This window comes from Dendrobium catenatum, unplaced genomic scaffold (genome assembly GCF_001605985.2).
Source record: "Dendrobium catenatum unplaced genomic scaffold, ASM160598v2 fragScaff_scaffold_1199, whole genome shotgun sequence".
Taxonomy (NCBI): Eukaryota; Viridiplantae; Streptophyta; class Magnoliopsida; order Asparagales; family Orchidaceae; genus Dendrobium; species Dendrobium catenatum.
Genome location: NW_021319661.1, coordinates 10972 through 83060, shown reverse-complemented (window position 1 = coordinate 83060; position 72089 = coordinate 10972). Strand labels below are relative to the sequence as shown.

At 34.2% G+C, this 72089-nt stretch overlaps 2 protein-coding genes across 3 annotated transcripts in view; one reads left to right on the top strand and one right to left on the bottom strand.

The window, feature by feature from the left end:
- The window catches only part of LOC110095396 (golgin candidate 6), a 22124-nt gene extending 3470 nt beyond the window's left edge, over window positions 1–18654 (top strand). The window contains exons 3-19 of one of the 2 annotated variants that reach the window (XM_028698979.1): window positions 4164–4270; window positions 4357–4484; window positions 4573–4772; window positions 4858–4931; window positions 5025–5094; window positions 9994–10047; window positions 10147–10242; window positions 10443–10493; window positions 10564–10653; window positions 10796–10909; window positions 11002–11073; window positions 11178–11363; window positions 14657–14757; window positions 14906–14951; window positions 16535–16600; window positions 16918–17688; window positions 17793–18654. In XM_028698979.1, coding sequence (XP_028554812.1) covers window positions 4218–4270; window positions 4357–4484; window positions 4573–4772; window positions 4858–4931; window positions 5025–5094; window positions 9994–10047; window positions 10147–10242; window positions 10443–10493; window positions 10564–10653; window positions 10796–10909; window positions 11002–11073; window positions 11178–11363; window positions 14657–14757; window positions 14906–14951; window positions 16535–16600; window positions 16918–17688; window positions 17793–18368 — 2748 coding nt within the window. In that variant the 5' untranslated portion in view covers window positions 4164–4217 and the 3' untranslated portion in view covers window positions 18369–18654. The remainder of the gene's footprint in view (window positions 1–4163; window positions 4271–4356; window positions 4485–4572; window positions 4773–4857; window positions 4932–5024; window positions 5095–9993; window positions 10048–10146; window positions 10243–10442; window positions 10494–10563; window positions 10654–10795; window positions 10910–11001; window positions 11074–11177; window positions 11364–14656; window positions 14758–14905; window positions 14952–16534; window positions 16601–16917; window positions 17689–17792) is intronic. The other variant, XM_020820928.2, reaches the window with a different exon arrangement.
- A 28511-nt stretch (window positions 18655–47165) lies between these two features.
- On the bottom strand, window positions 47166–57398 carry LOC110095401 (50S ribosomal protein L4). The gene is made up of 5 exons (XM_020820934.2): window positions 57222–57398; window positions 50506–50616; window positions 50151–50270; window positions 47593–47766; window positions 47166–47502 (listed from the first exon to the last, which is right to left on the bottom strand). Exons 1-5 carry the CDS (start codon window positions 57396–57398, stop codon window positions 47401–47403), a joined length of 684 nt encoding a protein of 227 aa, XP_020676593.2. The 3' UTR covers window positions 47166–47400.
- Window positions 57399–72089: the final 14691 nt, after the last annotated feature.

Genomic DNA, 72089 nt, shown 5'->3' with positions numbered 1-72089 from the left:
GCATGGTTAGTGTTAGAGGGGCCAGGAAGAAAAAAATTCCTTTTGATTATTTTGAGCTAATAGCTAAAAATGGAATGATAATAATGAACGGAAATTAAAAGCAACCTAGGAGCTCTTTTGCCCTTTAGGAGCTTAGCACACTTATTGAGAGAGTGCTTTTACTCTTACAATTACTTTGCTTTGATTCTGAGATGCACTTGGACATAACTGCGGTATGTCTATTACTTTTTTATGCCTAGAGAATGTGATGTGAAACATTCAAGAATTGCACATGAAATTCATTAAGAATCACAAAGTTTACCAAAGTAAGATTATGCTTTCCGTAAAATAAGATTCAAGCAATTTCCATTGATGAAATGTTATGATAAGCAGTTTCAAGCTAGTGTTTAGGCACAATTAATGATGAATCTCCAAAAGTTCACAACAAAGCAAATGTGGAAAATTAATAAAATCCCACGGCTAATGTTTAGAAATTTCACAATGAGTACATTGCTCACTCACACTCAATTCGGGTTAGCGGGAGAAGGCCTTTAGCAAACTCAACGATGCCACGAAGATGGTGGCCACACCAATGGCCTTTAGCCACGGAGAGGTTGACGGTGACGAGGAGGGCGTGAATGCTTGGCTCTCGAGACTCCAAGTGTACTTTGAAAGTTGTCGGTCGTAGATGCTTGCAAGGATCGGGACGACTCTCTCCAAGTACTCTTCCACGGTGGTTTCGTCTTCAAATCCTACGTCGAAGCACGGCGATCGCAAGATGTTAATACTTCCGTCGGCGTTGAAGACTAATCCCCACTCAAACTCCGGATCCGCCATGCATGCTTGATGTTGGGGAATTCTTCAAGAGGAGGAGATTTAAGTGAAGATGATGGAGGATCCTTGCGACAAGAGGGGAGGAAGAGGTGTGGGAGGCCAAATTTGGGTGATGAAATGCACTTGATATCATAACTCCCATCTAATTCAAATTGAAATTAAATCTCTTCATGAAAACATTCCTAAATTGGATTTCCAAATTAGGAAAGAATCGAAATTTGAAATTTCAAATTTGAACCTTGTGGATGGAAGGGGTCGGGTGGATGACGGGGGCGTCACCGGCAAGGTGGCCGGCCGGAATTTGGGTGGTGGTCGGCGGCGGGTTCCTCACAGGGGCGGAGGCAATATGAGGAGAGGGATTTCTTGTGGAGAAGAGGGAAAGGAGATGGATGGGAACATGATCGAAAAGATAGAAAATTCTAACCACGAATCGAGGACTCTTCCAACGATTGGTGAGCCTTGCGATTTGCTCCCCTTGGAGCTCTCTCTCTCTCTCTTCTTCAAGCTCTCATGCAAGAAGACAAAGAAGAACAAAGTAGATTTTCATTTCAATCATCATTCACCATAATACAACATGAAATGACCTATATATAGGTCCCAACACAAAAGAAAATACAATGACTCTATTGCCCTCGGGGCTACACTCATGACTCAGCTTATACTAAGGGTACAATAGGAAATAAAAGAAAAATGCATAAAAGAAATACATAAATAACTAGAAATATAAACTCTGAATCGCGGCCGTCGATCTGCGCTGTCTACGGCGATACACATGTCTGAACCTCTGGTCGATGTCCACATTAGAATGAGAGCATTTTTTTGGTTTCCATGTGCTTTTAAGTTAGTTGTAGGGAGAAGATCAGTACAAGTACTTGAAATTTATGAGAAATATGATAGAAGGCTATGTAGATTTATGAGAAAAATGCAACTTGAATTCAATTTCTTCTGCAATTATGGATTGAACTCTTCCATTAAGTTAGATGATTCTTGATGCGTTAAAGTTAAATAAATACACTTAACATATGTTAGCAATTTGTCTTTGAGTAATGATGACGAGGAGTAAATTTATTGAGAAAAATAAATTGATGGCATTTTGAATAGGGTTCTACTTTAGGCTCTAATTTCTTACTTATTTTTGAGCTATTTTCCCCCCTTTGTTTTGGGGTTGTTGGGTCTATGGAAAGACACCATCTCTAAGAGGCAAAAGAGTTGGAAGATGAGGGGCAATTAGCGATGAGCGCATGCATCATGGAAAAAGGTTTTAACAATGACGAGCAAGGGTGTGAGCTCGTGCTAGAGGGGCAAGAAATAGAGACCAAGCGAGGAAAGCCTTTTCGAACAATGTTTGGTTTAGGTTCGAAGCAATGTTCTAACCGGGTTAGAATCATGTTCGAATCAATTTTAAACTAAGGTTCAAATTAGGTTTGAACTAGTTTGAATTTAGAGTATTCAACTTGTTTCGAAAGGCTTAGGACTCCAATAAGTAGTCCGCATATAAAAGTGGTTATCCGACATTTGGATTATTTTGGTCCAACAAGTTTTGGATGTTGTTTGTCCAAATAAAAAATATAATGGGCATATTTGTACAAATCAATGTTTTAAAAGGGATAAAAAGTCAAACTTCCCTTATTTAATGAAGTTAAAAATTGAATTTTCAAATAAATGGAATCCAAGGCTAAACTTTAGTAGATAGTACGCGAGGACACCAGATGAACAAATCTTTCTGTGTAAATGATAAGACTAGCTATTGTATTTTCCTCAAGAAGAGGAATGCTTTGGCAAAAGCTACAATCTTTAACTCACAACTGCAAGTTGGTTTAGCAAAAAAAAGGAAACAATGCACAGAAGAAATCCATTTCATTGGGGTTGAAGAAAAAGCACATTGGATGTACTTAGTTGGGTGGAAGCTTGTTCTATTGCGAAGACCACTTCCATGTGGATGGCAAATTTATAGACATAATATTTGAAATGGAAACACCTCATCATCATTATAGAAATGGAAGAAGATTTTCACATAAATAATTAAAAATTTTCATTTATTAATGAAGTGAATGCAAAGTAACTACCGGTGTTATCCTTAGGATGCAAATTTTCTATCAAATCAAATCAAATTTAAGTGCTATTATATTTCAAGATCTCAATCAGCTCAGTTTATGAAAAGCCGTGGTCATCTTTATTACCTTTCTCTACTTATGTCTGTATTTACAAAATGAAATAATACTGAAAGTGGATATTTATAGTTATGATAGTGCTTTCGGTGTGTTTAAACTTTCAAATGATTCTGGCAGTCAGCAGTTCCAACTATAATACAAAGTTTGTGGGAAGATTAGGTAAGGACTAAGGAAGAACCTTCCAAAGACAGTGATACACACATCCGAGTATATAGCCAAAGGAGGAAAGTTCTTAATATAGGTCAAGGACTCAAGGTCCATGCAAAGTGGCTCCAGAAGGTTCCAGTTGCAGTCTTCCAGCTTAGCCGATTATCCCAGCTGCAGTTTAGCCTAGATAGAGATTTCCAGCTGTAGGAATTAGTTTAAATAATATTTAGTAATTATATATTTTAATGTAATTAGCTTGTTTATTTTATTCAGTTTTCTCCCTTTGACCCAAATTGGCTGATCCAGTAACCAAACCGGTCTAGCTCTAGGGACCGATAACTATAAATAAGACCCCTGCTGTAATGTTCTGGGTGGGTAATAAAAATTTCTATTTTTTTTTTAATCTCTCTTTTCCCGAGTCTGCACCTACCGTAAAGGTGTTCTCCAATGCTTCTTAATTAGCCAAGAGTGTTGGGCAACAGCTTATATTGTTAGATTCCACTATAATACAAAATAAATGGGAAGATTGGGTAAGAAATAAGGAAGAACCTTCCAACGACAACAATACACATCCGAGCATATAGCTGCAGAAGGAAAGCTTTTAATATAGGTCAAGTTTCACACAAAGAGGCTGCCGAAGTTCCAGCTGCAGTCTTTTATTTATTTATTTATTTTTATTATTATTATTTTTAAGTTCCAGCTGCAGTCTTGTCTTCTAGCTTAGATGAACATCTTAGCTGCAGTTTAGCGTGACAGAGATTTCCATCTGCAGGAATGAGTTTAAATAATATTTAGTTTATATATATACATATTGCAGTTAGCTTGGTTTTTTTATTCCGTTTTCTCCCTTAAACCCAAACCAGCCCATCTAGTAGTCAAACTGGTCCAGTTCTAAGGACTGAGAACTATAAATAAGACCACTGCTGTAATATTCTGGGTGGTTAGTGAAAATTTCTGTTCACCTTTTTTTTTTCTCTCTTATATGGATTCCATACCTACTCAAAAAGTGTTCCCCCCAATGCTCATTGACAGCGAAGAAGATGATCAGTTTCATAATACCAGATTTTGAGGAGAATATAACCTAAGATGTATTTCACTGTTAGATGTAGTACATGCTTCGTAAGAGTTGAGATAGGAATGTATGTCACTTGGTTCATATCCTTCAAATGTGTTATTGCATTTCTTTCTAAAAGAAATTAAATTCCATTAATTTTCTAAATAACAGCCACGTTGAACAACTACTGGACCGAGTAAACAATGGTGTTTTAGCTGAGGATAGGCGTTCTGCTGTAACTGAACTGCAGCAAGTTGTTGCAGAAAGCAGCTCTGCTCAGTTGGCATTTGGTGCGATGGGTGAGTTGTTATTTACTTTTTTGTAATGTAAAGTACTATATTTAAAGCCACTTCTATGTAACATGTTAAATGTTTCTTTTTCTTACAGGTCTTCCCGTACTCCTGTCTGTGTTGAAGGAAGAACGTGATGATACTGAAATCATTCGAGGTGCTCTGGAAACTCTAGTAAGCGCAATCACACCTATTGAAGCAGTAATGGGACAGAAGAATGAGCTTAGACCAGCTTCAATGAATGCTGACCTCCTTTCCCGTGAATCAGAGAGTATTTCTCTTCTTCTCAGCTTGTTGGTAAGTTCTTTTTATTTTTTCCTTGACTTCCATTTTTCTGCATTGCTATTATTTATGCGGTCCGTATCTGTTGTAATGTTGGCAGTCAGAAGATGATTTCTATGTCCGGTATTATACACTCCAGCTTTTGACGGCTCTTCTCACACATTCCCCCAATAGGTAAGATTTACCTGTCATGTACCCATTATGCTTTGTTGTTGATTAGCATCAGCGCATTTTTGGATTCTTCCGTTGCTTTTCTTACCCTCCTAGGTTACAAGAAGCTATTCTTTCCATCCCTCATGGTATTATTCGCCTCATGGACATGCTTATGGATCGTGAGGTGCAAATCTTTTCCCTGTATTTTTCATACAATAATCATTAAACTAAACCTTTGTTTTGCGTGTAAGATGTTTTTAAAATTTTAAATTTCACTTTCATTTAATCTTGACTTTTACATTCCAGTGCTGCATTACTTTAATTACAAATGTTTCCTTCATTTTGGTTTTAGATATTGTTGTCTATAGTCATTTGGGTTTCCATGCAATGGTGTGCTGGCAATTGTTGGTGATAGTTTGATTTTGGCTCAGTGCAGGTGCCAATACCTTTCATTTTGCAGAAGGAACTTGTCAAAGTTTGGCACCTGTGCTCTTTAATGATTAGTTCCATCTAAAAACTTCAAGTCACATATTCATCATTTGGCTCTTTTCCATGAAGTATAGAGTTAGAGTTAGATGCTGACCTATGTGGATTAGTATGCGTTAGTGGATTAAGGACCAGATATATGAAATTTGGTAGTTTTTTTATAACAACAACAACGGCAAGCCATTATCCCACTATGTGGGGTCGGTTACATGAATTATTTTTCTCCATTGTTTCCTCTTAACAGTCAAATTCTCATTTAAATCTAATAAAAAAAAGGTCTTTCTAATAGTAGTTTTTGTGTAAGAGAAATATACGTCTATATATTTCTATGTTGTTATTGCACTAACAAGAAAATTTATTAGAAATGAAGGAAGGTAAATAACTGTTGATTATTGAAATCATGAGTGCCTGCCTCTTTTATTGTATGCATTTAATTGTCCCCATTTGCTCGTTTTACTTGCAATAATGCAAAATTGAGAATGGCGAACCTTATAGTAAGACCTTGAGCTATCAGTGGAAGCAGTCGGGCAACAATAGTATAGGCACTTAAGTTAATTAGCAATGACGAGTATTCTCGTTTGCAGTGCAGCAGGCATTTTTGGGCTAATGCAAAGCGATGATTGCTCTTGTGGAACAACTTTGACATGAATGGTTGCATCAACTAGAGGAAACTCAAACATGTAAAGAAAGAAGGTGAATAAAGAAGGGGTTGCCTTTCGGGTTTTGTTAGAACTATTACACTGTGCAGCCCATGACAAGGAATATGAGTTCTAGATTATGATTATGATTTAGTTAGGTTTATGAATTAGAATTTTGTTCTTATTAATATATAAAGCATACCTGAAGTTTTGGATATAACATAAAGCCCTTTTTACTCTGCATGATGTATCATTTTTACTTTAAATTATTCTTTAACCAGCCCCCTATGCCCATTCCTGCAATCCTGCCCACCAGCAAATTGTCATTATAAGCATTTGTGCAATCTTCCTTGATTAATTTTTTTTTTCCCTCTTGCTTTTCCTATTTAATTTTTTGAATGTATATGTTTACTTTAATATACAATTGATAAGGACGTATGTATCCAGTTGAGTTTTGAGTCATGTTTTTGAGCTTTACTTAAGCTTGAGTTGCTTTGAACAAGCTCAACGCCAAAGCTTGAGCTTGAGGTGCTAGAGTTTTGGTGTAGTTCATCACCATAGTTTCAATTCAACTCATTTGTGAGCTTGATCTTGTAAAAAAACTCTATAAGCTGTAGTTGGCATGGGGAGGAAAAAGTGCCTTGAGTAGGATTTGATGTGGAGGAGATGGCATTGTTCATTGTTATTCTAGTAAAGTGAAGTAGAAAGGAGATTAATCATGTATCCATTCTAGAATGCATCAAGGTCTAAGATTTCTAATACAAATTTATATGGAAAAGTCATCCAACAAAGCACACAAACTTCTTAGTTGAAATTTTTTTCAAACTATTAATCCTTAAATAATAATTCGTTAACTTCGATATAAATTGAAAATATAATAAAAATTAACTGAGATGAAAATTTATTGCTCTTCTACTAGAATTTACTTATTTAAATTCAGGATCGAGAAAGCCATAGTGCCACACAAATGCTTTTACATTCACACACTTCTTAGAAATCAAATTGTATCAAACTTGATTAAGATCAATCAAACTATCGAACCAATAACAAAATTTAGTACATGAAATAATAGAAGGGATACAATTCACCAAAATAAGCAAGCCTTTCGCTTGTGCAACGAGATACCTTATCTCAAAATTTTTCAAAGCATCTAACTTGATTAAGGAATTTATTATTTAAAGTTGCAGGATTAACACATCCAATTAGAATATTATTCAAGAATCAATTGAGCCATTTGTACATGCCTCAAATCCTTATTTATAATTATAAATCCCTATGAAATTTTCTTTTCATCGATCAAGAGAAAAAAAAACCTAAAGAATCATTCTCTAAAGTCATAAAAATCCTATAACAGAGAAGAAGATAACAATTGGCACTCGATAAGATGGAAGGAGCTGTTAAAGCCATAGATACCACAAATGTTGTTGGGGTCAATTAATAGAAGCCTCACATGTTGTATATGCCATTAGACTAGGATTGTAGGGAAGATCACAACAGAAGTTCAAAAGTTACTTATGGGTCACCGCTCACATTAATTTTGCTCGGGATGAAAAAATTCGACCACTTCTAATTAGTCACAAAAAAGATGTCCTAACCCTAGTACAACTCCTACTTAAAGAAAATATAAAATTAACACCAAATACTAAACAACCCTCACGACCGGTCCGATTATATCAGTCAATTGTTTTAGTTGACATTTATCTATTTTATAGTGGCAATAATAAAAGGAGAAATAGAAATGTGCAATACCCCCTATTTGGGTGGTTCTTTCACACTCGCAAATAGTGCAATAAAAATACCCTAAAAATTTTAGGGTGTCCAAAAAGCCTCCTATTTGCAATTAGGTTGCAAGGAGAATTTTAATTCTCAATTCTCTTCCACCTCGATTAATGTTAGAAATCACTTTGAGCTGCCAAAGATTTTAGAAAACTTAGGGAGCCTAGTGGTTTCACTTGAAGGAAGGAGGGTAGGGATCAAGGTCGCTCCTAAAGATTTCTCTATCCAAGATCCTAGCTTCTCATGACCTCTCCTTGGCATTCTGTCTTTTATCACCAAAACTCAATGGTGAAAGTCAAACACCTTACCTGGACAAAAAGTCATGCTCTTACCCTTTGCTTGAACAAAGAGATGCTCACCCAAATTGATTCAAAATTGGTTAAATGCAAGCTGACGTAGACAACAAAGCATTGCATCAAGAGTCCTACCAATTGTTTTACCCCGACCCCGATAGGACAAATTCTATGGTCTCCGTGGTTATCCACTTGAAGCATCTCATTCATTGGCATAATAATTTGAGATTGGGTGGTGGCCTTGCCCTTAATAGATTTAGGGACTCATTGGGTATTACGAAAGGGCTCCTGAGAGAACATATGCCAAAGTATGCTGCATGCTCTTGTGGCTCATATTGTGTAACTATTTTTACTTGATTAGAATCTCTTATAAGCAAATATGTAAATCCCCTTGTTGTCTTTGGTCACATCTATAAATACTAGGCCATTTAAACGTTTCTTCTCATTGTCATCCTCAAATTTCTAACCTCTAAGAGCCTCTTTCTCTGGAGAACTAGGAGCTACCAATACATGACTTCATACCGGGTGTCAGAGAGGATTCTTTGAACTCCAAGTAGGTTGGACTTGCCAAGTCCTTCTTTTTTACTCATTTGCTGACGAGTGTGTCAAAGACTTCTCCTGGGGGCCACAACCCTCCAATGAGGGATTGATTTCTTGTTTGATTGCTTATATGCAGTAGTGGTTAGAGCCTAGATTGTTTGTCTGCATTCTACTCTTCTGGTCTACATAATTGATTCCGTGTATAACAAGTAATTATATATATTGTTAGATTTTTGTAATAAATTATAAATATAGAGTATTTACTAAATTAATACTGATATGTTATTTAATATATTTATTTTATATATTATAATCTTGTATGCATTTTATATATTTCAATTTTATTTCTAATATTAGCTTAAAAATCACATAATGGAGAATGACCTTTATTTATAAGATTTAAACGAGAATTTGACTTTTAATAGGACACAATGGAGAGAAAGGATTCATGTAGCCGACCCCACGTAGTGGGATAAAGGCTTGTTGTTGTTGTTGTATTAGCTTAAAAATCACATAAGATGTTTGCCTTTTGATGATCCTATTAGGAGAGTAGATGTATTAAATCTGACATATATTAAGAAAGGTAGAGGTAGACCTAAAATTGGTTAGAATGTATTAAAAATTACATTTTTGTTAGATTTAAATTACAATTTGACTATTAATAGAACACAATGGAGAAAAAGGATTCATGTAGCCAACCCTATGTGGTGGGATAAAGGCTTGTCATTGTTGTTCTCTGTGTCTTGCTTGCCCGACTTCGTGGTTAATTTTTCATCAGGTTAAGGTACCGAATCATCGTATCTACTCTTTTTAAAAATTAGTTTCTAGCAAAGTACTATAGAAACTTATACTAAATTGGTATGAAATGTCCCACTGAGTGTGAATTGAGGCTAATTATCTGCATCTTAGATGCTTGAGTAGCCATACTTAAATCCACCTAACATACTAGTATGAATTTGGTGGCATCTTAATATTAATTGCATAATGCTGTTGATTTAAGGTATGGAAAATTGGGGTCTTGTTTTCTTTTTTGTAAAATTGAGATTTACTGATCTAAATCATCACCATTTATGCTGAGGGACTTTTGCTTTAACTAGTTTACACATCCCTCTACCAAGTCAATTTTACCTCTCCAGATCTGTTGGCCTTCCTTTGCACTTTCATGAAGTGATTGAACTTAATTATCCATTTACAATAATGTGCAAAGAAATATGCCAAAATTTCCCTTATGTTGTCTATAATTTGTGTTTGAAGCCAGTAGTCATTAAGCTATTTGTGCAAGACAACTTTTTTGAGACAGATCCTGCCACCTGCTATTCTCTTCAAACTGATTTCTGCTTTATATAACAGGTTATCAGAAATGAAGCCCTACTACTCCTTACATACCTAACTCGTGAAGCAGAGGTGAGCTTCCTTGTTGTTTTCTTGAAAATTTACAACCAATTACACTCAAATTTTCTAATAGCCTCAACATGTGGAACATTTTGGCATCTTGTTTTTTAGGAAATTCAAAAGATTGTTGTTTTTGAAGGAGCATTTGAGAAGATATTTAGCATAATTAAAGAGGAAGGAGGGTCTGATGGAGGTGTTGTTGTCCAGGTAATAGGTTTATAGTTTAACCTAAAAACTTGCTATTCACTTTTTCTACCCAAAAATAAGTTCAAGTTTTAGGCAGTTGAGTATTTCTGAATAAGCAACTTTGAATGCTGACATTTTTTTTTTAAAAATTAGATGATATATTAATGTGAAGTATGCTGTTAGTTTACTCATGCGCTTTGATGTTCTTGCTATCATAATAGGATTGTATCGATCTGCTGAATAATCTCATTCGAAACAATGCTTCTAATCAGGTTTGCCCTATCGACTTTGTTTGCCATTAAACGACAGTACTTATTCTAACCATTAGATCTCATTATTCAGATGTTGCTCAAGGAAACTATTGGATTTGAACCTCTGATATCAATACTGAAACTCCACAGGGGAAGTGCTTATAACTTCACACAACAGAAGGTATAATGAAGCGGACACTTCTTCAATCTAATATGACACATATCTACTCTTTTAATGATGAAGATGGCATTCAATGGATATGCAGTTCTACCGGTTCTGACTAGTTTATATTTTGAAATGTAAACTATTGTCTTTTTAGTAGACAATAAATCTTCTTCATGCGCTGGAAACTGTTGACTTGCTTCTGATTGGGGGTCCAGAAGGTGAGCCAACAAAGGATGCTAATCGATTATCTAATCAGACTTCATTTGCTCAGGTAGCTAAAAGACTTGGATGCATTTGAATCTTTATTAGTTAAAAGGTTTGCTTTAACCCAAGTTAGAATTTTCTTTTATTCAACAAATGCAGAAGAAAATTTTAGACCATCTTCTGATGCTGGGAGTTGAGAGTCAGTGGGCTCCGGTTTCCGTGCGCTGTAGGGTAAGACATTTCATTGTCATTGCAAATAGTGTTGAATACAATTCTTGCTTTTTTCAGTTGTTGTCAGAGCTTCTACTAATGTTTATGTAATATTTTTTTCTCAGGCATTGACTTGCATTGGCAACTTAGTTATAAGAAATCCCCAGAATCGTGATGCGCTTGCAAGCAAGTTGGTTGGAGAGGAACATCATTCTGAACCTGCCCTTAATGCCATTCTTCGTATTATCCTGCGTACCTCTGTTTCTCAAGAATTTGTTGCTGCTAACTATGTTTTCAAGTGCTTCTGCGAGGTTATCCCATCACGACCTTGCCCTAATTCATTATGTATTTTACAAAAATGTCATGCATTTTTATTATTAGTCCTGCTACATTATGTTCTTACAACATTTTCTTTACTGTTCTTTCAGAAATTTGACTTTAATCTTTAATAGTCACCTTCTAAGAACACGCTTATTGATGCTTTGTAGTACAATTCTTTTACTTTCTACTTTCTGATATGTACTTAAAGATTTCACTTAAAGCAAAATATTCCAAAGAATCCCAAAGTAACTGGAAACTCTATGATACCGGATGTTTATCCCAAGCTTTTCATGATCTAAGGTCCTTCTGGAAACTAACAGGTTTTGCAGGTTGGAAGGAACAATTTTCTTCATATCTGTAGAAAACACTTCATCTAATCCTATATTAGTCAAAATTATATGCACATATATTGAATAATTTTATGACCAGGTTTTTGGCTTGATCTCAAAACCATATAGTAAAGATTCATCTCGATTGGACCCTTGAAATAAGGTTTGAAAATTTTTGTGCAGTATTTTGCCCTTTTGAAGATTTAAGAGGAATAGGAAATTTTTTTTTGGGTGATTGGCAAAGTAAATTCTAAATTTTATCTCTAAGGTAACTGTGGCAAAGTAAAGATGAATTTTGCTTGCTTGTTTCTTGAAAGAAGAAAAAACGCAAGCATTTCCAATCTAAGATTGAAAATTTTCTCCATTTCTTAATAAAATACACTAGACGTGAACCCTACAAAATGATTCCTTTTTTAATGGAGAAAGCAATAGGCTTTGCGGTGTTATGTTAATTGTGGCATTAATGGGTGTGATATACTATTCATTAAGACTTTGTATTATGAGTACTGAGTGTTTTCATTTCCAAAATAGCTTGGTAAATTTTGCTTTCTATGCTGAAGAATATTGGCACTGCGTGACTGTTCTAAATTCGTTTAGAATAAAGAGCTTTGTTATGTTATGTTTGCTTTATCTTCAAACTTGTTCTTGTTCGTAAGCCGCTCTAAATCAGGAGTCTCAAATGAAATCTAATCAGTGGCTTCAAACTCTTGGACTCCATGTGTGATAAAGACCTTTTACAGTTCCGCAATGAGTAATCTAAATGACAATGATGTTTTTTAGAAAACTTATAGAAGTATTCATGTGACTTAATAGTAATTTTCTGGTCAGTGAGAATACTAGATAAGAGGATCTTTGGTAAGAACTTAAAGTATTATTGGCTTTTAAACGTTTTCTTTGTTGGGCATGTTTAGGCTTGTGAATCGGAAAGCTTCAATATCTTTAGGACTGAAAAGTTAGTTCAAGGAAGTTGCTTTCATCTATAAGGCTGAGCTTGATATCAAAGAGGAATATCAAAATTGTTGGAAGTAAATTTTTGCTTCACTATGTTAGCAGTATTATCATGTGCAAAATGAGTTATTCTCAGTTTTTAATTTACATTTACAATTTCAAGACGTGTTTTGCATTTTTACAACAGTTTGCTAGCCCAATCTTTTCAATGCACAGTCCTTTAGTTGGACAGTGCCATGCTCAAGGACTTTCTCATAGGGAACATCCTATGCATATTTATCAAAATTGAAAGAAAGTTTTTGTTACTTAAATTCCTAAAATAATAAAACACTAAATAAAATCTAGCACTCAATTTTCAGTTTATTTATTCCAGTGCACTCTTTTTGTTTTTTTCGATTACCATAAACTTCTAAGTTTGCATCTTGGGGCGATTGGATATTTTCAATTATGCAAAATTGAAATTATGGAAAATTTGCTTACATGGTTTCATGTTTTGATTGACGTCATGTTTTTAAAACTCCAGACAAAACTGAACAGCCATATACTTTGAAATGTGACTGAACAAGGGCAGAAGAAGAGACCATGAATTGTGGAAAATAAATTTTATTATAGGGCCACTGGTAAAATTGCTTTGCACATTTTTCGTTTTAATTTACATCAGCATTTTAAAACTCAGACAAAAGTGATGGGATTCATTCTGTGGGAGAGAGTGGATAACAGGATTTTCTTTAGACCTTGGAGTATAATTGATTTTAAAATTCACTGGCTTGTTTACATTTTAATGCGGTGAATTGGAAAGCCTCAATAGACTGAAAAGGTTGTTCTGAGTTGCGTACATTTGTAAGGCAATGCTTGATATTATTGAAGAATGCTCCAGTTGTAGCAGGCAAAATATTGCTTAACCTTCTCAACGGTATTGTGTTGCCAGTTGTGAGTTTAGAGTCGTAATTTCAAGACATGTATTATGTATTTTTTGTTGTGAGTTTACATTCTTGTTAACAGTCATATTCATCCATTTAGAGATGCGACTGAAGAAAGGCTAAAGCAGGGAAAGGAAGTGTGGAAAATAAAGTTTATTATTGGGCTACACTAAAATTGTGTTGCACATTTCATGTTCTAGTTGACATGGGGGTTTTAGAACTATCCATTCATTTATAGTTACTTTAAATCGAAGGAGGGAAGCTGCTAAAGAAACTGAATTGAGGATGAGATGTTAATGAAGCTGGATTAGGGTAAGTAGGTGAAATGAGAGAAAATTCTCAATAACTTCCAACCAACTTCTTTTCTTTTGTTTCAATGGAAAATTTGATATAATTCTTGGAGTTATGATTGGGTGGTTATCATGGTGAAACCTCTTAGGACTACCTTGCAATAAAAAATATGCAGTGTAAAAGTGAGTAGATTGGCCAAGTGACATAGTCACATAGCTTCAAGTGCTGGTATTAAAAGAATTCATAGAGAAGTGGGATATGGCAAAAATTATCTGTTATGATGGATGTGTGGGAAAATTATATATGGAAGATTGCAAAATTATTATTTGAGAAAAAACCATTAAAGTGGCACCTATTAAAGATAAAGCAGTTAAACATTGAATTGAGTGATTTGCATGTATAATGGTAGGCAGAAGATACACTAATATAAATGTTAGATTAGGAATGAAAAAGGTGCACGCCAGAGGTAGCATATAGAAATCATAAAAAAAAATTGTGCAAAATAAATTCACATCAAGTGGCACTCAGTAGGAATGATTGTTGATAAGGATTCTTAAAGTTTCCCCAAATAGTCGGAGGGGTAATACTAATACAAGGGATGGTGATGATGTTTGTTTTTTACATTAGCTGATAAGTATGGGTGCTGTAGTCTTTCCTACATTGAACTTGGCATACCTATCATGGCTAGCGTTTTTGTTTGCTGCCTTGATGGCTTCATCATTTTATAGCAATATTCACAGCTATGCCTGAGTACACTTTAATGGGTTTAACATATTGATTTCATTCTTGAAACAGAAAAATACAGATGGGCAAGCAATATTGGCATCAACAATGACGGAAACAAATTCAGGTACCAATGGTAATCTTCAAGATGATGGGAGCCTTTCCTTTGGAAGGTTAGTTAAAATTATAAAGGCTACATCACTGCTGCATTTGATGTTTTTTGCAAAATATTTTTGTTTGCATAATAGAAGTATTTTCTTCTACTTTTAATCATTTTAAATAATTAATAATATTTCTGATCGTTTTACCTTTTGATTTCAGCATGCTCTTGCAAGCTTTGGTAACAACAAAAGGTGGAAATTTGGAGGTGCGGAAGAGATTTTTATTTGTTCCTGACTAACTTGTACTACGACATAAGCTAAAAAAGAGTATTATGGTTTTTGTTTCAATAAGAACTTGCGAGTGTTTTGCCTATTAACAAATTTTAACCCTTGATCTTATTTGAAGCCTATTGCCTTTTTTGAAGTCTATCGAAATATCAAAATGTTTTTAAATAATTGAACAATTTATTTATCTCGAGTTGCATATTTTAGCAATTTTGTGAAATTTAGCTCGATTGTACCTTCTGTTTCTGATTCTACCACCTATTATGATTTAGTTGCTTTGGGATTCACCTCGTTCATGTTATGCATCTTCCGAATGGAGGTTTAGCACATCAATCTTTTGTCTTCATTTGTCTGTTTTTTTTTTCAGGCTACTTGCGATAATGTTTACTTCAGCCTCTGTAATATGGTCTCAGGCCTTGGTGCACAGCTCTTTAATCCAACACAAAAAACTTAGCATACTCCATGTAACACTCCCTTTAATCTCATCTAAAAATCCATATTCTTCTGTTTATTTTGTATTCCATTTTTTTCCCTTTAATTTATGGCTTCTTGTGGTAATGTTTACTTTAACCACTATAATATAGCTGCATAGTGCATACCCTATTACACAGCTCTTCAATCCAACACACAAGAACATAGAACGCTTCTCCATTCGCTGTTCCCTTTAATTCAATCTAAATATCAGCCTTGGGAGGGAAAAAAGAGAAGAACAAGGGACATGGGCAGCTATCATGCTGGGTCATTGCAGTGCACTAACAAAAATGTCAATATCTAGACTTGTTTACCGTGTAATGTGGATCTATTAATCCCTCATAGACTAAAACTTAAGTTTGCAGCTCCCAATGCTTAAATCCACAATCTAGGCCGAAGTTCCTGCACTTCCACTTGATGACCTTAGAAAGTAGCTCATTCCCGTCTTCCCTCTGAACCTCTTTTTTTTTTTCCGGCATGATCAACCTTTAAAAAAAAAAAAAGAAGTTTCAGGTTTTGATTCTCAGATCAAGCCTACAGAAATTGGTCATGTTCATGAAATAAGAAATTGCTCATAAATGACATTTTTTTGTTCATTGCGTTGTATTTGATGTAATTAATGGTACTGAATATGTTATATTCTATGTTTCTAAATTGTTAAATCTTCTTATACCAATAACAGCAAGCCAATTGGATTTACCTTAGACCAGGAATTAAAAAACGACAACAATTTCTTGGTTCCATGTTTTTATAGCCAGAACTGATCCAATTTGGCTATGAAATATATCTAAATCAGCATGCATGATTTGAGTTGTTGTCTGTTTTTATATGAACCTCCTATTGTAAGCTTTGTCTGTACCCTTATTCTTAGGTAGGAAGCCTACAGACTTGCTACAGGAATATTCTCTCCTGATGTCGTATGACTGATTCAAAGATTAACTGAAAGCATTTAGAATTGATTTGTATTTTTGTTGTGATTATACAAATACAGTGAAACTGGTTTTCATTCTTGACTTTTTTTTTTCTTTTCAATTTTTGCCAACTTATATTCATCACATGATGTTTTTTGTACACTAATGACATTCTAATGCAGTTGTGCTCCAGAGCTTGTAGCGTTCTTTCTCATATACTAAGGGACAATGTTCACTGCAAGGAGCGTGTATGTAAATATTTTTCTTCCTTGGCGATTTTCTTTTGTCCTAGAAAGCATACTGTAGTGTAAATAATCTACTCACGGCGTGGAATGGCATTTGTCTTTTTATTTCTGAAGTTTGTGTTCGCTGTGCCATTTATTTATTAGAATCTTCTAACCCTAAGCACCTGGAGAATAAGTTTCATAGGATTTGATATGATGAATAAAGCAGGAATAAGTTTCATTTTTCTAAGCTAAATTAGCCATCAGTAAATTTACTTCATAAAATGCATATTTAACTCTATTTTGGAACTCTCATTCTTAAAACTTGACTAGGATTGCAGGTCTTGCAAGTCAAGCTTGATGAACCAGTGCCATCTTTGGGCTCGCCCGAGCCTTTACTGCATCGGCTAGTTAAATATTTGGCTTTTGCAGTCTCTCTGAATGGTAGAGATAAAAATCAATCCAGCACTAATGGATTAGGAGATAGCTCATACATTCAGCCAATTATTCTGCAGTTGTTTGTTACATGGTTGGCTGATTGTTCAAATGCCGTCAGCTGCTTTCTAGATTCACCAACACACCTTACATATTTACTGGAGTTAGTCTCAAGTCATCATGTAGGCGTATTTGTTCGAGGATTAGCTTCCTTAGTTCTGGCGGAATGTGCTCTCAACAACAGTTCTAGTGATAGTGGTAGAGATGCTTTTGCTGTTGTTGATGCCATCAGCCAAAAGATTGGACTGACTTCTTACTTCGCGCACTTCGATGAACTACAGAAGGCATTTGATTCTCACTTCCCTACGTTAGTTCCCAACAAGCCACCCATAAGGTCTAGTTCTGCGAGCATGCTGGACATAGAGGAGGTTGAGAATGATGGATTGGATCAAATGCAGGATAACCCAATTCTTGTGGCAGTTCTTGATCCATTATTTATTAATTTTGCTAAAAAACTTGAATCAGAAATTAGAGAAAAGGTGGTAGACATCTACAGCAATACAAAAAACAAGGCTGTGGCTGTTCCTTCCGATCTCGAGCAAAGGGATGGAGAGATTGATAGGGATTACATTAAAAGGTTGAAGTCTTTCGTGGAGAAGCAATGCCAAGACATGCAGGTTACATTTCTACATTCATTTTTCAGATTAGAGATTAGCTTTGTTTAATCATGTTTGTAGAATAATTAATACTTTTTTTAATTGGTTGATGATGGGGGCTACAGGATCTGCTAGCTCGGAATGCTACTTTAGCGGAGGAGTTATTGAGGACTAGTGGAAGTGAAGCACTTGAAGCTGCTGCCATGAAATCCAGCAGTGGAAGAGACAAGGTTCATTCGGAGGCCCTTCGTCGAGAGCTACAGGAAGCAACAAGACAACTAGAAATACTGAAGGCGCAGAAAGTTAAGATTGAGGAGGAAGCCAGTTACTACCAGAATGCAGCTGGAAAGCTGGAATCTGACCTAAAGAGCTTATCAGATGCTTATAACAGCTTGGAACAAGACAACTTCCGACTGGAGTCAGAGGCAACAAGTTTAAGGAAAGGAGGGAATGTGTTCCATCCTGATGTGGAAACCATACGAGCAGAAGCAAGAGATGAAGCTCAGAAAGAGGCTGAGGCTGAGCTGAATGATCTGCTGGTCTGTCTTGGCCAGGAGCAGAGCAAAGTTGAGAAGCTGAGCACGAGGCTGGTGGAGTTGGGTGAGGATGTAGACAGGCTTCTTGAAGGAATAGGGGATGAAGCTGGCTTGCCAGATGATGATGACGATGATGAAGAAGAAAGTGGAAGTACTGTAAATTGAAGAGTCTAAGTTTGTTGCAAGATCTTAAAATTCATGCTGCTGTACAGATTGTACAGGAAAGAACTGAAGGTATTTAATCTTGCCTCTTTCTACACGTGTTTAGTTGCTGACCGGGGAATTAAACTAGACATTGATCATTGTATGCAGATCTGTGTTATTGGATTTTCAGACTCGGGTAATTATTTTTCATTCTTGTTATTGTCATTTGAGCCTTCTTGTGGATTATTGTCAGCTTCAGCTATATATTTTACTTCCATTGTCGCTTTGAAAAAGTGAATGCATGACAGCCTATTATACTTCAACATGTACTTGTTCATCTCTATGCTGGGTAGGTTTACTATGGAAGCTATACCTTTATTGAGAGGTTTGATAGGTTTGATGGAGAAGTATAGAGAGAATAAGGACGATCTACATATGATATTTATTGATTTAGAGAAAGCATTTGATAAAGTTTCAAGAAAAGTGTTATGGAGAGTTTTAGAAAAGAAATGAGTTAATAATGCTTATGTTCAAGTCATTAATGATATGCATGCAAGAGTTGTTACTTGTGTTCAAATATGTGGGCTCCAAAAATTGGCGCCCCGGCCTCCCCTCTTTCGGAGGAGTTTTAACGAATTAAGTTACGGGGCAAAATTTTCAGAAGGCATATTAGGTTTGAAATAAGACACTATCCAGAGATTTCACCCTCCCACCCTCATTTTGCGAGGACTTTAGATCTGAGTTCTTGTTTTCTATAGGTGCAAGCCATTATAGTTAATTACTTCTCCTGATAGCGAGGGAACTTTCGATTAAAGCTAGTTATCAATCAAATATGTAGCATGTATTTTGCGTATAATTGCAGCATGAGTTTCGACATTGAGAGTTTGATATTTAAAATTGAAAATTTACCACCTTCTTGCACTTAAAATGGATGTTGGGGGAATGGATGATGGACCCGATCAAGATCACAGAGTCCCGTCGTCTCGGGCTCGTGGCCCATGATCTACTTAGCCAAATGAGGTAGTCTGATTCTTGTCAGCAGTCATGGGTTGTTTCATACAAGGGTACCTTGTAAACATTGGGTGAATATTTGTCTAAGATGATAAATTTAAATTCACCTTAGTTAACAGAGGGTTTTGTGTCCTATAATATATCTTATTGATTAATATCTCAAGGATTTAGTGACGTTGGGAAGCTTACGGGCTCTGGCCATGACTGTAATTTGTGATGTCATTTTGCAGCAAACCATCCGGTTTAGAGGGTCCCGGTTATAACCGTTTACCTGCGGTGCAATTTGACTGCAAAACTGTCAATTACACATGTGCTACGTCTTTACTGGCATTAGACATATTGAGAATGAATCCTAGTGGTATTCTTGACCAGACACTAGATTTTTGTGAGCCGAAGTGTATTTTCAAACTTGTCCACCTCGACAAATTAATGTGGAGGGTGAATGAATTTTGCTTTTAAGTTTTTTTATGGTTGAATTTCGACTTTTAAATAATTCAGGTTGTGATATTTTTGGAGTTTTAGATTTTCATGGGCATTTGAGAATTTGGAGGCATTTTGGATACTTGAAATTGACCCCTCTGGTTGAGATATACGTTCAACATAACCATCATCAGGGCAATATGAGAAGTTTTCATTTTGTGGATTGAATCTTGTCGACTCCGTCTACTTGCTGATAGAAGACCAGGTTCTTATTTTATGCCTTTATTGGTAAATTTTTCTTGTTTATAGGCCTTGAAAGTCTAATGTGAATGTATATAAATAAATATCTCAGTCGACGTCATGATCGTATATTTGTTTGATGGTTCAAGCTTTTGTTGACTCATATCTATCCACATAAAAGGATCATGCTTAAACTTGAGTTCACTTATTGACCTACGCAGCATCCTCAGACGTTACATGTGTGAATACATTACGCTCCCCGTGACCCATGCGGGTGTTTATGGGGTATTTTTGTAATCGTTTGTGTATACATATTTTAATGTATGTGTGGGGGTGTTTTTAAATGTTTGGTGCCGATCAGTTCTACGGGCAACTGCCATTTGAATGTGCGCAACGCTCTATTTGAGAGTTTGTAAACGCCTTCTGTCCGCTTGCATAAGTGTTGTGGATTCGATGGCGTGGCGTCGTTTAGTAGCGCGCACTAGGTCACCTTCTGTTTGTATTGATTGCAGGGTTCAACATTCATGTTCATATGTTGATATTGCATACAAGTTGAATTACATTCATCATCAATTTCTCCATGTATTGTTGACTGGCAAGCTACTGTATTTACTTGTATAGTGATTTTTCAGGGTTCATTGGGAGCTATTATATTTGTTTTAATCAGTGCCAACTGTAGGGACGTTACTTTATTTACTACACTCTCTCTATACCTCATTCATGAACACATGATTATGCTTATTGTAACTATCACGCCTCTCCTACAAGTATGGACGTTGAGCATTAATTAACATCATTTGTAGGTGACATGTGATGCTTATTGAGGATCCTGTGCACTTGCATGCATATTATCAACTGTCGATAGTATGTAAACTACTGTGTGAATAAGAAGTTTCCTATAGTAACTTGTTGGAACTCGTATGTATTGCAAATATTCTATTCTTGATTGTAGACGATGTGTTGTGCATATTATGGGCCTTCTGCTATCATTTGCAGGCAGGTCGCAGAGGAGTTAAACCTTCTAATGCTACTTGCAAGCAATAATATTTGTTGTAACTCTTCCATATATGCTCGTAGGCAAGTTACTATATGTCCATTTTCAAGTTGACTGATATTGGTAGCAGGGAGATTATTTCCTTTATAGCCTTCTTGCTTTTTCTTTTATAGGCATACTATATTCGCAGTACATGCCTGCTAGCAAATTGTCGCTACATACTCCTTGTTGTTCACTTCTGGACATATCATATTCATTGTGCACATTACAAACCTTCTACAATAGTTTGTAGGTGCCTACAACATATTCTCTATCATCATTTGCATGCAAACCGATGCATTCATTTGCATGTCATTATTGACTATTGATTGAGCTCTATTCCTCGTCATCCATCTCTTCATACGTGTTGACTGTCATCACTTACGAGGATCTAGTATATTTGTTTACACTTAAGTGACATCGGTTGTGTATAAGCTTCAATGTTCTTATTCATGAACACACTGTGATATTTATTGTAATCATTTTATCTCCAAATTGGGTTATGTGCTCATCACAAGTCTTCCTCATGCAAATGAATTGTTGTACTTATGCAAACATCAAGTTTGTGTTCATGATCATATATGGGCGATTGCATTTCCTTGTGCACATATTGTTCTTCGCATGTAACGATTTCCTTGTTTGCTTACATGATCATTTGAATGCATTTGAACAGTAAAAGTTATTATTTGGTTTTAATATTCTCATTTTTTTTATCAGTTTAAAATCCATTTCCTTGTTATTTAATTCAAGTTCCCTGTTGTTCATGTTTGGTTCAAGTCCAAATAAAGTCTCCTGTAGTTCATTCGAGTTCAAATCAAGTCCCTATTTTTGTTTAAGGAAAATTTCAGGAGTCTTAGTTTGTCTACCACGTCAAGAAAGACATGCACGGTTGATGTTGGGTGACACCGCAACTGTTGTCTTCAATCCCACCACGCTAAGAAATGCGTGCACGGATCTTTGAGGGTACATGTTTGAAGACATAATTTTCTTTCCTCGATGGCACGGAGATGCGTATGGGTACTTAAATTTGTGCCTTGTTGTGCAAAGAAAAGCACTCATGAGGCTCCCTTGATTCGCTGTTCGTGTGGCACCAAGTTCCCTCCCACCACGCCAAGAAAAGCGTGCATATGGGGTCCCCCGGCACGCCGCAAACATCAATAATGAGATTTTGGAGGTATTTGAGTTTGAAACGTTATACCTGTGCATTGTGACAATTGACGATGACGACGAAGAAGGAAAAGACACAAAATGGAATACACAAATTTTGATTTTGTTTTTCTTCTTTTTTGACGATGATAATAATTATAAAATAATGATTATCATAATAACAAACATAATAGAAATTACTACTATTAAGGTCAATAATAATGGTAATAATGATGTTGATTATCATCATTATTAGCCATTATCTTTACTAACCAACAATAACAATAATAACTACTATCACTACCATAGCTAATAATAACCATAGCAATGATTAACTAGTGATAATAACAAGGATTAAATGAATACAAAATGCATTCAGGACTACTTCCCTTCTTCTTTTTAGTGTTACATGCAATGAATCTGAACTTACTCTTCTCATCAAATAAAATCTTTTATGAGAATAAATAAAGAAAAAGTGCACTGCAAGACTGAGGAATCAGAAAACTTTTCAGACCTGGCTAAATAATACAATTAAGGCTGTGACTTTATTAAAAAAAAAAAAAAAAGGCTGTGACTGTATTTTGTGAGCATAGTATTCCAATCCTTGGATCCAACTAAGAGGGTAAAAGCAACGAGGAGGAGGATTGGAGAGAGAGAGAGGGAGTTCGGTGCAGGGCCAGGCGTTGGTGGGAGTTGGTTGTCGGGTCTTGTGGCTATCAGAGAGGAAAAGGGAGAAGGTGAGAGCTGCTTGTGTCTGATTGGCTGAAGGGTTGGATCAGGTTTGTTAACTTAGGCCGTTAGGCGGATGTAAGTGTAAGTGTTAAGGGAATCTGAAGGCACGGGTTAGGCGTACCAACTGCTTAGTGGTAGTCCCTCCCCCCCTCTTATCAATCCCCTCCCAAATCTCAAACCTCCGTCCACTCCAAGCACACTAGAGCCAAAGCAGCCAAGAAGGCTAAATCATTAAAGTCTTAATATTCTTTCCCCTTATAGCGTGTTGGAATGTTAGGAGGTTCAATAGCCCCGACAAAGTCAGTAAAGATTTGGTTTTCTCTCATAAACTGAAGCTTATGTGTATTTTAGAGGCTAAAGTACTTGAGCCTGTTGAAAGTGATGCATGGTTCCAGAATTCTCATCATGCTTTTGACAATGAAAATTGTTGTAACAACTTTAATCTTTCTACTCATGGTAGAATATGGATTAAATGGGACTCTTCTCACATCTCCTTCACTTCTTTCTACTCTGCTCAAATGATTCATGACACTCTCACGGTGGGCTCCTTCCCCCCTATTCTCCTCTCTATTATTTATGCAGCCAACTCGGCTGAAGATAGGAAGCTATTGTGGAATCAGATTAGAAATGTTATGCATGAGGTCTCTCAACTCTTGGGCTATTTTGGGTGATTTTAACTATTGTAGATTTGAAATTGACAAATCTGGTGGTAACCTGCTTCCCGCTAGTGGGCTTGGGGAACTTAATAGTGTCATCTTTGATTGTGGGGTTCAAGACCTGGCATCTGTGGGCTCTTCTTCACTTGGTTCAATCAGAGGGTGGATAATCCCATCCACATTAAGCTTGATCGGGTTCTCATCGGTTCTGCTTTCCTTGACAATTTTCCAACAACTTTCTATAAAGTTTTGACTCCAATGTGCTCTGACTATTCCCCCTTGGTTATTTATACTTCTTTTATTATGGGTTCGGGTCTTGAAACCTGACCCGTTTTTAAAAACGGGTCGGGTTCGGGTTGACCCGAACAGTGCTGGGTCAGTTCCGGGTTCGACCCAAACCCGACCCGCTGATCCGAATTGACACCCCTAGTGCAATGGCCTATTATGATAGATAGCCACCTTTCTTTTGTAAAAGCTTTTAAACATCTAGGTGATATATAAACTTTTACAGCTTGACTATTTTGAATTTAATTTGGCTCCCTCATTAATAGAATATCACATCTAAATAAGTGGATCAACAATTATATCTATCTTATGCTAAATAGGATTTATCTTTTACTCATTTACCCAATTGTAACTATTGCAGTTTCTTGCATCATTTTTTGTCTCCTCTTCAGCTTCTAAGAGTTGAATATCATTGACATTCATTCATTTGTCATTTGTATCCTGTTGGGTACTAGCATGATCCTCTTTAGCACTCATTGGAATTGTAGCAATCCCTTTTAGTTGCATTTAGTACTTTTATCATCCTATCAACTTTTAAATTAAGGAGAATATGATCTACATTATCATTTACAAACTTGTTAGATAAGAATTAATATAGTCATTCAAAAAAATCTATAAATTAAGGTTTTGTTTGGGATAGCTTTCTTATTGATTTCTAAAGCAGCTTTTGGTTGATCGTGGCACAACTATCTCTGGATTGGGAACTACTATTTAGCATTCCGTTTGTCTCTTTTAAATTCTTAAGTGTTTAGTTTTATGGATAGAAGACAACACTTTAGCATTTGAGGAGTCTTCAAAATGATGCTCGTGCTATCTGTCATTAGATCTTCTTCGCATAACAACTCGTGATGAACATACCTGTTGTTGTAGCCAATAAAGAATAAAGCTTTGTTTGGGACGGTTTTCTTATTGCTTCTTAAAAAAAAATTTTAGTACAAAAATTAAACTTTTTGTACTTAAAAACTGCTTTAGGAAATAATAAGATAGTTGTTCCAAATGAGACCTAAATGCTGTTATTTATGCTCCAGTCAATAATCCTCTTACTAGTCCTATAGTCATGTTAGATGTATTGCATATGACAATATTATATGCCTCAAACTTCTTGGAGCTTGATCATTCTTTCACCAACTTCTTTTAAAAATACCAATAATAATGAAGAGAAATGAAAACTTATTGAAGACACTGGTTAATTAGATAAAAAAAGCATAATTTCACAGCCCACCAAAAAGAACAAGGATTTGAGAAGTTATTATTAAGTACTTAAGATTAAAATTCAACAACAAGAACTTTTGACAGAACTCCATCCAATTTTCTCTGCTCACAGCACTGAAGTTAGCTAAACAACAAAATACAGTACTGTAAATATGATCTTTAAAGCTGGAAACAGTGCCCATCTCTTGCAGAATTTGAATCACAAATCTGCTTATCTTCTTATATTCTTGCAGCAAGTAAAAGTGATGCTGTTTTTTCTGCGGTGCGGTTTCGTTTGGGATGACTTTTTTATTGCTTCTTAAAGTAGTTTTTTAGTATAAAAATTTAAAATTTTATACTCAAAAGTTGCGTTAAAAAACAGTAAGAAAGCCGTCCGAAACGAAACCTAAGATAACTGGAAATTATATGTCATTCAGCTTCTTGTTATATACACTTGTACATATCTGTGCAATATAAAAGATAAAACTTTCTCATCTTATAATAGCTCAGGAGGAATAGAAGGGGGAGGAGAAGGAGAGATGTGAAGGAAGGGAAAGATTAGAGTCTACTTCTACAGTTGACTCTGCAGATGGGAGTAAAGGTGACAACTGAAGTCTTGGGTCTTGCAAGGTCAAGAAAAGGCCTTGCAAGCTCAAGAATTGAGCTCATGAGGGGAGGGAAGTAAGGATGGTAAAGAGAGAAAAAAAAAATAAGAAAATCATCATCAAATTTTGAATAAATAAAAATTCGAAGTTCTTGAATTTATTTTAAGATGAATGTAATACAAAATAATCAGTCAAATTTTGTTTTACGCTCATTTCAGAATAAATTCAATTATTTTAAGATCCTTTATAACTAAATTTTGATGAAGATATTCTCATCCAATTTCTAGAGTAATTATTAATTATCTCTTAAAATTTGGGTAGATATTATATATATATAGCCCCTGATATTTAATAAAAATATCAAATATCTCTTTTGTGTTAATATTTCTTCCAATATATATACTAAATAATAAAATAACTCTTTTATCACCAAAAGAATTATTTTAATATTATAACACAAGAGAATTTAAGGGCTACATATATGCTAAAACATGATAAGAGATAAATGATAATTACCCATAAAAAAAGAAAAGAAAAAAAGAAAGAAAGAGAAGAAGAAGCTCAGGTAGGATAGCACCGTTACATGTCAGTTAAAAGAGAGATTATTCAAAGAAAGCCTACTCTTTCTACAAAATGCTTTCAAGAGTCCTCCATGGCTTCTTCCTTTAGTGACAGGAACCGCCATTGATGGTATCTGAAGCAAAATAGAAGCTTTCTGTCTGCTATGGTTATATATCATGATAATGAAGATTAATGTACTAAAACAATGGAAAGGAAGAGAGTTAACGAGCTAGATCAATGAAGAAGAAGGAGAGATCGAAGGGCTCTTGAGACTTCAAGATGGGATTGTGGGGTTATAAAGAGAGAAAATGGCAACAGTGAGGAGATTAGGTGGAGGAACAGCTAATGGAATCCAGCTTGCACATATTAATATTGCCATATGCATCAATGAGTCAACAAATTAGTTGATGGCAAACTCAGATTTGGAAGACTTCAAAAGAAAAAAAAAAAATTTATGCAAAGAGAGGAACTTTGCCATCTGTCCTACGTTTAGCTTTACAGAAAAATGAATATAATATAATTGGGAGAGTTACCTTCTTTCTTCTAGGTAGTGGAAATTGAGGTTTTTCTTCCTTTGGAAGTGGAGGGGACAAAATGGAGAGTATATCATTTCAATGAATGTATAATTTCAGATATAGTAATTATTTCTTCTAATTAGTTGCAAAATCTTAGGGTTTTTTTTTTTTTTTTTTTTTTTTTTGAGAAAAGCAATTCGGTTGCATTAATAACTAAGAAAACTATTACAAACTAGTACCCATAAACCGATTCCTCCTTTAACAATTGAATAAAAGGAGGAGGAATCTTATTCAAAGCTAAGTCATCCCAATATAAATTGCTAAAAAGAGCATAGTTAGCACACAAATTTGCTAACTTATTACATCCTCTATTTACCCAATTGAAAACAACAAATTTAAATTCTTTTAAGAAAGCAAGATCTTCCAGCTTCCAATTGCCACCCAACTTCTGTAGAAATTTGATTATTTTGTAGTTATCTCCTTCAATAATTATCCCTTTGTAAGTTTCCATCAATTCTTTTTTTTTTTTTTAATTTCTTTTAGAATCTAAACTGCCAAGAGCTCAAGCTGTGAAACATCCCAATGAAAACAAGTTTGTCCGTAAGTTAGAAGAAATCTTTCTTTACAATCTCGGATTACACATCCTCCTGCTTTATATGATTTTAACAAGGATGCATCCACATTAATTTTAATCCCATCGGGAGGAGGAGGGTATCAACGATCAAACAGTCTATTCGACTAATTAGTACCCCAGTGACCCGATTTGATTCTATCACCCATAAAAGATATTGAAGCAAAGCTTACCGAATTTAATGCAATCACCATAGCACTCTCATCTTTCCCTCCATGAAGAAATTTGTTTTTGTCACGCCAAGTGAGATAGACTGAATTGCAATACGTATTGATGATGAATCCTTATTTATCAGCACATTCCTCCATCCAATCCTAGCACTCATAAAATGAATCAAAAATAGGAAAACCAAATCCCCAATTGTTAAGATAATTCAAGACCTCCACCACCTTTGCACATTTGACAGCATATCCTCTCTAGTATTGCAGCCTCTCGGGCATCCAAACTCCTCATGCATTCTTCTTTGATAAAGGAATTTGAAAGTAGGAATTGTGTTATTAAAGAAACGCCACTAGAAAACTTCCACCCAAGCTCTCAATTTAAAAATTTTAAAACATTCCCACTATAAGCATGAATACTCTTCCTTCAATGTGGCTTTGTAAGCAATAGCAGAAATAGAATATCCAGGTTTAAACTGAATGAGTTCCAACTCATCTCCTTCCTTTCCACATGAATCAGAATTTTACACAAATTAAGCATACGAGTTCATCCCCAAAGACTTTAATTCCTATACATTCCATCTTCCGTCATTAATCAACTTATCCACCTTCATATCAATTTGTTCAGGATTGGCCATAAACGTCGACCACTTGTTTAGACATTTGTCCAAAATTCATATATCATTGTAAACTTCAATAGAGCAATCAAATCCAACCTTCCACCTAACCAGTTGTTTTAGGGATTCCATACCATTTGCAATAATTTTATAATAGGAACACCCTTTCCTTCCACTGAGCTCACCACAATGAATTCCATATTTAACTCCTAGCACTTTGAACAACAATGTTCTTTATCTTGAATTAGTTTCCAAGCCAACTTTGCTCTCAAGGGTCCAACCATTTCTAAACATGAACGAAGACCTCGTCCGCCCCAACTTGTAGGTTTGCACAGATTACTCCAACTCACATAATGAATGCTTTTTTTCCATCCTTCTTGTTCCAAATGAAATTTTTACAAATTTTATCCAATTCCTTCAATACACTTTTTGGAACAAGAGCAAGTGTGCAATAAAAAATCGGAATTGATAAAAATATTGACTTGATAAGAGTGAATTTCCCTGCCAAAGAAATGAATTTAGTTCCCCAAATATGAACTAACCTTAAAGCCTTTTCAATGATGAAATGAAAATCTTCCGCCACTAATCTCCTCAATACCACCTTAATCCCAAGATAATTAAACTCCTTGACCACCTTGAAGCCCATAACTCTTTCAATTGATTTCCTTTTCTTCTTTTTCACATGTTTCCCAAAAAGAATAGTCAATTCCCTCGCATTAATCTTTTGTCCAGCCCAACCACAAAAATCAGATAAGACTTTTTTACTTTCCTTCACTTCTTTCATTCTAGCTTCGAAGAAGATTAAAATATTGTTTGCATATATATAGTATATGAGAAATTCTTGGCCCATTTGAAGCAATCTGAATCCCCAAAGACATTTCCTTTTGTTTAAGTACATCTGAAAGTAGTTGAGAGCAAAGAATGAATAGATAAGGTGATAATGGACAACCTTGTCGAAATCCATTTTTTGCATTAATCCATCTTGAAAGCCTTCCATTAATCATCAGTGAAATTTTGGATCAATAACGCACTCCGTAATCCAACTGAAAAACACTTGAGGAAATCCAAACACCTTAAAAACTTGCCATAAAGTCTTCCAGCACATGCTATCATATGCTTGCTCTATATCTATTTTAAAAGAAACCAGACCTTTTGATGCTTTTGAAAACTTGAATTTATGAAAACCTCCTGTGCAACAAGTATGTGATCTTCTAGAGATCTGCCGTTAAGGAAATCAGCTTGCTCTATTGAAATAAGTTTGTGAATAGCATGTTTCATTCTATTTAGCAGTATCTTCGCTATCAACTTATAAATAGTCCTACAAAGACTAATAGGTATGAAGTGGGTCGGAGTAGATGGATTTTCAACTTTAGGAATTAGCACTATCAATGTTTCTTTCCATTCATCATTCATCACTCCCGAATTGAAAAAGAGATTAATAGCATTCCACAAATCATCTTTAATAATGCACCAATAAGTTTTCACAAAAGAGTAAGATATACCATCATTTCCTAGAGAAATGTTGTCGTCAGCTTGATGAACCACAGCTTCCACTTCCTTCATTTCCAGCTTTTTGTTTAAACACCACTTATCATTGTCATAAAGAGTACACATAGAAGACGGCCACCCATCTAGATTACAGGTCATATCTTTCCATTTCTCCATAAAAGAATGCAACAAAATATCCGCAATTTGATCTTGATCTTCCACCTCCGTCCCATTGCCATCCTTGATTTTATAAATCCAATTTGAATTCCTTCTAGCTCTGGCAAATGAATGAAAATTTTTTGAATTTGTGTCAACGTCATACAACCATTAAACCTTGGCTCTTTGCTTCCACCATGTGTTCAGACGTACCAAAACTGAATTCAGTTTGTTCACATTTGCCTTAAGACTCCACATATCCTCCCCCGATAGCCAACCAGCCTGTGCTTCTTTCATTTGTAATTCCTAGATACGCTTCTCCAGGTCTTCCTTTTGAGTAACAAAGTTCCTATGCTTTGCTTTACTTCAAAATAATAAAGTTTTTTAAAGTTCTTTTAAATGTTTTGTTCACCAATTCAGCACAATCACCCTTGATTTTCTTACTCCAAGCCGATTTCACAATAGTCTCAGAAGCTGGATAGGATGCCCATACCTCTTCGAACCTGATGATCCTCTCCAACTTGAATTTATGGTCCAAAAAATTTAATAAAATAAGACAATGGTCCGAAGCCAATCTAGCAAGATGCCTCACCACCATCTAACTAGAAGAATTTATAGTAACAACATTTTAAAAACATCTATCTAATCTTTCTAGGATCTGAGCTCCTCCAACCTTTTTGTTGCACCATGTAAATTTAGGCCTAATAAAACTAATATAGTGCAAAATCTTAGTTAGCAGATAAAATAACTAAGGAGGCTCCACTAGAAAATATTTGACCATCTGATCATATATATAAGCAATTCTTTGTTGAAAACAAGACATAGTATTAGACAGCCAAATTCATTGTAATTCTTTATTCCAATATGAATTGGGGATAGAATTATAGCTTTAATGATTATTGTTGATATTAAGATTATTAATTTGTATGTGTTTATGCTCCTGATCAAGTAGGTTTGAATATGTGTTTAAAATTAAAATTTTATACTGGCTTAGAAGAATTAATATAAAAAAATATCTTTTGAAGAAAGAGATTTTATTGGAGGAGATTTAAAAAATGGATATATTTGTAGAGTGGTAGAAGATTTTAAAAGCATTTATAATGGCTATTAGTTTGGAGCGACCAAGGAATGTGGTATGACCATATTATATTTTACTTTAGCTTATGATTTTGTAATTGCTAATATTATATTTAAGAAAAGAGACGAGCATCTCATTACTTATAATAATGAGCATAATAAAATTAAAATTGATTATTTTTTATAAGAACAATAGAACATTTAGATTACAAAATTGTAAATTCATTCTAAGTGAAATAGTTTTACTCAGCATCGCCTATTAATTTTTTATTTTAAGATGAAGGGGTGAAATATAAAAAATAAAGTAAAATATTGTCATAGAATTAGATGGAGGCACTTAAAGAATGCTAATAAAATATTTTTTTAGAGTAAACTTCAAAATCTCAAATGTGATATTAAGAATGTTACTAATTATGTGCTTGGAGAATCACAAGAAAAAAAACTCATAATAGTAAAAATAGTTGGTATTAGAATCAAAATGTGCAAGATAATATAAAAAAAAGAAGTTTTGTTATTAAAGTTGATTTAGATATAAAAACTTGAAAAAAAAAATGGAAAATAAATACAGGGGCCCATAGGGAGTCAAAGAAAGTAATATGTGAATTTAGCTTTTTGTTATTTGTATTATAAATTAGATACTACGGATGGTGAAATTTGTATGTAAAGTTAGCCAAACAAAGAAATAGAAGAAGTAAATATCTAATTCAAGTAAAGTGCATCAAGGATGAAGATAAAAAAATTCTTTTATTAGAAGAGGAAATTCAACATAGATGGATGAGATATTTTGATAAATTTTTCAATAAAGATTGTAAGAATATAATTGACTTTAGTCACTTTAACATTCTAAATAATTTTTTTTTTCATCATATTAGTAAAATCATAGTTGGAGAGGCTTTAAATAAAATGAAGTGTGGAAAAGCATTGACAACTGATAATATTCCAATAGATAAGTAAATGCTTAGGAGATCAAGAAATTTCTTGGCTTACTAAACTTTTTAATATTATTTTAAAGATTAAAAAATGCAAGAAGAGTGGAAAAAGAGTGTATAAGTTCCTATTTTTAAAAATAATGGTGATGCATAGGAATGTGCGAATTATAAAGGAATTAATTTAATGTATCTTATATTAAAACTATGGGAGAGAGTAATTGAGCATAGGTTACGACGTGATACTAATGTTTCTCAAAATTAGTTTGGAGTCAAGCTGGGTAGGTCTACTTTGGAAGCTATATATTTGTTGACAGGTTTGATGTAGAAGTATAGAGAAAGCAAACATATGATATTTATTGATTTAGAGAAAGCATATGATAAAGTTTCAAGAGAATTGCTTTAGAGAGTTTAAAAAAAAAGTAGTTAATAATACTTCTATTCAAGTCATTAAGGATATGTAAACTAGATATGTTACTTGTGTAAAAAAATAAGTTGGTTTGACCAAGTATTTTCCTATTTCAATTAGATTACATCAAGGATAAACTTAGTTTGAGCCCATATCATTTTGCTTTAGTCATGGATGTTCTTACTAGACATTTGAAAAAGGATATGATGATGATGAAAATACTAGAGAGGGAGTTGAAGAAAAACTTAAATTATGGAGGTCAACCTTAGAGTCTGAAGGTTTTCTTCTAAGTAGATCTAAAATCGAATACATGAAGCATAGTTTTAGTACTAATAGATCTAGTAGGGGATTGTGACTTTGGACGATCAAGCTATTTAATAGATCTAGTAGGAGATTGTGACTTTGGTAATCAAGCTATTTAGAAAGAGTGCACATTTTAAATATCTCGAGTCTATTCTTCAAAGCAATGGTGAAATAGATGGAAATATTATTAGTATTTCAAGTTGGGTGGTTCAAGTGGAGGCATGCATTGGGCCTATTGTGTCACGACCCAACCTGACCGGGACGGATCCCGCTCGCATCGGGTCGTGCCCAAACTCAAACTGACTGAACTGATTCCAGGATCTGGCTTTGGAATTTATTTCAGAACTTTCTTCCAAGCATTTACACACAGAAACAGACACACAGAGCTACTATAAACATCAAAATACAGCGGAACAGATCATCTATCTTTTTCTTCCTCAAAGGAATCATATACAAATACAGCTCATGGCTTTCAGAAAAAAAGAAAGATAGAACAAAAAAGCCATGACTGTACAAAAATCAAAAAGTACAAAATACCTAACAGATCAGACTCTGAACTCCTACTCCAAGACTTCCTTCCCTCTCCCAGAACCTGAAAACCACGCAGAAAATAAGGATGAGCTACAACAGCTCAGCAAGACATCAAACCTCCAATCAAAATCCTCAGAATCCACATCAAACACATCAGACTAAATCCGTACAGAAATCATATCAACAGAATCGTATATCGAATCAGAACAGAACAGAAATCACAGAAATCCTAATTCCAGAAATTGAATCAGAACAGAATCATACAGATCAGAGCAAATCAGAACAGAATCATACAGATCAGATCAAATCAGAACAGAACAGAATCGTATCATATCAGAGCTGACAGAACGGACAACCTCAAAAGATTTTTTTATAAAAATCTGATTTTTCTCTCTCTTCAAAACGAGCTGATTTCTGTTAAATAAGCTTGAGATCGGCCCGGCCAATCGCCCGATCGTCCAGAACGATCTGAACAAAATCACTTCGTCTTGGGACGATTTCTCAGGACGATAATTAATTTTCTCGGACGATAAAAACCCCTACTCTCTGACTTTTGCATTGCTCTGATCGTCCCGGGACGATTCCCGATCGGCCAGGACGATACTGGGAGGAAAACTTTCCTGTAACTTCTGTACACATTCTGAAACAAAATTTCAACTGATCGTCCCGGGACGATCCACGATCGGCCCGGACGATACTGGAGCAAAATTGATGTTACATATTGTGTGGCAGAAAAGTACTCCTCAAGCTTAAGTGATAATTTTATAAGATGGTTCAATGCTTTATGGTGTAGAATGTTGCCCATTAAAAAAGAAACATTAAATTAAGTGTTGCAAAAATGATGATGCTCAAATGGATGAGCGGTTTTACACTTATAGACAAAATGTTAAATGAGCATATACGTGAAAAGGTTGGAGTTGGTCCAATGGCATATAAGATTACAGAGAGCTGCCTTAGATGGTTTGTTCACTTAAAATGTCATCCTTTCCATGATGCGATTAGGAAAGTAGATGCATTAATCTTGACTATGTTAAGAAAAGTAGATATACACCTAAAAAGACTTTGTTAGAAAGTATTAGAAATGACATTTTTATTAAATTTAAATGAGAATTTAACTCTTAATAGGATACAATGGAGAAAAAGAATTCATGTACCCAACCCCACATGGTGGGATAAAGGATTGTTGTTGTTGTTGAACTTTGTTGCAATCTGAATGAACATTATCTCATCATAAGAAGCTTTAATGCATTCTTGGATGCCATTTATATTAAAATTTAAGTGCATTCTTTTAAATATACATAACTATACACAGCACTCAATCAAATGTATAAAACTATTCGCATATCTTTTATTAAAATTTAAATCAATATATAAGATGTAGATAACCACCAATTTCAAAGCTGGTGATGTACATAACTATGTACTTCTATTTTATAGAAATAAAATTCATTATGTAGGTTATGCATAGCCATGCACAACACACAAACTCAAATTAACTAATGTACAATAAAAGATAATTTTTTATAAGTTATATAGTTGTATAATTGTATTTTAATGATATCTAATCCATTGTATAAGTTGCATATTGTTGTGTTCAAGACTCAAGCTTAGGCTTCGTTCAGGACAGTTTTCTTAATATTTTGTAAAACTGCTTTTTATTTTAAAAAAATCTCTTAAACTTCATTTGAGACGGCTTTTTACTACTTCTTAAAATAGCTTTTTAGTGCAAAAATTTTAATATTGGTACTAAAAAGCTATTTTAAGAAGCAGTAAGAAATCTGTCCTAAATGAAATCTTAAAAACAAGGAAAAAACAGTGGTCTGAAGTTGTCCCAAACGAAGCCTTAATGCATGTGATATGCACAGCTATTTTATTTTATTTTAATTGATAATCCACTATATAAGCTCTACATAACTATGTAAGCACTTAAACATTCTTGTAAGTTATGTACACAACTACATATTTATCTTCAGTGAATGTTCAATCATATTTAGGCTATAAGCAGTTGTGTACAACTTCCAAAGCCAATGTAGCACAGTTGTGTAATCATTCTATAAGTTGAATGTGAAATCATTGAATAAGTTGCAAACAACTTATCAATTCCAAAACGCACAGTCCTCAGAACTTAATAGTTTTAAACATTTTTCACTGTATAAATTGCAGAAATCTGCTTTGATCATTACATAATTTCTCCAAAACAACACTCAGTCTGCTCTTCCCATGATACAGAAGTTAGTCAAACAACAAATGCAATAAATATGTCCTTCAAAATTTGTTGTACTGTCTTATCTCTCAGAGAATTCGAATCTCATATCTCGGTTTCCTCTATTCTCATATCAAGTAAAAGTACCCACCGTTGCTTAGCTTGGTTGGTAGCCGAGCATGGTTGGGAACCCCCCAACTAGTGCTCGAATCCACTCGGGCACCAATGCGTCTTAAGTAGGGCCCAATCAAGTGCGGGTCAGGAGATTTCTGGGGTGGGTGTCTCTTCTAGATCAGCCGAGGATTAGTCACGCCGCCAAGAGCCTTTTCAGGGGTGGTAGCGGGTGGATACGCGTTCCAAAATATATACATCAAGTAAAAGTGATGTGTTTTCTTTATGGAAAATGATAATTGTATACCATGCTGCTTCTAGATACATGTACTTGTATATATTTGTACAAGAAATAAGATAAAGTTTTCTCATATTCGAACAGCTCAGGAGGAATAGAAGGGGAAAGAAAGGAAGAGATGAGATGGAAGAGAAAAGATCAGAAATTACTCCTTCAGTCGACTCTGTCAATGGGATCAGAGGCAGCAACTGAAGTTCGGGTCTTGCAAGGTCAAGAAAAGGCCTTGCAAGGTCAAGAACTGAGAAGGAGAGGAAGTAAATATCATTCGTCTCTTTAAGTTTAGCTAGCCATTACATACATAGCCCATGAGATTTAATAAAAATATTGAATATCTCTTTTATATCATTTTTCCAACCAATTTATATTAATCAATTATTAAAATGACTCTTTTGCTTTAAAATATGACAGAAAAATGATATTTGTAATTTTATCAAAATTAAAAACACAAGAACTTAAATTTCTAAGTGATATTCATGAAATATTTCTTGCTTTCATACATCTTAAATGTATAAAATTATACATTTCTTAGAAATTTAAGTTTCTACATCACCTTATCAAAATTTGCAAATATCATTCAATCTGATTATTGTCAAAAGAGTCATTTTAATGTTAAATTAATAAAATTCCAATTGAAAAAAATAATATAAGAGAGTTATATAATATTTTATAAACCTAAGGGCTGCTTATATAAGTTAAACTTCTTGAGAGATTAATGATAATTACCCACACAAAAAAAAAGAAAGAGGAGAATTAAAAGCTCAGTTAGGATAGCACCATGGCATGTTCAGTTAAAAGTAACAAGCAACAGCTTCAAAGAAAGCCTTCTCTTTCCAGGAAATATTTTCAAGAATCCTCCATGGCTTCTTCCTTTAGTGACAGGAGCCACCATTTTCAACAGAGAAATATTATGCAGGCTATGTTTAGCTATCATGGCAATGAAGAGAAATCTACCAAAAAAGAAAGAGAGGAAAATACTTAACCAAATCAAGAAGGGGTTCTAATTGAGACTTCAAGCTCAGATTGTGTGGCTTTTAAAGAGAGAAAAAGGGGAGCAGTAAGGAGATTGTGGAGAAAAAGTTAATGGAATCCAGCTTGCACAGATTAAGATTGGTATAAGCATGAAGGAGTCATCCAATTAGCTGGTGACAAGCTAAGATATGGTAATCTTTAAAATAAAAAGGTCTATTTTCCATTTGTCCTTTTGCTAGTTTTACAAAGAAAGACAATAATATAGTTAGGTCAGTTACTTTCTTTATTGTAGATAATGAAAATTGAGGTTTTTCTATCTTTGGAAGTGGAGGTAAGAAAAAAAATGGAGGAAAGGCTACTGATTCTTCCATATCAGCCTAGAGCAAAAAAAAATTGGGGTTAAGGAGTTAATGAAGTTTAGGGTAATCAATCAATCTGGTTTGAAGTGATTGCATCACGATGTTTTGATGTAATTTGCATCAGGATGAGATGCGCTGTGTTTAATTCAACCTTTCAATATCATATGTAGCACTAATATCAGTGAAAATTTAAGGACTTCTATGCCCATCTTTGTGACATCCCTTGAATAAAAGAAAGCTATACTCTAAACATCGAGGTGCATTTTGATGTGATGGCGGGAATTTTCGTTAGAAACTCCGCAGTTAATTAAGCGTTTTCATCCCAGAGTAATTTTGGGATGGGTGACATACTTGAAAGTTACACCAATATGACAAAACTGTGAGGCTTTTAGGTCAAAGCAGATAATATCTCGATAGTTAAGAGTTTGAGTTGTTACAATTTCGACGCAAATCACGTCAAGACACATTGACGATTTCTTTTTTCGGTAGGCATTAAGTGAAGAAAATTATAAACTGAGTAGAGAGAAAATAAGCAAATGGTAATTTATCATTTTATTATTATTAAATGTTTGTATAGTGAGAGTTAAAATATCAATTTCATTTGTATGAGAACTTTAAATACAGTAAAAAACAAATATTTATGTATATTTATAATTTGTAATCAGCTTCTAGTTTTTGTTATGTGATTGAGCTACTTTATTTTATGCTGTAGGTTCTGCCTTATAAAGATCCTTCCTTTTATTTTCTTGTAGCTTATGGCCCTTAAGTCTTGTCTTTATGTCTTTTTTTTATTATTCAATATATTCGAGCTATCACTCTCAAAATAGGTTTAGCACTATTTAATCAAAGAGTTGAACCAGCTGTTTTAACTTCTATTTAGGCCTTCACTATTTAAATAAAGCTGATATTTTTGTCCACATTCTTTCAAAGAGTAAATGACATAACATAAAACAAAAATTCTTTCAACAGTATTTTTTTGTGTGAGGTGAAACTGATTGGGTTGTTTAGTAAATTTGCATTAGCTGCCAAAAGAGATTATCATAAATAATAAGTAAAAGAGTTTTATATATTCATCTTAATTTAAAATTTTATAAGCATGCATGTTATGAAGAGAAGATTCTTTTGTGCAAGGAAGATTCTAGGGACCTGACTAAATTGCCAAAAAAATCCATAAATTGTTAGAAGTTGGTAATGTGGAGGGCACCTATGCATATGACTTAAACATGAATAATGGAGTTAATAGGGAATATTAGCTCAATTATAGTGTATTTCTTCTTGTTATAGTCTTGAATATCATCATGTTGTTGATAAGAACTCATGATTAATCTTAGCACCCTTCCTTATCATTAATGAGCACTATATCTGATGTTGCCTGTGATGACCAGTGTGTTCATCTAGTGATACTCGACACTACTAGCAAGCAATCTCAAGAGACAAGAACTTGAGAACCTGTTGTGAGTATGAAAAGGAAAAGAGATGTATTGAGCAATCTATGACAAGTAAAGGAAATCTCGAAAGTTATTTTATTATATTAGTAATTCACCATTTATTTATAAGGATCCGAGGGTTGTAGGGAAGATTGTACTCAAAAGATAAAAACTACAGTAATAAAAGTGACCCAATATGGACTGCTCATGACCCATGCCACGAAATTGTGGGTGCTTTGCACAATTCTTCTCCTTTGGCCCAACTTTTGGTTTGGGGCAAACTCCCTTTGGTGAGTGTCCGTGGGCGAGTTAAAGAAGGCAAATCCTCAAGATGGACCGTGCTGAATTGAGCCTATGGAGTAGTCATTTATTCACATTGGCAATCTTTGTGGTGTAATTCTTGGATCATTTCAATATAAAGGACTAGTCCACCCGAGTTTTTGCGATTGCGAGCTCATAGTTGACCGAGTACGAGGAAGCATATTGATGTCTTTTTTGGAGGCAAACATTCCTTTTGACGGGATTGAAAATTTTCATTGAAGTCTTATTGAATGGCATATAGGAGAGTTGGTTTGGGAGGGTGACTCCACTGATGTAGAGAATCCCAAAGGCTTGGAGGGTCATATATGAACAACTGGAATTACCCTTGAGGGTGATCTTCTCGGGTTGCCTTGCAAAGCTGAGTCAAGTCCTTCTACTATCAGGTACTTTTGGGAGAGGAAACATCATTTTTGACAAAGTCTTTATTATTAGGGTAAGCCATATTTGATTTTTCCAATGGTACATGTTAAACATGTGTAGAACACCTAAAAAGACATATACGAGCATACAAAAGCAAAGACCAGCACATTCATCAATAGTGAGCTAAATAAGCATCAAAAAATCATCAAATGATGCTAGAATTTTTCTTAGAGGCCTTTAATCAAAGAGAAAATCCTACAAATGAATAGAAATTAAGGCCAATTTATATATTTTTATAATCTTGTTTCAATCGTTATCTAAAATATATTTTTTAAATTTTTAGTCCTAACATATAATGGAGATTTCATCCTTTTATGATTAAAAGTTTTTCAAACGAAACTTGCTTCTTGATCAACCTGCCCAAACCCGAGTTGGCTAATGGTGGTGATGGTTAATAAGGACTTCCATTTACAAAATCTTATATCATGAATATGAAGATATGATGTTGTTGATAGCGATGCCAAGAGTGCGATGAATATGATTGTTAATATTGAATTTAGCATTGAGACTAATGAAGGCTAGAGATCATAATTTTAAGAGGGAGAGCATCATGAAAGTTTTTTTCTTATTGTTTTGTTCTTTTCAGAAGAGATCAGAATTAGTGAATCGGAAACAATTATAAGAAAAAAAGAAAATTTTACTACGATAAAAAATTTGATAGGCAATCTTCATTGGCCATTAATGATCATCTAGTCGTAAATCATGCATACATATTCAAACATGAATCAAATTCAACGTAGTTCAATTGATTTATGCATGTTTCTTCTTCTTTTATTTGTTTTCTAAGTTTATGAGTACTGACATTGAAGAATCTATATAGAAATCTTCAATCTTGTAAAGGAACATCATTAGTTAAGGCCAACTATCATAACAGTGAAGAGAAATATATAAAATGGAGAGGGGAAGATACTTTAGAGGAACAAGGGAGGTGGGGGAGAAGGGCCCTTAAGGCTCCAATATGTGATTCTAGGGGTTTTGAAAAGAGAAAACAAACAAAGCAAAGAGTTCTAGAAGAAACACTAATGGAATCTAGTGTTCAACAAAGGTTAAGTTTGTTGAATTCATGAATGGATCCTCTTAGCTGGTGACAAGCTCAGGTTTGAAAATCTTAAAAAAGAAGTTTATTTGCCATTTGTCCTTTGTCCAACTTTACATGGAAAAGACAATACTGCAATGAGATCATTACTGAGAGAGTGAAAAAAGAGGATCTTCGATCTCCCCTTGAAAGGAGATGGTAAAAAAAAAAAAAGTTAAAGGCTTGTGATGTTCATAAAAGAATAGAGCAACAAAAAATAGGAAAAAAACAATCACTAAAGTTAGAAAATTTAGAGAAAAACTTCACTAGGTGTTTAGGGTAATCAATCTAGCTAGAATGTGCATTGAATTAAGAACATCATCAACCGAGTGCAAAAAAAAAAAAATACATAGAATTTTCTTACTACTAAAATTTTAAAAAGGTTAAAATAAATATATTATTAAAATGTTATTTATGGGAATCATCTCTATTCATAATGATAGTGAAGTAAAATCTTTTCAAAAATTACTTTTTTGTATCTATTTAAACATCCAAAATTAAGATTTTATTTTTTTTTCAAACTTTTTCTTTTGATTTTCCTCTTTTAGTTGGAAGAATTATTTATTGTTGTTTGATAGCTTGGAAAAAATTTAATAAATTGAAATTTGAAGGTTGTGTTGTTTTTAGTGAGATGGAAAAAAATTATTGTTTCTTAAATGAAAAATTGAGAGTAATGCTTTGTTAGTTTTATAGGTGTTTGAGAAGGACAACAAATGGTCAAACAAATAAAATAGAGTGACATATGATGTCAATGCTTAGCACATGTGGGATATCAAATAAGGAAGTTGGCATTTGGAGTGTTGTGTGTTAGAGATTCTTATAGAAAGGCTCATAAATTGTAGTCAAAAGGGTTTACTATTTCATCAAAGAGATAAATTGTCTATTAAAATTATAATTTCATAGTTCTTTTTTGGTACACATAATTGCAATGATTAGATTAAATAACACAAAATATATATATTTTTTTTTCAATAATATTTTGTGTATGAAATTGATTAGGTTGGACTAATTAAGAATTTATGTTGTGTGCTAAATGATTAATCATCTTCTTAATTCAAAATTTTTAAATATTCATAATTAATTAATGAGAGAGCTTCAAGAATTCACATTATAAGCTTAGAAAATTAAACGTAAAAAATTGATCGCTAAAATAATTCTTTTAGCTTTTTTAGCAGTAAAAAATGATAAGATACTCTAAAGTAGTATGACATAAAATATTGGCGATCAGATTAAGACTTTGTTTGGGACTACTTTCTTACTGTTTCTTAAGGCAGCTTTTTAGTAAAAAGTTGACTTAAGAAGCAGTAAGAAAATCACCCCAAACGAAGCTTAAATTTTTTATAGATAATTTTATCGCTGATAATTTGAAGAAGGATTAACCTATATTATTCATTTTATTTTGATGGCCGAACATTAGGTAGACACTTTTCTCAAAGTTAGCTAAACCTATTTTGATAGCTATCAAGATTATAATTTTTATTTAGCCAAAGGGGTTGGTGATTTGGGCCCCAAAACTATTTTACTAAGTGGGTATAAAGCTGTACACATAATTACATACCTTGATTAGTTTATCCAAAGCAGCGACTGAATGAACATCAAATGGCAACATTTGAGTAGGAAAATTAAAAAAAAAAAAAAAAAACAATAGAACATTGACTGTATTTTCTTTGATGGGATTTAAATGCTTATAAATTTTTATTTTATTTTTAACATTCAGAATTTTAAATTACATATAATTTTTTATATGCAATTTCTATTTCAGAATTTTAAATTAAGTTAGAAACATCATTAATAAAAAAAAAAATTGGAGTGAAATATATGTATTTTCATGTATTTGTTTTGATGGGATTTAAATACCAAAGTGTTATATAAATAGATATAAAAGCTTAGATGTTAGATATATAAACAAATGAGATTTTTTTTACATGTTTGTGAATCATATTACTTTGGTATTGCTTGGATGAGTAACTCGACCGCCCGCATCCATGGTTCAAAAAGGGTGCTTTAAGGTAGGGGTGTCAATAAATGATTCAACCCGTTAACTTGATCAGAAAAATCTGGATTCAAGTAGAATCATTAAATAAATGGATTGGATTCAGATTTGAAATTATGACCTATTTAATTGACAGTATGGTCCAAGTTGATCAATGAACCCAATTTTGACTTGAAAGCGGCCTCTTTTTTTTTTTGGCTTAAAATCTTTTGATTGATGATATTTTATTCTTATTTTTTATCAATTAATCTAAAATATATAGTTGACAAATTATTAAAAAAATTATATAATTATAGGTTAGCCCATTTTAATCAAACTGGGTTATCAAGTTGAGTTCTAGTCATCTAGGTTAAAAGTGGGTCAGGTTTAGGTTCATCTTTTTTACCCAATTTATTAAATGGATTAAGACTTAATTTGGGACATATTTCTTACTGTTTCTTTAATTATAAAAATTAAAATAATTGTACTAAAAAATTATTTTAAGAAGCAATAAGAAAAGACGCCCCAAACGAAACCTAAATTTGAATTGATTGGATTCAGATCAAATCAATTTCAGATTCAACACACCTATTAACCCATTTTAACCCACCTACTTTTGGGAGGAGTTTGGTACCTCTTACTAAGATGTAGGCCAGAGGTTTATATAGACAATCAGTCAGCATTTTCAAAAAAAAAAGTGCTTCTATGGATAATTATTTATCATCTCATGGGCCTATTTCTCTGTGTGTAGACTTTATCCATAGATAAATGATTGGCATTCTATTGCCTATGTTTGATCTTTCTTTCTTATTTATGCCATTCAAGTGAGCTTTATTTGAGAAGTTGTCTACTGAGGTTTCGTTGGAGACCGCTTTTTTTCTGCTTCTTAAAGCAGCTTTTTAGTACAAAAATTTTTAATTTTGTACTAGAAAGCTGATTTAAGAAGCAATAAAAAAGTCGTTTCAAACGAAACCTAAGTATTCAGGTCAAAAGTTTTGCGAAGTAATTATAAAAAAATCTTTCAGTATTGATTAAGGTTGTGAAATTTACTTTGACATTTTTCATTGCAATTACAGTTACACAGAAAACATTTAGAATTTATTTGGGATGACTATAATATTATATAAAGTTGATTGTGAAGTTATTGCGGAGAAAATAATTTCGCTATTATGCTTTCAGAAAGCACCTTTCCACCACTTTAATTATGAAAAAATAGTAAGAAAGCAGTAGTTAAATGAAATTGTAATTGTATTAAAAATAAAGCAGCCAGAAAACTATCTCAAACAAAATCATAATCAAAATATTAGGAATTGTAAATTGAACTTGCAAAATATCACTTTGAAAATCAAAGGCAATAACACTATCAAATTGTTGCCAACATGATTCCCATTGCTTATTTATATGAATCCTTTTGTTATTCATTGGACTTTGATATTTGGCTTCCCAATAGAGTCTTTTCTATCTTTGTAGGTAGGGGTGTCAATATTTGACACGACTCGAAAATCCGACCCGAAAATTTCGAGTTTGGGTTTAGGGATTTTGACTCATTTGTAAAACCAGGTGAAATTCGGGTTGACCCAGAAACCCAAAATCAACTCGATTTAACCCATTTTTAATTGATTTAAGAGGGCGCTAGAAGATTGTTACGAAATAAGTAAATGCTATTTCCAAAAAAGAAGTTGAGTAAAACATAAAAGAAGCGGGTCAGGTTAGAGTTCGAAAAATCGACCCGTTTGCAAAAAAAAGGGTCGGGTTCGGGTTGTATTGAATAGTGCCGGGTCATTTTGGGTTCCACCCGAATCCAACCCGTGATCAGATTTTGACAGCCCTTCTTGTAGTTGTGACTTCTGGAACACTGGATTAATGAAGAGCTTATGTAATCAGTAGAAGATCAGCATGGAGCCGGCTTGCCTTTCTCTTTCTGCACGCTGGTCTTTTGCCCACCGAGAGAGTGTGTTGAGCAATTTACGTAGGATTGTGGAGACAGTATAATTACTCTGTCTACCCATACTGCAGTGTAGTTACATTGCAAGGTTAACATCGATGCTTACGGTTCAGCCAATACTAACAAATCTGAATGATCTAATAAAGAATGGAAACAATATTGGCTTTCATTCCTTCTTTTCTGAGAAGGTTCATGTTTGATGATCTAAGCTCGTGCCTTACAACTCTGAGGAGGACTAGCACAAGACTTCAACTAATGGCAGAACTGTAGAACTTTTGGATTATGGTAGATGAATATAAAGCATTGGGTGTATGAAAGAAAGCTCCATTAATGACGAAAGAGAGTAAGGTTTTAGACAATCAATTAGGAAGAGTGGGAGCAAATAGACAAATAAATTAAGACCATCATTCGTTTATCCCCTAGCATGAAAGGCACTCTCCAATGTGTATGAAAAGTAATCCAAAATCAAGAATATGTGTCATTAGATGGGCACATAAAGATTTCGTCCTCATTTTGCGAGGATTCTATGATCTAGCTCTAGATTTCTTATAAATACAAGCTCCTATAATTAATTACTTCTTTCAGGTGGTGACAGAAAACTTTCGATTAAGATAGGTCATTAGATAGGCACTAAGTGCTTGGTGTATGGTAGAAGCAAATTGATTTAGAATTGGAATTTACCATTTTACACTTAAAAAGTAAATGGCTAGGGAAATAATGGAGAAACAGATTAAGATCTCATACTTCCATCGCATTGTGTTATTATGGTCACTTGTCTACATGATCGACGGATTCTTCTCAACAGCTAGCAATTATAAGTTATTTCATCTAAGGGTATCTTATAGATCATAGACATGGACGGATCCCCCATGTGTTGAGGGGGGGCAAATGCCCACCCTCAAAAAAAAAAAAAAAAATCCCCCTCAAAAAAAAAAAAAAAATAGAGGGGATATTTTAAAATATTTTGAGTGCTTTGGACATTTTGCCCTCTCTCAAAAAAAATTTTGCCCTAATTTTATTAATCCTAAGCATCTTTGCCCATCCCCTACAAAAAAAAAATTACCCACCCTAAAAAAAGCTGGATCCGCCCCTGACCATAGATGGATGTTTGTTAGAGAAAATAAATTCAAATCGACCTTAACTAACAAAATATTATGCGCCATATTAAGTACACTATAATTTATTATTTGAAGAATTTTTAGTCACTAAAAAACTTATGAGCTTTGATCTTGATCATTTATAAAGAGTTCCTTAATCTAGTGAAAGCGTTTATAAAGAGTTCCCTTAACCATATTTCCTAATTAGTAGTCACTAAGTATACTCTTGATCATTGCATTTACATGTAGTTTAATTGATAACAATAATATTAAATATCTTGATTATAGATTGTTCAAAAAAATATAATGTTTTTTTTTATTATTATTTCAAATAACTAATATGATCAAATTCTTAACAACCTTTTTTTTTAATTTTTGTTGATCATAAGGTGATAAGGTCCTCAATGAATGACCTTAAGGGGCTGTTTGGTATTGGATTGAATTTAATTTATGGAATTTAATAAATCCTGTAATTAAATCTTAAAGCTGTTTCCTAAAAACTGTTTAGTATGATAAATATTCAATTCTTGTGGGCTCCGAAAATTCAGCCCCGGCCTCCCCCGTTATTTTTTCGGGGGAGTTTTAACGTATTATATTTTGGGATCAATTTTGGGAAGACAAATGGGTTTATAGATGAGACACTACCCAGAGATTTCACCCAAATTTTGTGAGGACTTTATGATCTGAGTTCTAGTCTCATATAAGCGCAAGCCCCTATAGTTAATTACCCCTCCCGATAATGAGAAAGAACTATGGAACTAAACGTGCATGGTTGAATGACTCTATGGACAAAGCAACCCATAGTTGCCGACAAGGTGTTTTCTGTCAGTTTGGGTCAACTACCTCCTTTGACTAAGTAGACTAGAGATCATGACAGCCCATGACGATAGAACCATGGGATCTTGATCGGGCTCGTCTTCATTTCCCCCCATCACATATTTTAAGTTTATTGTGATAAACTTTAAATCTCAAACTCCAAAATTCATATCCCAAATCCAAACACTAAAATTGTTGCTTTATATACTGGATTTGCAACCTACGCGACCTCTTTAACGACTAGCCTTAATCGAAAGTTCTCTCTCGTTATCCAGAGAGGTGATTAACTATAGGGGCTTGCGCCTATAAGAAACCAGAACTCATATCATAAAGTCCTCACAAAATGAGGGCAAAATCTGTGGGTAGTGTCTTATTTATAACTCAATCTACCTTCTGAAAATTTACCTCATAACTTACTAGTTAAAACTTTCATCGATGACCCGAAAGAAAAAAAAAAAAGAGTCTGTGGAGTGGCCGGGGCACAAATTTTCATAGCCCACAAATTTCTATTTTTAATCATGTTATGATTTGACTAGCATCCTCTCATTGCCTTTCACCTCTTTGTGTGTGTACTAAGCAAATCCTTATTGATCCCTATTGTATGTAAAAATCCGAAAGGAAAATCGTGCTGCCTACTAATTTGAAATCTTTTATTTTTTGTCAATCTTGTTATCATAACTGTTTTCTCTTCATCGTTTCATTACTCTTGCTGTTCGACTCCTCCATCTCACTGAACTCAACCAAATCCCTTTTTTTAACCCAAGGATGACCAGCCATGCAAATGGTTTCTTCATACCAGCTCAGTATCATTTTGCTTTGCAGTCTTGCACGCATCTGAATAGTTCATTTAATTAAGTTGTTGAATAGGAGTAAAAGACTAATATTAAAAAGCCAAAGAAAAAATTATTCTAATTTTCGAGCAATCAGTGATATCATGATACAATTCACAGCCATAATAAGTACATATCATGAGTTTGTACACAAATAATATACAGTGTGCAGTAATTATAAAATTTGATTCAATTTCAAACTCCACTTCATCTAATCTTTCATACTATAAATGATCCATTAACATATATGCCTCAACACTTGAATCAATAGGAATCAATAAGAATCAGTCTAAAAGCAGAAATATTTAACATTAATCCATTGAAATTGGCATGTTATTTGCATTAATTTCTAACATAAATTCATTAAATAAGTGCCTTAACACTTCACTAAAATGATTTATTCATCAAGCACAAACAAATATTTCATTAGTGCGAGTGAGTGCATCAATTTCTAACATTAAATACCTCTTAACCAATTCTCGATTCCAGTTTTCTAACCATACGGCTTCAACATCTCTGTCATCGATTGATGGGTGTGTGCATACGCGTAACAATCTTGTCAACTGCATCTCTTGTCATCACAAGTGTGTCATGCTGAAGGATGCTGTAGACATTTAAACCCTGACACTAGTAATATCAGGATCTGATATAAAATCTAAATATAAGTAGCAGAATCATTAGAATGGTACCGTCAATATAAAATTTACTTACAATTGAGGGAAGAACATTCACATAATGCAGATTCCTTGTTGCCAGCTTCAACTGGTTGTCAATAATGCCACCATCAACCAACAAAACCTTTTTTGTATTCTCCATCAGGGAAACATAATTTACAATGTTCTTTGTTTTATGGCTCGGGACTGCTAAATCCTCGAAAACTAAAAGCTGAGCAGACAGAAAGCAAACCATTCAACATGTTTTCACTGGAACAATGCTTCACAACATTATATGTACAAACAAAAAGGAAATTAATAGACTGCGCTTGTGTTGAAGTGAAAAATTCTGCATTTTTGCAAGCCATGGTTAAACAAATTTGGATGGACTAACTATGTTAGTAAAGAACATTTGGTGTAGCTCCAAAGAAACTCAACTCTCATCCCCTTGTCAACACAACAGTTAGCACTTAGTAATGCAAATTTTCAAAGAAAGTATTTAGGTGAGAGGCGGAGCAGGAAAAAGAGGAATAAGGCACAGTGATTCAGGGAGACGATTTATTTCTTTGTATCCTATAATCAGGAATTCACACTTGAAGCCCTTGACCCTAGTGGTTTCTCTCCTACTCACTACTATTAGTGGCAAATAGGCAATAGAGGGCCAAAAGTTCTTTAATTACAAGAAGAATAAATAAAAGAAAGATATCAGATTGGAGGAATTTGTCTCTTGATTAGTAAAAGGTTAGCAATACAAAATGGCCATGCATTGGCGACTGGAAAACTGGCAAGACAAAGAGGCCATATGCCAAATGTTGATCCACCTGAAAATGGTGCCAGTAGAGTTTCTATTTTGTGCTTTTGTCATGTTTATATGCCATAATATAAGTCCTCCAATAGTGGGTAACCTTATTTCTTGTGGATGGTGGCTCTAACTGCTTAAACAGGAAGAGTAATAAGTTCAAAACAACACATTTACCCATATTCAATCAAAGAGAGTCTAAATCTTCATAAATCTCATTTCAGAATTTTTTTTTTAAGAAAAACATGCATGTGCGTTATGATTTTGTTAAAATAACACTTCAACTAAATTTATGTTCCAAGGAAAAAAAAGGGGTGGAAATTAATAAATCCCTCTCATGCTACAGTGACAAATTCTTTATTTTTACAACCCAACGTTAAATAATTTTGGATGGACTAACTATAGTAAAGGGCATTTGTTAAAGCTCCAAACATAGTCAACCCTCATCTCCTTGTCGACTCAAGAGTTGCGCAATTATGCAAATTTTAAAAAAAGGTATCAAGGTGGAGCAGTGAGAAGAGGAATAATGGCACAGTGACATGGGGAGATGACTAATTTCTTTGCATCCTCCAATTATGAATTTACACTTGGAGCCTTTGAGCCCTATTCCTTCTCTCCTACTCCCCACAATTAGTAGCTAGTATGAAATAGGAGGCCAAAAAATCCTTTAATGCATCATTATAAGAAGAATAAATGAAATAAAGATTGAAAATCCAAATGGTTGAATTTTTCTCGCTTAACTAGCAAAAAGTTAGCAATACAAAGCGGCCACACATTAGTGACTAGAAAACTTGCAAGGCGAAGCAGCCGTATTGAAATGTTGAGAGGTCACCAGGTATCCACCTGGTCGTGGTCTACTAAAGCTGCCAGAAGGCTGGCTATTTAAGGATTATTGATCATAAAAAGGGTGTTAGATAGATTTCTCACCATCTATTTGAATCGAATAGCATGTCCATAGGTCGAAGTTGGCCCTAGAGCAACCTAATGTTCCCAAGTGCTGAGAAGGAAGAAAATGGGGGCAGAAGTACGGCTCACATCCCAACACAAACACACAACTCACCACCATCAACTATGACCTTGGCACACATGGATGACAGGTTTAAAAGAAAAAAAAGAAGCGCAGAGCTTAACAAACCCTTAATGTATTGATGTCTTCCCATCTTTTATCATGCATTGTGATCCTAGCAAATCAGATAATAAATTGGCATTTCATTGCTGAAAAAGCTGCTTTGAAAATTCCCAGTTATTTCCCACAGTACCAAAACTATTAAACAGCCTTGGGTTCTCTTTGCAATATTCTAAACTATTCAACATCCTCCAATCTACTTTCAATGCTCTCAAGTTGGTAAACACACTTTTTTTTTTTAAATTGAAATCTGAGATAACCATTGGGAGTGGGTGGGTGATTGTGGAAAGTGGAAACTTTAAATCTGCTGCCGTAGCAATTATCAAAATCAGGGCAAGAGTCAAATTGTTCCTATTTCACCAGTTAGCCGCATTGAGTGGTCCCAACAGCAAAGTGCATTACAACATTATAAACAATGTTGTAAACCACCAAGTAGAACAAGACATAAAAAAGAGAGCATATCCAACATATGAAATTCCAGCAAATCTAGGAATGGGTGTGCTGAGATACAATAAAACTCATTTCTCATCAAGTAATATTGAAATGTCAAAAAAAGAAGCAAAGCATCTACACAGAGACAAAGGAAACCGTTTTCAAAGAAGCAAAAAAGGGACGCTGACACATTTTGACTGAAGTTATTACTTAGCAGTTATGTGTAGCAATGCGACGACTAAGTGAAAATGCAAATTACCTTCCCCTCTGCAGCTCTTGCTGTCAAAGCAACTTTCAACCCCAACCGTCGAACTTTTTTCTGTAGCTTGATTGCATGACTTCTAGGCTTAGGTCCGTGCATGGTAGCTCCACCCCTGAACTGTTAGGATAACATACAATGAGCCTGTAGCTATTCCAGAACATCTGTTAATATTTTTGGATACTATGTAGAGTATCTAACAGTTTCTTTGAAATTTTGAGGAAGGTCAAACGTGGACCTCCCTTTCAAAGGTTGGTGAAATATACACCTGACCTACGTGCATGTGGTTCATATCATATCTAAGACAAAGGTTAGAAAGGAAATGGACAGCAAAGACAAAAGTTGCAAATGTAACCTGTGGCCCACGCAATGTACCATGCCTTGCTCGCCCAGTTCCCTTTTGCTTGTATGGCTTCTTTCCAGTACCACTAACCTCAGATATTGTTTTTGTTGAGTGAGTCCCCTGTCAATTAAAAACATGGTAAATCATGCCCCCAGTTATTATCATGCAAAGCTAAAAACTAGTAGAGATTGCACAGCAAATATACTAGAAGCAAACTAGATGATTTACTACTTGTGTATATTGTCCAACACAATAATAAGTTCAAACATAAAATTGCCCTCGCCATAATCTCTGCATCAGTGCAGGATAGTTACATGGGCGCGCACTTCCTAAAGATCACTCCTATAACTAGTATATATGCAATTCAACAGTATTTTATAGTGCCCTTGTGTGTGCTTTTTACTGATGACATCCTTCCTGTTGATAAGACTAGAGAGGGAGTTGAAGGTAAACTTGAATTACGGAGGCCTACCTTGAGTCTAAAGGATTTCGTTTGAGTAGATCTAAAATTGAATATATGGAGTGTAATTTTAGTAGTAATAGATCTAGTGGGGTGATTGTGACTTTGGACTATCAAGTCATTATTAAGAGTACATGTTTTAGATATTTTGGATCTATTATTCAGAGTGATGGCGAAATAGATGGAGATATTGTTAACATAATTTAAGTTGGATGGTTGAAGTGGAGGAATGGATCAGGCATGTTGTGTGATAGAAAAGTCCCCCAAAAACTTAAGGGAAAATTCTATAAGATGGCGGTGAGACCTACAATGCTTTACGGTGCAAAATGTTGGCCATTAAAAGAGAAGCATAATATTAAGTTAAGTGTTGCAGAGATGAAGATGCTCGGGTGGATGAGTAGCTTTACTCTTAGAGACAGGATACGAAATGAGCATATACATGAAAAGGTTGGAGTAACTCCAATGGAAGATAAGATTAGTGAGAGTCATCTTAGATAATTTGGTCACATAAAATAGCGGCCTTCCAATGACCCGATTAGGAAAGGATATGTATTAGATTTAGCTTATGTTAAGAAAGGTAGAGGTGGACCTAAAAAGACTTGGTTAGAGAATATTAGAAATGACATTTCTTTATTAGATTTAAATAAGTATTTGACTCTTAACAGGACACAATGGGGAAAAAGGATTCATGTAGCTGACCCTATGTAGTGGGATAAATGCTTGGTGTTGGTGTTGGTGTACTGCAAAATCTTATTATGGTCTACACAGCAAATATATGGATCCATAACATAAAAAATCGCTAATTCTATTTTTGAAGGCATAACCTTTTTTTTAAGAAGTGTAAGTTGAACAAGTTACAAGCAATCAACATGTTCACAAATTCCCCATCAAAAAGAGGTGATATGTCAAATATTTCTAAGCCATAGTGGAGACTCATGTTATAACAAAATGTAAAACAAATTAAATTTAAGAGAGGATATGGGTGGGAAAGGAGGATGGGAAGGAAAGGAGGATGGGAAGGGTCAATTTTTCAAGAAAAGCAGATCCAACATTTCTTTTTTACCATCCTAGTTTGTGCCAACTATTAGAAATCCCATTGGGTTCAGAAAGTATTTCACAACTTAACCATATTTTTTAAGTTGGTTTCTCTAGATATCATACACATCCAAGAGTTTCGATAAATAAATAAATAAATAAAGATTGAAGGGTCGTAGAAACAATCAATTTTGGTAGAAAATCTTGAGCACACAAATCAAGGGTTCTAAGCATTAGAACAATCATCTTATAGCTCTTATATTGCAACTCATGTGCCTCTGCTTTCTATTCTTCACCTGCCCCACTTGAAAACTTTTCTCTCTTTATTATAAATGACTTTGAATTATTTCCATTGTAAATCTTTTTGGAGAAGTTTATAAATACTATCACATTTTTTATAGAATTAAGAAATAAAATTCAAAGTAATTTTTCTACTTATGTACTTTTCTACATGGTATAAGAGCAAGGTCAATGTTTCCATATTCCAATATTTTCTCTTTCATTTTCTACTTCTTGTTGAGATTCTTCATTCTCTTCATTATGATTGATTTTTTTAACTTCCCTTCAAAGGAGTCGACCATCTTAAATGGTAAAAACCATACTAAAGAAGAACTATAGGGCTATAAGCCCATATCACCTGAAGAGATGAAATTATCATAAATGGTTTATGGAAGGAAAGGGAAAGATCCATCTTATGGATCATCCTCTGGAGCAGAAAGACCCAAAATTTATACTTTGGGATGAAGCATATTTCATGATCATGATATGATTGCGGAATATAGTAATTCTTTAAATCAGTGGGACATGCATGTTTCTCCATCAGCAAAAAAAATTTTAAGATTTCATCAAACAAATATATTCATAAGTGAATGATATTGTCCTCATTTACAAGATTAAAACTAAAATTTCAACAACCAAACAAGACAACATTCATGTTGTTGAGCACTTAATGCGATGAAGATTTATTGCTTTGAACTGGATTATTACAAATATCTCAAGATGACATGCTACGATGATACAATAATTCTTAAGTAATTTATAGAAAGAGAAAGGATGTTTGAGTTTCTTAAATGAATCATTAATGACGTCGACCAAGTTCGCATCCAATTCTTAAGAAGTGAAAACTACAATCACTAAACAAGATTTTTTTTCTCTCATATAAGCCGAAGAAGGAAGTGCAGCTGATGGAGAAACATACATGTCCCACTGATTTAAAGAATTATTGTATTCCGCAATCATATAATGATCATGAAATATATTCATAAGTGAATGATATTGTCCTCATTTACAAGATTAAAACTAAAATTTCAATAACCAAACAAGACAACATTCTTGTTGTTGAGCACTGTAATGCGATGAAGATTTATTGTTTTGAACTGCATTATTATCAATATCTCAAGATGACATGCTACGATGATTCAATAATTCTTAAGGAATTTATAGAAAGAGAAAGGATGTTTGAGTTTCTTACATGAATCATTAATGACGTCGATCAAGTCCACATCCAATTCTTAAGAAGTGAAAACTACAATCACTAAATAAGATTTTTTTTCTCTCATATAAGCCGAAGATGGAAGAAGGATGGTAATACTTGACGCTCAGATCTACAAAATATCTATTATCACAACCACTAAACCTCAAGTTAAGAGATTTATTGCTACAAACTCTTTATTTGAAGGGCAAAGTGTTCTTCCAAAAGCAATTTATGGTGTAACTACCATAAGAAGAAATGACTCATCAAAAACAAATGTTTGAAATCTACGGAAATATCCCCAGGCTATAGTGAAAATAAAGAATATCACCAAAAAGGGTGGGTTTGTCTAATGGAATTGGAAGGGCTTAATCTAGAAGAAATAGACAAGCTCAAAAACGGGCTTAATCTAGAAGAAATAGACAAGCTCAAAAACTTCTCAAGTCTCTAGAAAAATCAACCAAATCATGCTATTTACCTCAAAACAATATGACTTTTAACTCTAGTATTTTTAGTTCCATGAATAACTCCCCTTACATCTGGATCCCAGAATCATGAGCCACTAACCATATCCATATGACCAACTTTGCTAAAAAAAATTTAAACCTACAAACTCTGTCCTAGTAATAAAAAAATAATAGTGACCAAGGGTTCTCTAAGAACTATTGTAGGTAAAGATATTATTTCGATTTCATCCACATTTATTCTCAATAACTATATATTCCTTATTACAGTAAATCATCTATTAATCCATAAAATCACTAAATACCATAACTGTAAGATAACATTTTTTGCTTATTATTATGTATTTCAAGACCTCAGTACAGGGAACACGATTGGGCAAGTTATAGAGAAGGATGGTTATATCATTTTGAAGATGGAAATCACTTGTCGCATTCCTTCATTTCCAACCTCAATATAAAAGCAATTTGGGAACATTATAATAGGCTAAGATATCCACCATTCAAAACTTAGAATGTATGTTTTTATTCTCTTTTTTAAAAACATCTATACTAAAAAATTATTTTAGAAAGCGGCCAAAAAACTATCCCAAAAGGAAGCTCAGTCCCACAAAATGTTAGAAGAGTAGATATATTAAATACAACCTGTATTAAAAAAAAAAGTAGAGACATACCTAAAAAACTTTTGGTTAGTCAATTTTAAAAATATTCTTTTATTTATTAGATTTAAATGAAAATTCAACTCATAATAAAATATAATGGAGAATGAAAATTCATATAACAGATCCCACGTAGTAGAATAAAGACTTGATACATTTGTTGCAATATTAAGTTTGTTGAACTATGTATCCTCAAAACTATCCACTTTTTCATCCAAATAGAATCTAAAATTCATTCCCTGTTTTTTTCTACACAAAAAACAAATAGAAAATAGAAATCATACTAAGCCAAAGATTTTCAACCGAACTTCTTTAACAGAGATGAAGCAATTTTTTAAACAAATTGGATCTCACTATTTGATGTCAGATAGAAAAATAGGTGCTTGGAGGGTTATCAAAAATAGAACAAAGTTTTACAAAATTTATACAAATAAACAACACAAAATTGCTCAATCACTTTCCCACATTTGATCTAAACAGTTGTACAGTTTCATCACCAAAAGCTACAGAGTCTCACTATATTGTTCTATATGGAGAATTCAGTTGATCGGCCAAGCGGAAGTATGAGATCTCTCATACTTTCATACTCCTCATAGCTAATTTGAGCAGGATTAAGCATCTAACACAACCATGCATCAGCAAATGTTAGTTAACTGCATCACCATAAGCAAACTTTCTAAGAAAAATTGAAGAACAAAAAATGGCATAGAGAGTCAAACAATTGTCAATGTATCCTTATACCATTTGTATTAGGGATGGGCTTGAAAAATATTTAATTTTCTTTGAGCTTAATGTTATATAGGAAGAATTCATAGAGCACTAATCTCAAAATAGATCTGATGGCTTTTAACACATCCTAATAGAATTTTATTTCAATGGTTTTCGATTGAAATAGTGTGATTGTTAGTCCAATAAAGTAATTAAGATTAAAATATTAAATGATACTCTATGATTAAGGCTTTATTTGGGACGGCTTTCTTACTGCTTCCTTCTAAGAAAGCCGTCCCAAACGAAGCCTTACTGTTTTTTGCTACTATTTTTTTGTTGCTTTCAAGTATTTTTTGTACTAGATAGCTGTTTTAGAAAGTAGTAAGAAAACTGTTACAAACGGAACCTAAGTTGCATGCAAGAACTTGTTGTAAAGCATATCCCCATCTTTCTGTCTAATATTTTCGAACACTCCACGGGAATTGGGAAAGTAATTGTAATAGAGAATTATTAAAGATGATTAAGATATCCTTCAAATAGAGTAATTAGATATAATTTCTCAGGTAGATCAGATATGCTCAAGTCTTCGGCTAAAACGTTGTTGGAGGTCCAAATCTCAAATTCTGAGAATTGAAGGATGATAATAGATTGATTTTTAATCATAAAATACATGCAAACATTCGGAGTATAATTCAACTTTTACTAGTTCTACAGAAATAACTAATACAACTATGCGAAGTAACGGTTTGCTAATTTGTCACCCTTGTGTGATTTAAGTTTCAACCCGATTAAATATGCTTAATTCTTACAGAGTAGGATTAAAAAAAAACTTTAAAAAAACTTAATTGATAAAAATGAATATAGAATGTATGCTTGAAGAAAAGATGATAATTATTGGTTGCGGTTGAATGTCTTTGTAAATGCCATTGGATGAACACGTGTCAAACATCTAAATTAGTCACGGATTATATGTTTGAAATGCCTGCCCCGAAGACCTAAAAATTTAACAATCATTAGCATCAAGATCCATGTAGACCTATTTGGTCATCAGCCTCATACTGAATCAAGCACTAGTTGAGCAGAATCCACCTAACCATTAGATTGGTCTTGTGATAGAAAACACTTGTAGATCTCAAGTATTTCCTATCTTTGAAAACCAGCGAGCTTTCTCTACCAAAAACCACAAGAGGATGATCGATCTCTCCCAAATCTCTAGATGTCGCTAGAGCCCAAAGAAAACCTAAATCTAAGAGATCTCAAATTTCAGCCAAATTCAAGATGCCCTAATCCTAGGAAAACAAAGTATTTAATACATACAAATCAAAAGGAAATCCCTTAACAGACCCTACATTCAAATTCCCTCCTAAACTTTCTCAAAAATCCTTCCTAAATCAGCTCCCGTGGATTTGCGGCTCGCGCGGCATCCGCAGCAGGCGAAGAAGATCCATTGTTTCGCCCGTAAGCCGGTCCCACCTGGACCGGTCCAGTGGATCGGTCTAACATCTTGTAGGGTTTGTTCAATGATGGCCAAGACAAATCACCACGGATTGAATCATTTGAAAACATCTAGCTCAGCAAATCATAGTCTACACTAGTAACTACCAGTCAATTTCACATCATTGATCCTACATCTAATGTCTATTCAATTAAATAGGTTCCATAAGGAAGGCTCTAATTAAATCTTGGATAGAGAGCAAATCTACAACCCACATTAATTACCCTTATTTTGAATTCTTTATGTATTGAAGATAACATATGAAGTAAAATCATCCTTGTTTTTCTTGATCTGCATCACCAGTGTGTATGTTTCTCTTTTGACACAATAGGCAGCTACGTCGAGTCTCTAACCTACCTACTAAGGAGATTAAAACAAAAAGAAAGCATTCCAATGTTTAATTTGTTGCTCCAATTTCTTCATCAACACCAAAGTTTACTTCACCGCCAACACTTGTAGTAGCAGCTTCAATTGCATCAACAATTGCTTTGTCCGCTACTCGGAGTGTTGAGTCCATGAAGGTTTCAAAAGCTTCTCCATCGATTCTAATAATAGTGACTACTTTTAAAGCCATCAAGGTTTCTTTCCTTCTTGAAGTTAGTAGCGTTACCTCCATGGCTAGTATGCACCCATAAGGAACCATGCAATAAAGTGATCTGGAGGTGTCATTAACCTAGTGAAGGGAATTGCTCTCTTCTAATTTCATTTTTACTAGCACTTTATTGGATACAAGGTCTATTCATGCAAAGTTTTAAATATCTTCAGCAGGTCACTTTTAGAAGCAAGTTATGTTTTGGGGGTTTCTGCATTTTTATTAAATATTTGATCTTAAAAGTAGTAGTTAAACTTTAAGTTTGCTGGATTTGGAGTTTTCCATGCAAAGTTATAATTTTTAGAAGTTTCGGACCCTGGTTATCGAACTACGCTTGATTGGAGAGTTGACTTTTTAATTTAGGTTGATTTCTAGAAAGCTAATCTTTTTAATAAATACTAGATTTTAATTGGAGTTGAATGTCTTTTAGCTTACCCAATTTGAATTTTTTTGGAATTAGTTATGTTTTTTCAAAGTTCGGATATTTAATGAATTATTGAAATTGTCTAATTAAGGACATTTTAGGAGTTTTGATCCAAATCAGCTCTAAACTTCTTGGAATCACCTCCAAAGGTCATGAATGACCTAAAGAGATGTTTCCAAGTGCTTGGAAAAAATTTGAAATTTTTAATAATTTTTAATTATTTAATTTAATTAAATAAGTAATTTTTAATCAAAATTAAATTAATGTCCAGATTGAAGTCCAATTAATAGGATTTTAATTTTCTGAGATTAAGGATTGAATTCTAAAGAGTTTGATATATTATAAATAATTTTTTAATTTTATTTGAATTTATTAGAATTTTCTTAAGTTATCAAAGCTTAATTACAAGGTGAATTAGAGTTTGTTAATTAAGTGTTTTAAAAAGTCCAAAAATTTCAAATACCTTAAACTAATTTTATTTTTAAATTAAAGAGAATAAATTTCTAAAAAATTTGATATATTATATGTATTTTTTGGGTTTAAAATAATTTTAAATTAACATTTACAGAAATATGTATTTAAAAAACTTTAAAATTAATTTAAATAAAAACGGAGGCGCGAATGACACATGGCGAGCTTTGATTCGCTGCCCCAAACCGCGGACACGTTTTCCAATCATTGGCAATGATTGTACGAAAGCGCAATCATTGCTAATGAATGGCTGACGGCGTAGCAGCTGACTTATCCGAGTCAGCAGCACACTGCGCCGTTGGATCCTCCGCAATTCGAATCAACGGACCAGATTGCGTCGGACGAAGGAATTAACCGCATGATCGAGATCCGCGATCGGAACGAACCGCGGAACTGTGAGATCTCGTACGTAACATAAACGTTATGTAAATCGAACCCTAAAACAATAATTCATTTCGTTCTCTCGATCCACAATGGAACCTAATGAAATTTTAAACTTAGGAAGCATGCGTGAAGAGTATTCATAAGGGATAAGAATCGCGTTCTGAAACGCACCATATGAAAAGTTATTTGGATCTAAGTGTCCTAGACTAAGGTTTGCGATTTTACCTAATCCAATGGATGGGTTCAAGAAATCTTGAGCTTGTTTCACTTGTAGACTGTCCACGCTCCTATTTGTAGAAGAACCAGCATTTCGAAATGCAGTGGATCGTCGGGAATCTTCTTTGGAAGGGTTTAAGCATCGGTTCGCCGGAGATCTCGCCGCCTGCGGATATTTGCCGGTGGGTTTAACTTAGGGAAGATGGGGAGAGGTCAGGAGAGCTCACACACGAGAGGGTTCAAGCTTAGGAGGCTTGGGGAGAAAGTAATTGCAAAAGTCCTCCCTATGGAACCCTAAATAGCCCTATTTATAATCCTAGCGTCATGATGAATGGCTAGGATTCATCCTAGGGCTAATTAGGAGGGAATTAATCCCTCTTAGCTGTGGTTTTGGCCAAGGTATGATTTAGAAAGCTTTAAATGTATTAAAGGAGAAGACTTTGACCTAAATAGGTCAAATTTGACCATGTGAGGTTAGGTTTGACAAAGGCATGGGTTAACTCAGTTAATATGGTCAATTAAACCCAAGTAGGTGAGGGATTGAGCCAAGAAAGGCATGGAATTTATTTGAATTCAAAAGAAGAGGATTTGGGTTAATTGGTCAACCTAGGTTGACATGATCAACCAGGTTGACCCTGGGCCTGGGTTTGCGCTCCACAGATTAGGTTTGACCCACTGAACTCAATGGGACGGGTCTTGGGGTTTGGCTTGGTCAATTTGACCAAGTCAACCCCCTTGACCTAAGGTTTAGGTTAAAACAAGGTCAATATTTACTTTTATACTTCTCTAGTTCTCTAGTTCTCTCCCATAATAGTTCATTGGATATTATATATTAATATTTATTCTAATGATCTTAAATTTTTTATATTCTAAATATTTTCTATATCATTCTAACTTTTCACATATTTCAACAAATCCCATTAATTAGAATTAATGTAATGCATGCATATAAAGATATTCTAGACATAATCAATATTCTTCTTATTCCACGTCACTAAAAATTGCAAACACAGGCAAGCATAAATGTTTTCAATAATCTTAAAAAAAAAATGTTTTCAATAATCATTACTTTCTCTAAAAAAAATTCATTCTCTAATATTCATGCCTTTCGTATTGACGCATATACGAGCGAATGTGATCTTTCATTTGATTTAGTAAATATAAAAATTTTATAATTTAAAATAACTTTATCATAAAAAGTTAAAACACGCGTGTCACAATCGTGTCTGACACGTGTCCCAGCCGTGTTGGATTAAATTTAAACAATATTTTAATCGAACACGTGTCTGCCGTGTCGGGCATGTGTCCGTGTCCAACATGTGTCCAACATTTCATTCTCTCTTCAAGAGGTTTGTGCATGCATCATAGGAATCGTGTCTGACACGTGTCCCATCCGTGTTCGATTAAATTTAAATAATATTTTAATCGAACACGTGTCTGCCGTGTCGGGCATGTGTCCGTGTCCAACACGTGTCCAACATTGCATTCTCTCTTCAAGAGGTTTGTGCGTGCATCATAAGAATCAACACATTCTTTCTCCACTCATTTGACATCTTTTAAGTCTTCAAATAATATTAAAGAGTTTAGTAAGACAAAAAAAATTCTTAATCTTCTAAGCATTTTTATACTTCCATAAAAATATCATCAGGTCCTACTATTTTCCACACTTCATTCTTTAAAATTTTTTCAACTTTGATTTTATTGATATAGTGATAATAAAAATAAAAAATATCTATTTTCATTTAGAGTGCTAAGGTTACTAAAGTCAATCATATTCACACAATCTTTATTGAAAAGTTTATCGAAATATCTCATCCACCTATGTTGAATATCCTCTTATAAGAGAAGTGTTATTTGATTTTCCTTCTGTATATACTTTATTTGAATTAAATCCTTACTTCTCATATATCTTTGTTTGACTAAAATATGTGGTTCTCCGAAAGAATTCTACTGGTGGGGAACAGAATGCAAAGGGTCCGATCACATTATCCTGTACAACAAAATGATATTACAATGTATGCAAGCAGACTAATCAAAGAACTAATGAGATCATATATATGATTAGCCATAGAGGATAACGTTTTTACTTACACGCCTCGATGGGTAATAATATATATAACCTAATTTCCCCCATTCAATACATCAGCTCGAATGAGATTTATTTGATGTGATAATTGATTTTCCACTGGGGCTTGTTAATTACATCTTAAGCATCGGTTTAAGAAAATTATCGATTAAGAACGCTATATTATTCCCTCAGAGGATTTGACACGTAAGAAAATTTCTAGTCTCCTAATCCAAAGAAAAAGATAGGTTATATTTGATTTAATCAACATGCAAATCATGTCATCACTCGGCCGGTCTGAAGAAAAAGATATTGCACTTCAAGCATGCACGAGAGAAAGATAGAGATGTTATCATCCATGTGACGCGGATATATGAGATTTAGTCTCTGAAAGATAGAGAATTTACTCACCGATAAGGCATACAGCAGTACACAAGTACTATTAGCATTTGATCATAAATCAACAATGGATATAGTACTGTATACATAGTACTAATATCCACGACCTAACTAATGCTATCTAAACTTATAGCTTATCTTAAAAAGAAAGCCATCTAAACCACAATCGTATAAAATTCATGTTGTCCAATTTTTATTAAAGATGGGTGGGTGGTTAAATTTTTGAAATTTAAGACTGACGTCTAGAGAGATTCCTAAGTGGCCGTATACTCATGAATAGTATTATGCATCTAGGACTAAATACAATTAAATTTTAATTTTAGTTAGTTTCTAATGCAATGTGTGCTAGTCAAAAATTTTAAATCAAAAATGTGTGAAATTTTAAAATGGCTTACAAAAATAATTTTTTTAGAAGACTAAACTTCCCCAAGTTCATCACCTCATCTAAGTGTGTGCATGAAATTAACACAAACAACAAATCAACCAATACATGTTTCACATGTAAATCACCACAACACAAAGACAGAAATGAAGAAAATACCGGCATAACCTAAAGCTAAAAGTCCTGTCCTAACAAATAGATCTAAGTATGTTCATGGTTTAAAATTACGCAATATGAGGCTCGTCTTGAGGCCCGCCTTTGCGCAATTCCAATAAAAAACACCTCGATGCTTACGCCTCGAGTTTTTTTAATGAGGCTTGCGCCTCAACTTGGTTGAGGCCCGGCTCGCCTCACTGGCATGAGGCTTATGCCTCACGCTATATATATTAAAACTTACATAAATCTTGACGTAAATGCCCGACTTTGGACTCTATAGGAGAGGAGGAAGGGGAGAGAGCAATTCATCATAATGATGATTCAAATGAAGAACCCCTTAGTGATGACAGTGCTGATGACTTATGAGTTGTTATGTGATATGTCATTGCTATTTATTTTTGGAAATTTGAATTATATGCTAATGAAAAGAATACTGGGATTTGGGAAAGATAGAATTTTGAGTTGAGCTATATTTCATGTTATCATACTATTGGGATATTTTAATTTCACTTCATATCTTATGCTTTTTTATATTTTATATTATTCACTCATTAGTATATAAAAAATTTATCATTTTATGTTTACGCAATATTTTGATTATGAGGCTTACGCCTCAAAACGCCTTGAAGCTTACACCTCGCCTCACGAATGAAAACACCTCAATACCCGAATACGCAATTTCAAATATTGGGTGTGTGTAATACGCCTCGCCTAGATATTTGCAAGAGGATGTACCTTGGTGTATGCTTTTTGCTGATGATATTCTTCTTATTAAAAAGACTAGAGAGGGAGTTGAAGGTAAACTTGAATTATGGAGATCAACCCTAGAGTCAATATTTTCGCTTGAATAGATCTAAAACGGAATATATAGAGTGTAATTTTAGTAGTAATAGACCTAGTGAGGGGATTGTGACTTTAGGTGATCAAGTCATTAATAAGAGTACACGTTTTAGATATCTTGGATCTATTGTTCAGAGTGATGGTGAAATAGAAGGGGATATTATCAGCAGAATTCAAGTTGGATGGTTGAAGTGGAGGAATGCATCGGGCTTGTTATGTGATAGAAATGTACCCCTCAAACTTAAGGGAAAATTCTATAAGATGTTAGTGAGGCCTGCAATGCTTTATGGTGCCGAATGTTGGCCATTAAAAGAGAAGCATAATGCTAAGTTAAGTGTGGCAGAGATGCGGATGCTCAGGTGGATGAGTGGCTTTACCCTTAGAGATAGGATACGAAATGAGCATATACGTGAAAAGGTTGAAGTAGCTCCAGTAGAAGATAAGATTAGAGAGAGACGCCTTAGATGGTTTGGTCACATAAAACAACGGCCTTCCGATGGAATTTTTATTGCCTCAGGTTACCTGACGCAACTCTACGTTCGGTACTGCTTAAAAACGCGACACCTGTCAGCCTCATTTACCCGTAATGACCCGACGGCAGCCCATACGCTTTAGCACGTTTTTTAAAATATTTCGGGTCGGCCCGTCGCATTGTATATGAATTGGGCGGGAAAACTAAAAAAGTACGCGGCTTTTACCTCAAGTATAATAACTTTTTTGGTATTAAACCTAAGATGTTATATAGTCATTAGGGTTCATATAATTCTCATATACCTCACGTAAAGATGTCGTGAAGTGTTTGAGGAGATGGAAGGATCGAATGTAGATTCTCTTTTGAACGATTTCGTTGATTTCGAGGAAACTTCGACGTTAAACTTTGATCAAGCGTTTTCTGATTTAATACAAGTCATTATCTATATTGTTTGACTTTTTTTTTTCTTTTTACTGTTTCATTACTGGCTATCAACGTAAAATCATAAAAATCCATTAGAGTTACTCGATAGAGTATTTGACTTACCTCGGCACTGATCGGTACTAGACAGTGATACTCGGTATGAACTATTTGCACACAAGTTTCGAGAAATCAAGCGTTGGTTGTAGTAGTACCGATCATTACAGTTGTTAAGTATCGCTCGGTATAAGATAGTACTAATCATTACATGGATCTGATCATTCTATTAGCTCGGTATAAGCTCGATATTGATTATTTTAGCTCGGTATAAAATCGGTACTGATTTTAATAGCTCGGTATAAACTCAGTGCACATTTGTACCGAGCTAATAAATATTAGTACGTCGTAGTGCACATTTGTACCGAGCTAATAAATATTAGCTCAGTATAAGCTCGGTATAAGGTCGGTATTAATATTTAGATATAAAGTTAAACTAAATGTATGAATATTTCATAGTGTTGTCAATTCTAAGAAAGAAGCATATGAAAAATATTGCCAGTACACGCATTCAACTAGATTTAGTATTCGGAAAGATCATCACCATTTATTGCCAAATTCAAGAAAAATTAAATCAAAGGATTTTGTGTGTTCTGAAGCAGGTTTCATGAAGGAGAATGCGAGTGGTACAAAGGTAAAATATCAAAGATTATGTACAAGAATAGGATTTCTAGCCATTGTTAGATTTTCTGTGAGTCAAGATGGGGTTTGGAGAGTGAATGAAGCTATAGAAAGTCACAATCACGAACTGGCTAGACCGGATGATCAACATTTGCTCAGGTCATCTAGGAGCATCAGTGATGAGAATACAGATGTTTTGAAATCTATGTCAGAAGCAGGGATAAGAACTGTCAATGCATTTATATACCTATCTGATGAAGTTGGAGGTGTGGGTAATGGGTTTCACGAAGCGGGATGCATACAACTACATCTAAAAAGAAAGAAGAGAAAAGATTGAGACTGAAGACACTAATTCATTGATCAATTTGTTTAAAGAACGAGCAATTGATGACACCATGTTTGCATGGGATATCGAAACTGATAAAGACGGTTGTTTATTGAATTTCTTCTGGGTTGATGGTCTTGGCAGAATTGATTATAACTGTTTTGGGGACCTGATTATATTCGATACAAGTTATCGTTTAAATAAATATAACTTAACTTGTGCCCCAATTGTTGGAGTGAATAATCACTGACAAAATATTCTATTAGGAGTTGCATTTTTATCTGATGAGACTATTGATTCTTTTACCTGATTTTTTAGAGCATTAATAAAAATTATGGATATTAAACATCTCATTACTATTTTTACTAATTAGGACCAAGCCATGGCCAGGACAATAGAGATTGTATTGCCTAATATACTGCATCGATTGTGTCAATGGCATCTGTACAAGAAGGCACCTTCAAAGGTATGGTGTTTTAACAGCAACAACAGAGTTAAATTCTTATTTTTTTATTGTTTCAAGCAATGTGATTATATGGAGGAATTTGAGAGAAAATAGACTGAAATGATCTCAGAAGGAAACCTGCAAAGCCATCAATGATTGAATGATCTCTACAAAATCAGGGAGAAGTGGTCAACTGCATTCAACAAAGATTGTTTTAACCTTGGTATTTTATCAACCCAACATAGTGAGTCAACCAATCATGTATGTCATAATTATTCCAAGCCAACAAGTACTATCACTGAGTGTTTCCTTGGTTTGGAAAAGATGATGAGGAGTTGATGTCAAAATGAAGAAGATAAAGAATTCAGATGTAGTCAAACAGATATAGAGCCATATGTGAAAAGTAGTCCAATATTGAAGCAAGCTGCAAAATTTTATTCAAAAAAGTTATATTCATTTTTTGAAGAGGAGTTCTTACATGAACTTGATGGATTAAACATTGAACATTCCTCATCGGATTTATCAAGGTTTTCTGTAACGAACAAAGACAACTCCACTGATTCACACAATTGGATTGTGAATTTTAATTCATTAGAAGGTACCATTGAATGCAGTTGTGCAAAGTTCGAAATGATGGGTATATTATGTTCTCATTGCATGAGTTATGAGACAAATATTGTTAATATTCCCATTAAATATTTACTTTCAAGGTGGTCTGCTAATGCTTGAAAAGATTTATATTCTTGTGAAAAAATCCTATGTCTCGGCATCAATGCTTGCCAATATATTGAGGGGTCCACCAACTTGATGTTCAGAAATTATATATGCCGATTTGTATATAAAATTAGCAAAGAAGCACAAGGTAATGAGAAGGTTGAATTGTGTGATAGATGATTTGAGAACATTGACTGAAAAAGTGCATTCCATCAAGCTTGGCAGAAAGAACAAATAAATTTATGGAGCAGCTAATGAAACTATTAAAGATCTCATTCCTTTTCTCCCAGTGATCCTTCAATCTATCATTTAATACGCCCTTTGGCCTGCACTTCTTGGGATCTTTAATAGCTTCATTATCTGCTCCACAAATTTGTTTGTTCTTTCTGTCAAGTTTGATGGAATGCACTTTTTCAACCAATGTTCTCAAACCATCTATCACACACAATTCAGCCTCCTCATTACCTTATGCTTATGTGCTAATTTTATATGCAAATCGGCATATATAATTTCTGAACATCAAGATGGTGGACGCCTCAATAGGTTGGCAAGCATTGATGCCGAGACATGGAATTTTTCCACCAGAATATAAATCTTTTCGAGCATTGACAGACCACCTTGGAAGTAAATATTTAATGGGAATATTAACAATATCTAACTGTCTCATAACTCATGCAATAAGAACATAATATACCCATCATTTCGAACTTTGCACAGCTGCATTCAATGGTACCTTCTAATAAATTAAAATTGACAATCCAATTATATGAATCAGTGGAGTTGTCTATGTTCGTTACAGAAAACGTTGATAAATTCGATGAGGAATGTTCAATGTTTAATCCACCAAGTCCATGTAAGAACTCTTCTTTAAAAAATAAATATAACTTTCTTGAATAAAATTTTGTAGCTTGCTTCAATATTGGGCTACTTTTCATATATGGCTCTATATTTGTTTGACTACATCTGAATTCTTCATCTTGTTCATTTCGACGTCAAGTCCTCATCACATTTTTCAAACCAAGGAAACACTCAGTGATAGTACTTATTGGCTTGGAATAATCATGGCATACATGATTGATTGACTCACTACGTTGGGTTGATAAAATATCAAGGTTAAAACAATCTTTGTTGAATGTAGTTGACCACTTCTATCTGATTTTGTAAAGATCATTCAACCATTGATGGCTTTGCAAGTTTCCTTCTGAGATCATTTCAGTCCATTTTCTCTCAAATTCCTCCACATAATCACATTGCTTGAAACAATAAAAAAATAAGAATTTAACTCAGTTGTTGCTATTAAAGCACCATACCTTTGAAGGTGCCTTCTTGTACAGATGTCATTGGCACAATCGATATCGTGTATTAGGCAATGCAACCTCTATTACAATGATCATGGCTTGATCCTGATCAGTAAAAATAGTAATGAAATATTTGTTATCCATTTTTAGAAATGTTCTAAAAAGTCAGGTAAAAGAATCAATAGTCTCATCAGATAAAAATGCAACTCCTAATAGAATATTTTGCCATTGATTATTCACTCCAACAATTAGGGCACAAGCTAAGTTTTATTTATTTAAACGATAACTTGTATCGAATATAATCACGTCCCCAAAACAGTCATAATCAATTCTGCCAAGACCATCAACCAGAAGAAATTCAACAAATAACTGTCTTCATCAGTTTCGACATCTCATGCAAACATGATGTTATCAATTGCCCGTTCTTTAAACAACTTGATCAGTGAATTAGTGTCTCCAGTCTCAATCTTGGCTCTTCTTTCTTTTTGGATGTAGGTGTATGCATCCCGTTTTGTGAAACTCAGATTACCCACACCTCCAACTTCATCAGATAGGTATATAAATGCATCGACAGTTCTTATCCCTACTTCTGACATAGATTTCAAAATAGCTACATTCTCATCACTAATGCTCCTAGATGACCTGAGCAAATGTTGATCATCCGGCCTAGCCAGTTCGTGATTGTGACTCTCTATAGCTTTATTCACTCCCCAAACCCCATCTTGACTCACAGAAAATCTAACCACGGCTGGACATCCTGTTCTTGTACATGATCTTCGATATTTTACCTTTGTACCACTCTTAGTCTCCTTCTTGAAACCCGCTTTAGAACACACAAAATCCGTTGATTTGATTTTCCTTGAATTTGGCCATAAATGGTGATGATCTTTCCGAACACTAAATCCAGTTGAATGCGCATACTAGCAATATTTTTCATATGCTTCCTTCTTAGAATTGTAAACACCCTATGAAATATTCATACATTCAGTTTAGCTTTATATCTAAATATCAATACCGACCTTATAACGAGCTTATACCGAGCTAATATTTATTAGATCGTTACAAATGTGCACTACGACGTACTAATATTTATTAGCTCGGTACAAATGTGCACTGAGTTTATACCGAGCTATTAAAATCAGTACCGATCTTATACCAAGCTATAATAATCAATACCGAGCTAATATAATGATTGGTTCCATGTAATGATCTGTATTATCTTATACCGAGCGATACTTAACAACTGTAATGATCAGTACTACTACAACCAACATTTGATTTCTCGAAACTTGTGTGCAAATAGTTCATACCGAGTATCACTGTCTAGTATCGATCAGTGCCGAGGTAAGTCAAACACTCTACCGAGTAACTCTAATGGATTTTTATGATTTTACGTTGATAGTCAATAATGAAACAGTAAAAAAAAAAAAAAAAAGTCAAACAGTATAGATAATGACTTATTTGTACTAAATCAAAAAATGCTTGATCAAAGTTTAACGTCGGAGTTCCCTCGAAATCAACGAAGTCGTCCAAAGCAAAACCTACATTCGATCCTTCCATCTCCTCAAACACTTCACGATATCTTTACGTGAGGTCTATGAGAATTATATGAATCCTAAAGACTGTATAACATCTTAGGTTTAATACTGAAAAGGTTATTATACCTGAAATAAAAGCCGCGTACTTTTTTAGTTTTCCAGCTTAATTCATATACAATGCGACGGGCCGACCCGAAATATTTTAAAAAACGTGCTAAAGCGTATGGGCTGTCGTCGGGTCATTACGGGTAAATGAGGCTGTCAGGTGTCGCGTTTTTTAAGCAGTACCGAACGTAGAGTTGCATCAGGTAACCTGAGGCAATAAAAATTCGAAGAGTAGAGGTATTAGATTTGACTTATGTTAAGAAAGGTAGGGGTAGACCTAAAAAGACTTAGAAAATATTATGAATGACCTTTCTTTATTAGATTTAAATGAGAATTTGACTTTTAATAGGACACAATGGAGAAAAAGGATTCATGTAGCCGACCCCACATAATGGGATAAAGACTTGATGTTGTTGTTGTTGGTGGTGGTGTGTGTGTGTAATACACTGTGTGGATTCAAGTATTTCTTATGTAGGATAATTTGTTCAAGTTGTTTGTAATTTGATTTGATAAAAGTCAAAAAGAAAATTTTAATTTAAGTTTAAGTATTAATATCTTAAGTTTGATTTTAAAGGCTTATTTTTTGTGTTTATTGGTTACTATCTTTGTTGCTCACCGAGACTGTAAGGTTTATTTCACTCTCTTTAAGGCTAACTTAATAACCTTATAGGCCAGAATTACCTAATAGTAACTAATTCTGTTAAGTTAATTTAGTTGGTTAAAAATTAAGAAAGATAAATTAAATTATTTATTATTAATTTAGGAGGTTAATTTAATTAAGTTTACTATCAATTGGATCGTGGTGTTGTGCCATCAAGATCGAGGACTATTATTCCTAAGGATACTTAGCCCCGCAGCCCAAATAACCTTAAAGGCTTATTTCAATCATATGTTTGATGTCATATGATAATTGGGTTTACAACCATTCATTCTGGTGTGGGTGCTACGGACAAATGGATCCAAGCAGAAGTTAATGAGTGGGATTCCCTCTTAGATACTCCCAGATTTTGTAATGCACTAACTTGTGGTGATTTTGAATAGGAGTAATTCATGAGCCTATAGAACCATAAATAAGTTGTGTATTGAGGTTCAAACTACACTGGAGGTGATTCCTCTAGTGTGTAATGATCTCCTGAAGAAGAAGAGTCAAATACAAACCCTATTGTCTTTCATTTTAGGTTGAATTCAAGAGTCTGAGACAACTGTAGCAAAATGGAGACCACCTCTAAAGTGATCTCAATGTAGCACTAAGCCAAATCCACTCTTAGAGCAAGGTTATTATAGCAGAAATTTTACTAGTTTTTCACAATGTCAACAAAAATTGAGTTGGAGAAGAAGGCTTGTATTAAAATTGAGAGGATTTCCTTGGTCATAGATAGTTAGCCAATCTACCCTCGATTTTGAGATGTTATTAAATTATAATGTTAGAGCTCAGAATATGAAGTAGAAATAATCCTATCTTAAAAAAAAAAAGATAATAATCAGCGAGAAAGCTCGTCAAAAGATAATAATCAGCGAGAAAGCTCGTCATATGATATCTCATCAAAGTAGCCTTACTTGAATCCTTTTCATTTTATGATGTCTAGAATGATGAAATGAATAAGCAGTAACTTAGTTCCCTGTTACAATTTCCATTTCCTTCTTTTTGGTATTCCTTTTAATGTATGTATAATGTACTCCAAGATAAAGCTCACTTTCTAGTCATTCCAAGTCTTTTTCAATTATTTAATTCTAGTCATATGGCCTTGAACTCAACTCGACCAAGTAAATTATGCCTTCCTACGAAAGCGTTCTACAAGCTCAAGAACCAAAGCTAATAAAAACTTGGCCTATAAGACTTAAAAGAAAATCTATTCAGGCTCTTTCGTTTCAATTTTATACTAAGATGATAAAGATCCAAATCTCATCTGAAATTTTGCCTTAAAAGAATCAAAACATAAAATATTATTAGAATAAATGAAAAGCAATTAAGAAAACTTTTAGAACTGAGCACTATCTCATAGTTGTAATTTGCTTGCTTAAGTTAAGCAAATCAACGTGTTGCACAATGCAAAAGTTACTTGTAAACAAGTTGAGTGTAAATTAATAAAATGCAAAGATAAACTTGTCATAAAATGGAAAAGATTAAAATCAGTAATTAGATACAATATGGGAAAACGTAGAAGTATTGCCTGTTGGAAATAAGATAATAGATTACCTAGTTTGAGCACATAAGGTACAGGAGAAGCGAAGCACCATAAAGGCGGGAAGATAGAATTAGTTTGGAATGATAAATACAAGAAAGAAAATAATTATATCAAAGATAAATTTCATAGAACTTATGCAAATTTATTTGCCCAGAATAATGTTGATAACAAATGTAATATTCAATAGGAATAAATAGAGGGTTCATATTTCATATAGTTTGACCCAAATAGTAGGGATAAAGCTGATGATGTCAATGATCACACTTCTCAAGTTAAACCCCAATATATTTATGATCATGTGTAATGTGATTTTGGCATTATGATGCATCTTCAGCATTCATTACAAAAGTTTCACTCATTTCGTTTCTTCTACAAAACTTAATAAGCTGCCCTCTATACTAGAGAAACAAATAGATGAATGATTTATTAATATAAAAGTATTAGATTTTTTTGGAGAACGTAAAATAAAACAAGAAACCAAATGTTCAGAAAGACAAAAAGCTCAAGCACTATAGATCTACTTCACCACATAGTTTTAGAATGCTAATTCATAATATTAACACACAATAAATGAAAAATATAGGGTTTTTACCTGTTCGAGTTGTGTACCCCTGCTCATCAAGTGCGGAGCCAGAACCAGAAGTCTATGAACAGAAAGGGCTTCAATAAACAGAAGTACAATGACCTGCCATTGTCTAATTTTGAAGGAAGGTATCGCATCCATAAAAGACATTGTGTTCAGCAAGCAGCCCTGAAAATATATAACTCCCTCAAAATTGCCATAAAAATACTAGTGTTGTGCATGGAAGATACAAATCAACCACCCAACCGAATATTCCAAATTCTTAATCGTAGATTATAGGTTTATTTACAAAATGAACTCTTACAAAATTAATTCCAGAAGGCACAAGCAGTAAATAACTACTGTTTTCCTCAACAGCTGATGAAAATTGATTTCAGAAAATATAGATTCAGGAGAAATAAAAACAAGAACGCAACAGAATTACATGGTTTGAGTTCTTGTGAACTCTACATCCACTGGGCAATCTCGATCATCTCTCCTTATTCAAATATGAGTGGGAAAAATTGGATACAAAAATTATAGAAGCAGAGAAGCAACACAAATATACCGCTAGCAGCCAACAGTCGCTGAAATAAAATTCCAAAACAGTAAAATAGCTTCTCGGTACAGATCTT

What these genes read in the sequence shown, in the direction of transcription:
- LOC110095401 (XM_020820934.2), bottom strand. Translation starts at nt 57,398, where the DNA reads ATGGAGGTAACGCTACTAACTTCAAGAAGGAAAGAAACCTTGATGGCT. An exon ending in GTACATTGCGTGGGCCACAG is followed by an intron (nt 50,271 to 50,505) that starts GTTACATTTGCA and finishes TTATCCTAACAG; the next exon opens with TTCAGGGGTGGAGCTACCAT. An exon ending in CAAGAGCTGCAGAGGGGAAG is followed by an intron (nt 47,767 to 50,150) that starts GTAATTTGCATT and finishes CTGTCTGCTCAG; the next exon opens with CTTTTAGTTTTCGAGGATTT.